Source organism: Rattus norvegicus, chromosome 12 (assembly GCF_021556685.1).
Source record: "Rattus norvegicus strain SHRSP/BbbUtx chromosome 12, alternate assembly SHRSP_T2T, whole genome shotgun sequence".
NCBI classification, from domain to species: Eukaryota; Metazoa; Chordata; class Mammalia; order Rodentia; family Muridae; genus Rattus; species Rattus norvegicus.
In genome coordinates this window covers 26745487-26816760 of record NC_141545.1, presented here as the reverse complement: position 1 = coordinate 26816760, position 71274 = coordinate 26745487, and the positions used below count along the sequence as shown (strand labels likewise).

Sequence of the window (71274 nt, the reverse complement as noted above, 5' to 3'; positions counted from 1 at the left end):
GGTTCAGAGGTTCAAAGCCATCCTTGACTACCTAGCCAGCCTGGAGAATGTGAAACCATATCAAAACATAGGTTCCAGCCTTGCCTGACTCAGCCATTCTCTAGGTGAAAGACTTTAGCTAAGTCTTTTCTTGAGACAAAGAGCCCTTACTCCCACAGCGAGGGGCACACATCAGCAAGCAAAAAAAGACCTACAGTTGTGGTCTGCAGACAGTCCAGTGCATACAAATGCTTTCTGCTAAGCTTGACAACCTGAGTTCGATCCCCAGAACCCACATGGTGCAAGGAGAGACCAGAGTCCCAAAAGTGGTTCTCTGTGCTCCACGGGTGTGGCCTGGCACAAGTGCCCCCCCTACACTCGCTAAACAAAAGAATGGACTTTTTTTTTTACTCTTAAAAACTACAGAAGTGAGCTTTTGTTTCCATACTTAAGTCTGCAGGATTCCGTGGGCGCAAATATAGAGTCCAAATGCAAACCTGCCACCTTCCCAAGACGCGGGGAAGATCTGTAAGGCCTGGATGGGGAAGATGTAGCCCCCTTTGCACTGGGAATTTCCTGGGTCCAGCCATCAGTCAACCCGACCTTGTCTGATGCTTCACAGGATCTTCCAGGCCTCAGGGTGGGTCATGGCCCCTGCCCTGGAAAAACTGACAGCCCAGACAAAACCAGATCCTGCAGAATATAAACAAGAAGACTCTCCATCAGGCTCCAGTACACGCCCAGAGAGGAGAAGGTAACCAACACTCTACACGCACAGGGATCTGTGAGTAGACGCTACAGCCAGAAATACTCCAGCCTCGCACTGGAACCGGATGCCCCGAGAGGCAAACAAACCCTTGTTTTACTTCACCATCTGCTCTGGCTCTCAGAGGGCTGGGGCCCATCCCCCCTTCCTTCCTGCTGCTCTGTCACCAGCCTCAGAGGGTCCTGTTACCACAACCAGGCAGTGCACTGACCTCAGGACAAAAGGCTTCGGTGAGCAGGTCAGGATAGAAAGATGAAAACCTGGATCTCAGTGGCCATGGCCAATGGGAGACCTGGAGTCAATGAGAGACCTTGTCTCAAAAACAATAGGAAAAGGTGGATAGGGGCTGGAGAAGACAGCTCACATCCACTTCCGGCCTCCACACGAACAGTCACACATGTGCATGTGAACCCACAATACACATGTGTGCACACACGTGTATAACACACAAGCACAAACTTAAAAATTAATGCCGCTGGTTGTCCTGCTTGGGCACAGTGCAGACAGGACCCTGGGGATCATAGACCCACCCCTGGTAAGGAGCGAGTGTCTCAGTTCCCAGAGCTGGGAGAGAGTGGGGTGGGGGGTGGGGTGTGAGGGAAGCTGGAGGTGGGTATGTGTAGAGCATGCGTGCATGCACGTGTGTGTGTGTGTGTGTGTGTGTGTGTGTGCGCGCGCGCGTGTGTGTGTCAGGCGCTTCCTTTTGTCCTCACCAGTCACCAGCTGAAGTGTCTCCTTTTGTGGTTTTTGACTGGGGGGTAGTCTCACTTATCCCCCACTGGCCTTGATCACTGTGCCCGGAGAATGACCTTGAACCCCTGATCCTCCTGGCTCCATCCCCCAAGTACCGGAATTTCAGGTGTGTGCCACCATGCCCTGTTTCCTTCAGTGCCTCACCGCTGGGCTTCACAGGTGCCAAGCAAATGCTCTGCCCACTGCCCACATCCCATCCTTGGGCTGAGGTTTTCATCCCTGCAGTTTGGTTCTTGGCTCCTGTGGGTGTCCGATCCCTAGCCTCAGCAACCTCATAGTCCCCACCACTCAGACACACACACACACACACACACACACACACTGCAGAGTGTGTCTGAGACTAATTTCCCTCCATACAGAGGCAAGCTCCCCCACCTTGGGACTACCGAAGAGAGAGAATCAGATCAACATCTTCCCCAGAACGCCTTCCTCTATTCTATTGGACAGCAAAGCCCTCCTGATCCCACACAGTGAATGGTGTCAGTTAAAAAGGTACAAATCTGGAGGGATGGCTCAGTGGTTAGAGCACTCATAGAGGACCCAGGTTTGGTTCCCAGCACCCACATCAGTTGGCTCGCAACCACCTATAACTGCAGTTCTAGTGGATCCTACACCCTCTGGCCTGCATGGGCACCTTTGCATGAGTGGTACACATAGACTTACACATACACATTCAAATAAAAACAATAAATTAAAAACGGTGAGGACAGAGCCAGGAGGATGCTGGGCCAGGAGAGCGTTTGCCATACATAAAGGCGGGCAAGAATGGCTGCCATCTTTAGTCCTAGAACTGAGGAGGCAAGAAGGGGATCCCCAAACTAAGCTGGCTGAAGCTGGGCTCAAGGCAGAGGCCCTGGCTATACACAAGGTGAAGGGCGATGGAGGAAAACACCCAACCTCAGTCTCTAGTCTCCACATGCACACATATGCACACTCAAATGAGCATACCTATTCGCTCGCATACATACACACACACACACACACACACAGACACACACACACACATACATACAACATATAGACATAAATCCCAGGTTTGGGAGGCAGAAGCAGAAGGATCACTGTGAGCTCAAGGCTAGCCTGGTCTACACTGATAAGCTCCAGACTGGTCAGGGCTACATAGTAAGACCTCACTTTAAAAAAAAAAATGCATGTACATACTTATACAACACACACACACACACACACACACACACACACACACTAAAATATATCATTTACTCCATGGCTAAGCTGGCAAGGAAGGCTGGCAAGATGGCTAAGTGTCTAAGGGTGTTGGCCACCAAACCTGACAATCTGTGTTCAATTCCCAAAAACCGCACAGGGGAAGAGAGAACCAATTCTTGCAATTTGTCCTCTGACCACTGCACAAATGAAACGGCATGGATACATGTGTGCAAGCATGCACACGGTCTAAGCAAGCAAGCAAACAAACAGATGCAATTACACATAAAAGGCATAAATTCCTACAAGGGCACAAATCAGTTGGTGTGGATTCACAGGAACACACTAGCCTTTATCTCTGCTGTGACTCGGCAGAGCTCTTCCGAGAAAGCTACTGAAGGATGTGCTCCGCCTCGATGAAATGCCAGAGAGAAGCATAAGGGAGAGACTTGGTTCAAAGGCAGATCTGGGATGCTGGTGAAGGCCAATTCCAAGTCGGGCTGGGGATTTAGCTCAGTGGTAGAGCGCTTACCTAGGAAGCGCAAGGCCCTGGGTTCGGTCCCCAGCTCCGAAAAAAAAAAAAAAGAACCAAAGCCGTCAGTCTAACTTTAGATCCTGAACAAATGAGAAAGCAAATTCAACAGCAAGAGATCCAAGAAGACAAATATCGAAGGCATCGTCGGGAGAAAAAGCTGTACGAGTAAAGGGCTGGGATCTGGAGATGGTTTAAAACAATCCAATAGAGGGCCAAGTGAATAGGAGTCAGGGAGTGAAGAAGGTGAAAGGGTTGGTAGAGCCCCTGCCTAGAATCCCCCAGTGAGGGGCTGGGGGCGTGTCTCAGTGCTAGAGCACCTGCCTAGAATCCCCCAGTGAGGGGCTGGGGGCGTGGCTCAGTGGTAGAGCCCCTGCCTAGAATCCCCCAGTGAGGGGCTGGGGGTGTGGCTTAGTGGTAGAGCCCCTGCCTAGAATCCCCCAGTGAGGGGCTGGGGGCGTGGCTCAGTGGTAGAGCCCCTGCCTAGAATCCCCCAGTGAGGGGCTGGGGGCGTGGCTTAGTGGTAGAGTGCCTAATATACATAAAACACTGGGTTCCATCTGTAGCATTATATAAAACCAAACATACTCGGCCTTCGGAGCAGGAGGATCAGAAATTCAAGGTCATCCTTTGCTACTTAGTGAATTCAATGATACTGTAGGCTACATGAGACTGTGTCTCCATGCACATGCCTTTAGTGCCAGCACTTGGGAGACAGAGACAGGCACATCTCAGAATTCAAAGCAAGCCTGGTCTACAGGATGAGTTCTAAGACAGCCAGGGCTACAAAGAGAAACCCGATTTTGTGAAAACAACAACAAAAACAAAAATTGAGAACAAAGTAGATGGTGTTTTGGGATTGGTTTGGGTTTTTCTCGATAGTCTCACTATGTAGCTCTGGCTATCCTGGAACTCACTGAGTATACTCACAGAGATCCACCTGCCTCTGCCACCCTAACTCTGGAATTAAAGGTGTGTGCTTCTCCACGGCTCCATGCTCACTCTTTTTTTTTTTTTTCATTTGTTTGTTTTTTAATTTTTTTCTCCTTTTTTTTTTCAAGGGCAGAAATTATTTACTTTGGATCACGGTTTCAGAGACCTCAGTCTATCGTTCTTAGCTCTGTTGATTCTCTAATTTTTTTCTCTTAATTTATTTATTTATTCACTTTATATCCTGATTGCACCTCCCTCCTTCCTCTCCCCCGCCCAAGTCTCATCCTCATACCCCTCCTCTTATTCCCCAAGGGAGGCCCCCCACCCGGGCACATCAAGTCAAAGCAGGACTGGGCACATCCTCTCCCACTGAGGCCAGTCAAGGCATCCCAGCTAGGGGAAAGGGATCCAAAAGAACCAACAGAGTCAGAGTCAGCCCCTGCTCCAATTGTTAGGGGACCCCTATAGAAACCAAGCTGCACATCTACTACATATGTGTAAGGGGTCTATGTCCAGCCCAAGCATGTTCTTTGGTTGGTGGTTCAGTCTCTGTGATGGTCCAGGCTCAATCTCAATCCAAGCACTTGGGAAGGTACAACAGGAAAATCATGGCTTTGAGACCAGCCTTTTGGCTACACAGAGAATTCAAGGCCAGCTTGGGCTCCCAACACTCTGTCTTAAAATTTAAAACAAAAACAAAACAAAGCAAAACAAAAAAGGTCTTAATACAAGACGAAAAATAGTACAACTCTTAGAAGAAAATGTAGGGAAGAGTTTCATGACATCGGGTTGGGTGAGAGGTTCTTGGCTATGCCACTAAAAACACAAACAACAAAGAAAAAGCAGATAAATTTGATTATGTTAAAATTGAAAACATGTGGGGTCTGGGGAGACAGCTCAGTCAGTGAAGGGGTTGTTGCAGCTTGAGCAAGAAGCCAGCATGGTGGCAAGTGCTTGTAACCCCAGTGTTTGGAGCATGGAGACCAGAAGAACTCCAGAGCTTGCTGGCCAGCCTTACTAATCAATCACTGATCTCCAGATTTAGGTAGAGATCTTATCTTTTTAAAAAGGGGTGTGGCAAGTGATAAAGGAAAAAACCCAACATCAACCTCTGACCTCTATGCTCACACACACACACTCGAATACACACACACATACACATACACACATATGCATACACACATACACACATGCATATACACACATATACATACACACATATACACACATATACATACGCACATACACATATACACAACATACACACACATGCATACACACACACATATACACACATATACATATACACATACACACATATACATATACACAACATACACACACATGCATACACACATACACACATGCATATACACACATATACATACACATGCACACATGTATACACATGCATATACATATACACACGCACACACATACAAACATGCATACACACATACACACACATACACACACGCATACACACACATATACATACACACATGCATACACATACACACACACACACACTACATACAGACTTTTTAAATCTGTATTTATTGGTTTATGTGCATCGGTGTTTGCCTATATGTACGTCTGTGTACCACTTGCATACCTGGTATCTGTGGAGGCCAAGAAAGGACATTGGATTTTCTGGAACTGGAGATACAGACAGTTATGAGCTACATTTAGGTGCTTAGACCTAAACCTGGGCGCTCTGCAAGAGCTACAAGTGCTCTTAGCCACTGAGCCATCTCTCCAGCTCTACTCAAAAAAAAAAAAAAATGCATGCCTATCATCTTAGCTTTCAGGAAGCTGAGGCAGGAGGATTATGAGTTCGAGGCCCACCTGGGCAAGAAAGTGGGATTGTATCTTAAAAGGCAGTATCAACCAAAACCACAGAGAATGACAAGCAAACCTTCACTGTTATAGGGACAAAAGGATATCACAGGCGCTGTGAACTGGGCCTTCGGAAAACTGAGAATGGCATTATGATCCCGCAATTCTGTCTCTGAACACACGCTCGACAGAGCTGAAGACAAGGAAGAGAAGAGATGCTCACCCAATTGCTGCCTTAGCAGCAACATTCTACAGCCAGAAGGGCTACATTGATCTTACATAGCAGGTAAGATCATGTGATACACACACATAAACACACACACACATGCAAACACACACACACACACACGTGCACGCGCGCATATTCATGCACATACACACATGCACAGAATTACAGGTTTGGAAGATACCTCGGTGAGTAAGAAAGCAGGAAGATCTTGGTTTCATCTCCAGAACCAATGTTAAAAAAACATTAGTGGTGGTGGCGTGCGCCTGTAATTCAGTGCTGGGGAGGAAAGATGAGCAGATCCCTGGAATTTGCTGGCCAGACAGACTGGCTTATTCAGTGAGCTCCGGGCTAGCGAGTGACTCTGTCTTAAATTAATTCATCAGTTAATTAAACAAATAAATAAAAAGAGTTGGGGGAAGGGCCCTGGGAAGGTGGCTCAGTAGTTAAGAGCATTCATTGCTCTTGCAAAGAACCTGAGGCCAGTTCCCAGCACCTATACCCAGTGGTTGGCAACCACCCGTAAATCCAGCCTCAGGAGATCTGATGCCCTCTTCTGGTCTCTGCAGGCATCTGCATGCACATAGTACACACACACAAGTAGGCATGCACACACACACACACACATGCACACACACACAATCAATCAGTCAAAACTAAAAATAAATCCCCCCTTTTAAAATACAAGGTATAAACTTGAGTAGCAACGCCCACGATTGACACACACTGGTGTGCACACACACATGCACATGTGCCAGAACTTTTAAAAATAGAACATGAGTGAGCCTCACCTACACATCTGTCCTGGCCCCAGGAGCCTGAGCCCTCACAGCTGCCCAGCCTGCTGAGCCACACACACCCACCAGCTTCCTCTACCTGACACCAACATTTGGCTTCCATTTCTGGCTCCTCGCAGAATTCTCAGAGACCAGCTCTTGCAGGGTTTCAGGTCCAGCGGAAGCCAGAGGCTCTTGGGAGAATCAGTTTGCATCTCAAGGGGTGGGAGGTGGGTTTGGCAGGGCCAGCCAGTGGACTGTCTTGCCCAGCCACCCCCTGGCGCCCCAAGATCCCATCCATCCTGCAGGCTCCCCACCCGCTGTCAGCAGGGCAGGCACACTTCCTGGTGCAAGGTAACCTTAGCCGGCTCTGCTCCCCATGGGCTTGGCTGAGCTCTATTATTAATCTCCGGTAGATCCTGTGTCCTGAAGCAGAGACAGCTGTCCCCATGTGCAGCTGTTCCAGGACCAGAACTAGCAGGCAGACAACTTCCAGTGTTATCGCTTTTATGGAAAGAGAAAAAAAAATCAAAAGTAGATGAGAGCCGTTTTTCCTGCAGACGTCTAGGTAGACCCTCACCCTGTCAGGGTGCCGTGACTCCAGGCTCCATCTGCCTGAGTTTCATTTCTAGCCCTATGAGTTCATCAGTGTTCTGCACAACTCAGTCTGAAGAGTGAATGCAGCAGAGTTCCATCCATCGAAACTGAATTAATAAGGAACTGCTATGGCTAGGACAGGACTCAGTGGTTAAGAACTTTCTTGGAATCCCCCAGTGAGGGGCTGGGGGCATGGCTCAGTGGTAGAGCCCCTGCCTAGAATCCCCCAGTGAGGGGCTGGGGGCGTGTCTCAGTGCTAGAGCACCTGCCTAGAATCCCCCAGTGAGGGGCTGGGGGCGTGGCTCAGTGGTAGAGCCCCTGCCTAGAATCCCCCAGTGACGGGCTGGGGGCGTGGCTCAGTGGTAGAGCCTCTGCCTAGAATCCTCCAGTGAGGGGGCTGGGGGCGTGGCTCAGTGGTTACCTAGCACATATAAGACCCTGGGTTCCATCCCCATTAACACAAATGACAAACCAGAATAGGGCTTTGCTTTGCTTTAGTCCACGCCTTGAGCTCACTCAGTCCTTACTACATTACCTGCTAGGGCCCATGGCTCAGTAGTTAGAGTGCTTGCCTACCAGGCACGAAGTCCTAGGTTTGATTCCGAGCACTGTATTAAAATGTGAGTAGAAGCTAGAGAGATACCTCAGTGTTCAAGAGCACCTACTGCTCCTCCAGGTGACCTGAGTTCAGTTCCTACTACCTACATCAGGCGGTTTTCAACTCCAGCTCTAGGGGATCCAACACTCTCTTCCAACACCTTTATTCACATATACATACAAACACACACACACACACACACACACACACACACATATTTAAAAATAAGATAAATTTAGTTGGTATGGTGGAATACTCCTCTACTCCCTACACTTGGAATGCAGAGGCAATGAGTCTCTAAGTCTGGGGCCAGCCTAGTCTGTATACTGGATTCTGGGCAAGCCTGATCTACATAGACATCCTGTCTCAAAATAAATAAGATAATAATAAGCATTAATTATTTTTTAAAGATTTATTTATTTATTATATACACTGTAGCTGTCTTCAGACACACCAGAAGAGGGCATCAGGCCCCATTACAGATGGTTGTGAGCCACCATGTGGTTGCTGGGATTTGAACTCAGGACCTCTGGAAGAGCAGTCAATGCTCTTAACCACTGAGCCATCTCTCCAGCCCACATTAATTATTATTTAAGAGAAAATGTAAAACAGGAATTAGTCACATGTATTTGTAATCCCGGCATTCAAACAGTGTGGGCAGGAGACTCAGAAGTTCAACTTGACAGAAGGGTATAGCGCAATTTTCTTGTGGTCACATGGTGTGGACTACTCCTGGGTCAATCAAGGCTTTAGTGTGCATGCGCACTCTCGTGTACACACACACACACACACACACACACATACACACACACAGAGTTTATCAAATTTTCTCCCTCAAAAGTCCTAGAAAACCACCTAATCAAACATTAAAATAATTAAAACAATTTCTCAAAAATAGTCTGGGCATGGTGATGTACACCTTTAATCCCAGTACTCAGGAGGCAGAGGCAGGGGGATTCTGTGAGTTGGAGGCCAGCCATGGCTATATAACAAGGCCCTGCCTCGAGAAAAAAAAAAAAAAAGAAGACCAACTTTTAATTCTTATTCTGCGTGTATGTGCATATGTGCGTGCGTGCGTGAGCGTATGCGTGAAGCTGGTTCTCTCCTTTCACCTTTACATGAGTAATGAAAACGGAACTCAGGTTGCTAGGCTTTCAAATCATAAAGAGCTTCAGAGTTTGGATATGGGGCAATGGCTTAGTGGGCAAGAGCACTTGGGACGCAAGCGTTCGGACCCAGTTCAGATACTCCGGCCCTATGTAGAAAGCTGGGCGTGGACATGCCCATCTGCCCCACCCACCCGCCCAGGGCTCACTGGGGCTTGCTGGCTGCTCCCTAGCTTCAGGCTCAGCGAGAGACCATCTCAAACGTGCAAGATGGAGAGCGATAGATCAGCGCACTCGAGGTCCTCTTCTGGACTCTACATGGGAGCGTGTAGGCACAGGCACCCTACGCACATGCACCGAACAAATTCTCAGGATCTGAGTGAATTGTCATCAACAGCTGCAGAACAAAGGAGAGGGATGAGGACGACACATTTCCCAGCAGCTAAGGATCGTATCACCCCAGAACTGGGTGCCCAGAAAGGTCAAGACCTTTTGGAGTCCAAGGACCAGCCATATGGCCAAGTCAATCACAGGGCCCCAGGGAGAGAACTGTAGACAGGCCCCTCCAGGGGAGCCGGAAAGACAGTTGTGTCAGAAGCCAGAGGTGGCCTGCTTGGATGTAATCAGTGGAACTGAATCAGGAAGAAATTGTCCAAGCATTGGGGTGCCCACAAAACACCAATTGTCGGGGTTGGGGATTTAGCTCAGTGGTAGAGCACTTGCCTAGCAAGCACAAGGACCTGGGTTCAGTCCCCAGCTCTGTTAAAAAAAAAAAAAAACAAAAAAACAAAAAAAAAAAAAAACACCAATTGTCAGCCCACCAGGACCCTCCATTGAGTGTCCGGTCAGACTCCAGGGAACATTCTAGGGACGTGGAAAGCCTAGGTCATCCACAAGGCTGCAAGCAGGGAGATGACTCAGTGGATAAAGCACTTACCATGTCATCATGAGAACTCCTAGCTCAAATCCCCAGCACCCACATAAAGCCAGACACGGTAGGACTTGTCAGAATCTTCAGAATCTTGCAGGCCAATTTAAACGGTGACAGGCAAGAGACACTCGGGTAAAAGGGAAGGATCCACGGTTGTCATCCCCACACTGAGACACATTGATCCACCTGCCTCTGCCTTCCAGGTGCTGAAATTAAAGGCACCCACCAGCTAGGAATGAAGATATTTTATGTATTATTTATTTGTTGTTTACGTATTTAGGTTTCGTTGAGACAGGGTTTCTCCGTGTGGCCTTGGGTGTCTGGAACTTGCTCTGTAAACCAGGCTGACCCGGAACTCACAGAGATCCACCTGCCTATGCCTTGTGCTTGTTGGGACTAATGGCATGTGCCACCACTACCCAGCAAAGACATTTTAAAGAGACACTTGTGCCCCCTCCTTTGGCCATTAGGTTATTGAGACAATGGTCTCCAAGAAACAGGAATTTCCCCGGGAATCACTGGGAGAACGAAAGAACCGAAGCCTGGAGCCAGTCAGAAGCAGGGAGAGGAAGAAACTGGAGGATAAACTGGAGCCAATGACAATGACAGATAAATGATAGGGGCAGGACCACACCCTGACCTGGACCGTTTAGCCGGCCATACATGCCTTTCGCCCTGACTTGAACGAAAAGCTGTGTCAGGATACCAAAGATAGAATTTGGGATGTAGGGGTCACTGGACCGCTGTGTCCCCTTCCCCATGTGGCCAGCTGAATAAAAAAAATCTCTTTTCTTTCTGCATGTAGTTTGTGTGCACATGTGCACACACATGTGTGTGCTGTGTGTGTGTGTGTGACAGAGAGAGAGAAGAAGAAGAAGAGGAGGAGGAGGAAGAGGAGGGAGAAGAAGAAGAAGAAGAAGAAGAAGAAGAAGAAGAAGAAGAAGAAGAAGAGAGAGAGAGAGAGAGAGAGAGAGAGAGAGAGAGAGAGAGAGTATTCCCGCACATGGTACGCACATCACACACGCTTCCATGACACACACGTGGAGGTCAAAGGCCAATTTCCCACCACGTGGGTTATCAACATCTTTGTCCACAGAGCCATCTCACCAACCCTGAATTAATCTTTTGTCCCGTTCTCACTATTGAATTGTCCTTTTTAACGGACAGTTTGAGGACTGGTATTCATCGCGTGTTAGAGCTGCCAGAACTTAGGCAGCTCTGATCCTCACAACCCAGGTTAACAGCGTCAGGCAAGGAGATGCAAGACGCCAGGGGACTCACCTGTTCACGATTATGACCGACTAGCCTGGACTGAATGTCGCTTGTTCCAAAGGGAGAGGCAGCTGGAAGGGCGGAAACCCCACCCCACCCACCCAGAGATTCAGAGAGTAGTATATGGTGTGTAGGTTTGTCCCCCTAGGCACTTTGTGTGAACATTCCTGAAAATCCTCTAACAGTTCGTTATGGAGGCTCCGGTCACCACCCCAGGGGCTGCTGGTCTGCGTCCAGATCACACACTCTCCAAGTGGCAATGAGGTGTGGGGCCATCGAGAGCCAAGAGAAGCTAGTGGGGATTTTTACTGCCACAGCAATGCTTTCTCTGGGAACAGATTTTAAAATAACAGACAAGTTGTGAGAATACAGAAAGGGGCTGAAGAGAGAGGGAATCAGAAACCTTAGGGCTTTTCGGGAAAGTTCCCCCGCCACCTCCACAAGCCCAGATACATCTATGGAGACCATTCTGTCTGATTTCAAAAATAAATTGTTAATCCTGTGCTGGAGGAAATGGCTTAGTCAGTAAAGTGGTTGCTGCAGGAGTATGGGGACCTGAGCTCAGTCTCCAAAACCCAAGTAAAAGGCCAGGTGTGGTTGGTGTATTCCTATAATCTCAGCACTAGGGAGGCAGAGACAGGAGAACCCTTGGCGTTCACTGGCCAGCCAATCCAGCTGAATTGGTGAACTTTGGGCTCCATAAGAGTCAATGTCTCAAAAAGTAAGGTGGCAGGCCTACGATATGGCTAGGTGGGTAGAGGTGACTGCCACCTAGCCTGACAGCCTGAGTTCGAGACCCAGAACCCACATGGTGGAAAGAACGAATAAATTCCACAAGCTGCCCCCTGCCCTCCACAAGCATCATAGAATGCAAGCTCACAAGCATGCACATACGTATATACATAAATAAGCAAAGTAATTTGATTTAGAAAACATCTGCGTGTATGCGTCTCTCTTTGTGTGTCTTCTCACATATGTGGATAACTGAAGGAATCAGAAGATGGTGCCAGATCCCCTGGAGCTGATTACCTGCAGGTGTGAGCTATCTCCCAAGGATGCTGGGAATGCATCTCCAGTCCTCAATAAGAACAGCCATCTCCCCAGCCCCAGTAAATGCCATTTTAAAAAGAATCATGTTTCCAGTGCTGGATGAAAGGTGTGTGCACCTACAGCCCCTTTACCAACTCCAAGGCATGTGTCTCTGCCCATGTGCAACAACTAACTGTGGGGCTATGCTCCCATCAGCCAAGGGCTCCAGGCCCACTGTGAGAAGCCCCATACAGAAAAGTCCTGCCAGATGATCCAGAATCTTCAAGCCACCAAAGGTATCACAGTTTCTCTGAAATGCAAGGGACAGGCTAAGTGACACATTTTCCAGTAAGGTGTTCTCTGAGTGTGCCCTGGAACTGCCAGCTTGGGGCAGAGACCACAGTCAGGATGCTTTGAGCTGGAGAATCCATTCCCTTATCTCCCTGAACCACACATCTAGAGCTCAGGGACAATATAGCCTTCAGTGGGAGGTAAAGAAGGGAAACCAAAATGGACTTGAGAGGCTCCAAGGTAGAGTGAGAGACTAGAAAACTATCTCTTGGGGAGCAATTTCCTCTAATTTTAACACTCTATCCTTGAGTGAAGCTTTTTAAAACTCAGTAAGCTCAAAAGGGAGGTTTCTTAAAACTCAAGAAATAAACAAGTAAACACACGAGTCTCGGGAAGTTCCTAAAACTTAGCAGATTCACAGTGCCCCTCCTCACCCAAAGTTCTATAAGCAGTAGACTGCTGAGTAGAGGAGACTACCCAGCCTGCTGATGTGCCTGCAAGTTATCCAGAGTGCTTCATCTTTCATGAGCCATCACCCATGCTCTCAGGGATGCAGCTGCCTTGAAAACTCCATGTTTTTGTAATTAAGTCCTCACCCACCTTCCTGTGAGGAAGTACAATTAACTCATTGGTTCACCAAGTTGAACTTTGATGGTGCCCTTGATACTGGTTCCATACTGCCTTTGCTTCTGAGTGTGTAGAAGTCTGTTCTCATCCCTCCAGAAATAGTGTCACACAGCACCATCCTAGAAAGGCCAGGAGGAGGCAAGAGGTAGCATATCTCTTCGGTGGATACTCAGGTCATCAGAGGGTATTTCATTGTCCCATCAGATATCACACAAAGTTATAGACAGGTGAATCTCTGAGTTCAAGGACAGTACAGAGAGAAATACTGACCTCCCCACCCCCCCAAAGCCAGGGGCTGGCTAAATGGCTCAGCAGGTAAAGGCACTTGTCACCAAGACTGAAGATCTGAGTTCAAAACCTGGGACCTACATAGTGGAAGGAGAAAACCAATCACCTCCAAACACTCTCTGCCTTCTGAAAGTGGGGACCTGGTCACTGTGCTGGGAGATGTCCTCAATGCTGATCATTCCTGAAGAGAGTGTAGATATGGAGAGGGAGAGAGAAGGAGCAGAAAGGAGGTAAGGAGAGGGGGACGAGGGGAAGGAAGGCAACAGAGGAGTGGAGAGAAGAGCGGGGAGAGAGCCCTGTCATCACACTGAGGCTCAGAACCTTTCCCAAACAGACCTGCCAGACAGTTTCCCAATGGGACACAAAATGGTTTCAGGTTCTGCCTTCGCTCCATCCATCTGTACAGAGGACAGTCAGGAAATGGGCAAAAACCTCACACACTGAGCCAAGATGTAAGTGAGTTTCTTTGTGTGGAGGGAAGAGTGTGTGTGTACATGCACATGTGAGTGTGGAATCCAGTCCCAGCGAGCCTGTTGTCTCTCTCTACCCGCCAGGGTGCTGGGACCTCAGGGATGTGCACAGCCACAGGCAGCTTTTTAGTGTGGCTGCTGGGGATTTGAACTCAGTGCCAAGGGCTTGCATAGCAAGCACTTTAACTCACTAAACCATCATCTTTCCTGGCCCCACAATTGAAATCCTACAAGAAGAGAAAAAAATACCCTGAGTAACCTGGGGTCTTCCCTAGGTATAAGACTCTTCCTCATCTCTGAGATGTGATGGTGGGACTTGTACCTCCTAATGCCCTCTGTGATGTATTGGATGCTGAAACCCTAACACCTCCAGCAGTCAGCCCCACTGAAGTTATGGCTGGAGACAGAGGCAGGTAGATCTCTGAGTTCAAGGCCAGCCTGGTCTACGAAGCAAGCTCCAGAACAGCCAGGGCTACACAGAGAAACCCTGTCTTGAAAAAGTGAGCAAGAGAAAGATGGGGGAGGGAAGGAGAGAGGGAGAATGGGAGGGGAAGGGGAGGAAGAAGAGGAGGGGAGGGGAGGGGAGGGGGGAAGAGGGAGAATGTAGCACCTGCCTGGCCCTTCCCCCTCAGGTGGGGCTAGCCAGCCTACAGTAGGGCAAGGGACAATGGGCAGTAGCAAGAGAAAAAGGCAGCTATCTCAGACAGAGAAGAACTGAGCACAAGGCCAAGCAGGTCTGACTATCCTGACAGGAGCTGGGAGCAGACAAATGAGAGGCCTGGGGATGTAATTCAGGTTGTAGAACATTTGCCCAGCATGAGAGGACCTGGGTTCAATCCCAAGCAATGCATGAATCAGATGTGTGAATGGACACTTGCAACCCCGAGAGGATCATGAGCAGAGTGTCATTCTTGGATGTTTTGAGGCTAGCCTGTACTATATGAGGCCCCGTATCGAAAAGCAAAAAAAGAGGTCTGGGAGATATCTCTGTTGGTAAAGTGTTTGCCTTTCAAGAGCCTCAGATCCTGTGGGCAGGGCGGATCCAGATATGGTGGTATGTTCAAAAGTCCTGTGCCAGGGAGACAATAAGTACTTACACTCCCTGGACAACCAGCCTAGCCTACTCAGTGGGTTCCAGGCCAGTAAGAAACCAATGTAGACCCTGTCTTAGGAAGACAAAGTTATCCTGTCGCCCACATGTGTGTGCTCATTGGGGAATTTGAATGTATGTGTGAACTCCCATACATACCAACATGTGGGCATGCGCACACACATAAGCAAACAATGGGGAACATGTAAAAACGAAGGACGTCAGATGGGTATTTGTCAAACCCCAAATCCTAGCACCCCTTTCTGCTGCGAGCATCTCATGCCCACCATGGTTTCCATGGCATCCTTAGCATCTGGAGCAGAAGACAGGTTCCGGGAGGTTAAACGACTTGTACAAGACCATTCATCGGGACAATATCAGGTGGCAAGGATCCTGTGAGGCTGTCTACAGACCACTAAGACTGTACTTAAAATGGCCTTCAAAAAATTCAGAGGCTTTCTTGTAGTTTTCACAAAGCAACTCCAACAGAGAGATCCATGCTGGGCTTCTAACAGAGATGATCAAAGAGAGCCAGGGGACAGATGACTTGGGTCATGAGGGCTTAGATGGCATCAGTGGATAGATCATTACAGCTTTATAGTCTGGTGGTAGTATTTGCAGGTAAGAGAGACCAGGGGTGGAACTGGATTTCCCCTGCATGTGCCCAGTGTCCTGTCCTGAAGGCTACATGAAACCCTGTTTCTAAAGAGCAAAATAGAGCCAGAGAGATGCTCAGTGGTTAAACACTACACCCCCAAAACCTACACACACACACATACACGCACACATGCACACACACACGCACATGCACACATGCACACACGCATGCACGCTGCTGCTGCTGCTTCAATCCAAAGTTGGCTGAACCCACTGATGCAAATCTATAGATTCATGGGAGGGAATGTGTGACTCTGGTCTAGCTCCAGGACTCTCCATATAATAATTAATTGCTCAAAGAGTGTAACACACACACACACACAATTATTTTCCAAGTCGGGCACAATAGTATATGCCCTTACTCCCAGTGACTTGGAAGGCTGAGGCAGGAGGATCACAAGACTAAAGCTAGTCTGCACTACACAGCAAGTCCAAGACAAGCCAAAGCACTCTAGAGAAACCTATCCCCAAATCAAGGAAGTTTACAAAAGAGCTGGAGAGAGATGTCTCTGTGGGTAAGGGAGCTTGCTGCACAGGCAGAAGGACTTGGGTTCGAATCCTCAGGGCCCACATAAAACGCCAGTATGGGGGAACACAACTTTAAGCCCTGCACAGGCGAGGGCACTGGGGACTTGAGTAGAGATAGGAAGGTCCCTGGATTACTGACTGCCAGCCTTGTTCCAGGCTCAATAAGAGGTCGTCTTGTGGAAGAATAAGGCAGAGAAGTGCAGACCCAGAACATTCTCCTCTTGCCATCATCACATGTGCGTGCAAAGGCATGCACATTCAAACACACATGCGAACACAGCACGTATACATACGGCACACTTCGACACATACGCAGTAGCTAACATGGTTTGTTTGTTTGGTTGGTTTTTTTTTTTTCTTTTTTTCAGAGCTGGGGACCGAACCCAGGGCCTTGTGCTTGCTAGGCAAGTGCTCTACCGCTGAGCTAAATCCCCAACCCGCTAACATGGTTTTTAAATAAAAATAATTCAAAGGGCAGGGCATATAGAGCACTTGCCTAACATATACAACGCAGTGGGTTCAATCCCTGTGCTATGGAGGTGCAGAAAGAAACTATGTAGCACCACTTGGTTCCATCACACCATACAGGCTCTTCTACAATGTATGAAACTTGTTTCCTTCTGTCTTCACCTATGAAAGCATACAAAGTCCGCTCTTTTGTGAGTGTTTGGAGATCTTTCCCAACAGGAACTTTGAAAAGAAAATTCTGAACAGAAGGAACACGGTAGAATTGCAGGCAAGCCTTGGTGTGCGTTTGGAGGATCTTCTAATAGAAACTTCTGGAAAAGGTTTCAAAATAAAATGAAGGCAGTTGAGTTTCATGTGAACTCGCATGTGTGCACGTTTTGGGGGAATGTGTGCACATGTGGCGGGCAAAGAGGTCAAGGCTGGTGTCTTTATCACTCTCTTTACTCTTCTTTTAAAGATTTGTTTATTTATTATATATAAGTACACTGTAGCTGTCCTCAGACACAACAGAAGAGGGCATTGGATCCCATTACAGATGGCTGTGAGCCACCACGTGGTTGCTGGGATTTGAACTCAGGACCTCTGGAAGAGCAGTCAGTGCTCTTGACCACTGAGCCATCTCTCCAGCCCTCAACTTTACTCTTTTGAAACAGGGTCTCTTATTGAACCTGGAGCTCGATAACTCAGCTACCCTTGCTAACCAGCAAGTTCCAGGAATCCTCCTGTCTCAGCCTCCCAAGTCCTGGTACTGCAGGCACAGTAGTTCAGCACTGAGGCTCCATCTGAAGCTCCTCTCCTGGCCCAGCAAGCGAGCTCTGGCAAAGGAAAGAGGTCCTCCACCCATGAAGCATCCACGGCTCCCAGCACAGATTGTTCTGGTCTCCTTGCTGTGGAATGCTGATAAAATTCCTGGTCATAGTCATTGAGTCTGTATCCACTTACCCAAACTCGGCTGAGTCCGGAGATGCAAACCTATAGATTAGGGGAAATTGTGTGTGTGTGTGTGTGTGTGTGTGTGTGTGTGTGTGTGTGTGTGTTTAGTTCTCTGGTTTAGTTCCAAGACTCTCTTTATACTCAACAACAGCTCAGAAACAGTATCACAAACACAAAAACTACTTTCCAAGCCAGGCCTGACAGTGCATGCCTATAACCCTAGCTATTTGGAGGTTGAAGCAGAAGGGTCACCAGACTGAGGCCAGCCTGTGGTACACAAGTATAAGACCAGCCCAGGCACCTTAATGAGACTCCGTCCTAAATTTTAAGTTTTAAAGGGAGCTGGAGAGAGGGCTCTATGGGAAAGACAGCTTGCTGCATGAACATGACGACCGGAGTTTGAATCCCCAGCACCCGTGTCCGGTTTTGTTCCGGAATGAAACCACAGCTCACACTCTGCAGAATGATCTACAACTCCCAGAGCTTCGCTTATTGCTACCTTCACCTATAGAAGTGTGCACGGTCCACACTCCTGTGGGTGTTTGGAGCTCTTCCCCAATAGAAGCGTCTAGAAAGTTATTTCCTAACAAAACAACATCACAGATAAACTGGCAATAGGACCTAGCCAGTTCCTAGCTTCCATAAAAGGGGGTTGGGGGAGGGGCAATAGAACACATTTGGAGAACGAAGGTGGCCGTCAATCCTGCGTGTTGCCAATGAACTAGAAAAGGGAGACTCTCAATTTAAGACCGTTTTATTTTTTAAAGTGCGCGCGCGCGTGTGTGTGTGTGTGTGTGTACGCGCGTGTGTGCCCACATGTGAGTGCAGTGCCCGTCCTAGAGACCAGAAGAGGACCTCAGATGCCTGGAGCAAGGGGGCAAGGGGGGTGGTGCTGTGAGACCCATGCAGTGGACACTGGGAACAAAACTCCAGTCCTCTGCAAGAGCAGTAAAATAGCAACTTAATTCCTTAATCCTGTGGTGGTGTGAGGATCAAAATACACCGCGTGAAGTTAGTACAGATACGAGAACTGGAGAGATCATCAACGGAGAAAGCTAAATTCTGTAGGATATGCAAACAACGCAGTTAGTAACGTTTATTTGGGTGCGCTGCCTTCTCTTTGAGAATTCAAATACCAGTGAGATAGCGCTAAACCCTCGGAGGAGGACAGCGCGCCACCTGGCGGTAGAGGGAAGCAGCGGGCGGGTCCAGGCACTGAGGGCTGAGTGACCCCACGCCTCTACCAAGCCCACAGCGGAGCCGTGGGATCGGGGTGGGTACCCCGTCCCAGAGTGAATGGGAAGTCACAGCCAAAGTTTCTTCGGTCCCTCGGGCCCCAAAGACCAGATGGAATGCTCTCTCCAGTGTCGCCAAGCGGCCAAAAGGACTCATGGCCTTGGTAACTGGGAACTGTGGAACACAAAGCCAAGGCCGCGCAGGTGAGCCTGGCAACTCCGTGGAGGCTGAACCTGGAGTCTTGGGAGTCTCAGGAGCTCCCTCTACGACTCCCATACAAGTCGGTGCCATCTCCATTCGAAGCCCAAGGCCGATGGGCACAGGGGGAAAAAAACATGATGGGGAAAGATGGAGTGGGCGCAACTGGAGACCACCAAAGCTGGGGCCCGGCATTTCCAGAACCCCTCTGACACAAGTTGACGCCCCGGCCTCCTTAGGCCCCCGGTCCTCAGCAAATAATCACATTCCCTGTCCCTGATCCCGACCACAAGGCTCTTACGGTCGTGCGTTCCAGGCGTCCATAGTCCCCAGGCCTGCGTCCTTAGCACGGGGCTACTGTGCCTCGGAGGCCACCCCACTGTTCCCCACCTCGCTTTCAGTCTCCGTGCCCCCAGGCCTTGTGGTACAAGCCCGATGTCCTTCCTTCCCAATCACTGGGCCACTTCAACCCTTAGTCTCTGTGTTGCCTCCCCAGCTTAGAGAACCCAGCATGGGGTCACTGCGCCCTGGAGCGCGCACTGGCTCTAATTCTCACGCAGCCACCACTCCTGGGAGCCCTAACTGTCCCTTAATTTAGCTCCTGTGCCCCCAGCACCCAGCCATTGCGCCTCAGAATCCCCCACTGCCCGGCAATCCAGTTCGGTAGCGCCCCAAACTCGATTCCTCTTGACCACAACAACCAACAGACCTCAACTCCTCGGACCCTCTGTTGTCCCTCGATCTGGCCTCACGCCGTCGAGCCTTCGCTCTCCTAACATTCGACCACCTCTTCTGTGGGACTCCTCAGTCTCTCGATTCTGTCCTTGGTCCGCTATCCCTCGCTTCCCAGCACCCGGTCGATGTTCCTCACAGCCCCCGAGGTCGCTGGATCCAATCCTCTGCGACCCTGGCCCACTGTCCTGCGTTACTAGTACCAGGTCACGGCTCTTCCGAGCCCCCGCTGTCCCTGGAACCAGCCATCGCACCCCCAGGCCCGGCCACTGGCATTACTCACCGGCGACTCGAGTAGCCGTTGCCGGGGGAGGCGGCGCCCTGCTCCGGGTAGCCGTGCTGCTGCAAGGCTGCTGCCGGGAATGGGTAGAGGAAGCCGGTGGCCAGCGCTGAACCGCACAAGCAGCAGCACGCCCATGGTAACAGCAAAACCAGCTTCATTTTGCGCGGCTTTCCCGCGGGGACTTAGGGTCCCGGGAGCCGGGGGACGATCAGGAGTGCCCGGGACGGCTGGACTGACCCTGTTGCCCCAGGCTGGAGAGCAGAGGGCCAGTCAGTGATGGTGTGAAGTCAGGGTCTGAGGTGAAAGTCGTCTGGGAGGGCGCCCACGCCTCTCCAGGGCCGCCTTTTTAAATTCAGCGAGGTGGGCTCTGCGCAGTCAAAGGGGGCGTGGGTCTTTCTTTTTAACCCTCAGCAGTCCAGGATGAGGAGGCGTCTACCAAGCTGGGGTTACCCCAAAGACGTACGTTTCCTAACACCAAACCTTACATCGTGCGCCCTTATACAAGTTTTTGAACTTTCCATACCAAGGTGGAAGAGGATTCAGTCCCTCTTCAGTACCCAGTCTTTGACCGAGCACCACGACAGTAGAATCTGACGCTCAAGGAAAGTTAGTAAAAGTGTGTGCTACAGAAGTCTGGGGACTTGAATTCGAATCCCGAACACCCATATAAAAAGCCAGGTATGGCATCTAGCCCCAGCCTCCAGCCTCCAGCCTCCAGCCTCCAGCCTCCAGCCTCCAGCCCTGGGCTTGCTGGCTTCTGTCCAAGCTCCAGGTTCAGTGAGGGAAACCCTGACTAGAGGCAGAAAAAACGAAGGGGAATAGACCCAGGCACCCTGTGTTGCCCTCTGGCCTCCACAGACCCATGCACACAGGTGTGCATAACCCCCCCCACACACACACAGAGACACACAGAGACACACACATGCACACTTAAGCCAAGCTAGTGTGGGTGTGCACCCTGGTAATCCCAAGACTCCACAGGCTGACTGTGAATTTGTGGCCAGCCTCATAGTGAGCTTCATAGTAAGGCTTCATAGGGAGCCCCCATGCCAACAATAACCCCGGAGTTCCTCTTCTGACAGTAGCGCCCACAGCACACAGGCCAGTTGACAGCAATGTGGAATTTTCTGGTCTTTCTCATTAGTCAAGGCATGGAGGGAAGGTTGGAAGACAGAGAGTATTTTCAAATCCAGGGGAACAGGAGGCTGTGACCTAACCATCTGTTGAACGTAGCCAGTGCCCATAAAGCACACTTCATATTCCTTTAGGAGGAGGCACTGAGCCCCCCTCCCCATAAAGCAGGTCCTCCAAATCCTTCAGGGTTCAGGAGACATGAACAGGGAGTGTGAAAAAGGTCCTAGGTCGAAGTCACACATCCCACGAAGGGGCTATCTATTCCATGAAGACTAACCCGGCCTCCGAGACTCGTGAGAACTTGGGGAGGGTGGAGATTCCACAAAACAAAACAGCCAGTCTGAGCATGGCGATGCATACCTGTGATTCCAGCCCTAGGAAGCTGAAAGCAGGCGGATTGGCCGTCCTGGGCTACGTAGCAAGACTTGGTAACAGACGAACAAAAGAACCATGCTGGGATTGGAGGGAATCTCAGGGGACAGGATGGGCAATTTGAGTGTGATATGATGAGGTACCCATGCTAGAAGGTATATATGGGTTATGTATCTATAGGGGCTATACTGGACCAGATAGCAAGTGACCAGAGTAGGTGGCTCACATTTTCCTTACAACAGTCCTACAGTCGGATGGTGTGGTAGACTGTAATTCCAGCCCCAAGCAATAGGAACAAGACTTTGAGTCCAGCCTGAGCTATACAGTGAGAACCAGTCTCAGATGGGGTCATGGTAGAGGGAGATCCTTGAAGATGTAGCTCAGAGTTAGAGTTCTTGTCCAGAATCCTCCAAGCAAAGCGCTAGGGCATAGCTAAGTGGTAGAGCCCCTGCCTAGAATCCCCCAGTGAGGGGCTGGGGGCCTGGCTCAGTGGTAGAGCCCCTGCCTAGAATCCCCCAGTGAGGGGCTGGGGGCGTGGCTCAGTGGTAGAGCCCCTGCCTAGAATCCCCCAGTGAGGGGCTGGGGGCGTGGCTCAGTGGTAGAGCCCCTGCCTAGAATCCCCCAGTGAGGGGCTGGGAGCGTGGCTCAGTGGTAGAGCCCCTGCCCAGAATCCCCCAGTGAGGGGCTGGGGGCGTGGCTCAGTGGTAGAGCCCCTGCCTAGAATCCCCAGTGAGGGGCTGGGGGCGTGGCTCAGTGGTAGACATCTGCCCAGGTATACAAGGATGTAGATCCAATCCCCACTCTAAGACATTTTACAGGTTGGAAGTTACCCGCTCTTGGCAGGGTTGGATCTTCTCAAGAGTTTGCTCAGCCCTCGGGATGACACTAGGAGAACCAGTAAAGGCTCCCGGCCTGTGGAAACAGAGCATGGGCCAGGTTTCCTGTCCCATCTGGTGTACAATCCCAGTAAAGATTTAGCCTTGGGCTCAATGAGATCTGGAACTTGTGTTTCCAATTCTGTAAAGCATGGAACTGAGGAACGGCTCAGTGGATAAAGGGGTCTTCTGTCAAGCCTGACAACCTGAGTTAGAGCCTCAGGTCTCACATGGTGGACAAAGAGAAGCAACTCTAGCAAGTTGTCCCCTGGCCTCCACTTGTGGACCGTGGCACACTGAAGCACACACACACACACACACACACACACACACACACACACACACTTCAATGCAACTAAAAGTAAGATGTAACGAAATAGAAAAAGACATCTACCATCAACCTCTGGCCTTCACACGCACATGAACGCACCGACAGGAGCACACACATCCACCACACATAGAGGCACAAGAACATGAGCTTTTTAGGTGACTCTTCTGTAATCCGATCGTGCGGTTCTCCTGCATGAACTTAGTAGATGATGTCATGCTTTGATGTCATCAACCCACTCCTGTCTCCAAGACAGCAGTGAGTGCACACAACTATTTGAAGTTGTTTTTTGTCTCCATTGGGGTTTCTCTGGGTAGCCCTGGCTGTCCTGGAATTAGCTCTGTAGACCAGGCTGGATTCAGACTCACAGATCAAATTGCCTCTGCCTCCCAAGCGCAGGACTAAGGTGTGCGCCCCTGTGCCTGGCGGGCCTCCTTTTCCTGACTGTCGGGATTACATAAATGTGCCATCACACCTAGTTCACGCAGTGCCAAGACCGCAGCTCAGAGCTATGTGCACGCTAGGTTAGGTGAGTGGTCCCGGGCCATGTCGTTATGTCGTTAGTATTTTCTTTTTTCTTTTATTTTTCTTTTTTCTTTTTTTCGGAGCTGGGGATCGAACCCAGGGCCTTGCGCCTGCTAGGCAAGCACTCTACCACTGAGCTAAATCCCCAACCCGTCGTTAGTATTTTCTAAAGTAACTTTTATTAATTGGCAAATAAGAGCACGGCTTTCATTGTAGCATTTGTACACTAAGGACCCTGCGTATATTCTTTTGATTTTCTATAGGCCAGGATGATCAGAGAAGTTGAATGACTCCTCTAAGGTCACACAGCTGTGGAATGGCCTCAGCAGCAGCTGTTCTCTTTTGGGGGAGGGAGAGCGGATACCACAGATGCTTTCCTCACTCTCCCATCCCCCACTGCTGGGTGGTGCTACATCTGAAAATTCTTCCAAGGGGAGCAACTTCAGAGCTTGGCCATGGTGGCTCACGCCTTTAATCCCAGCATCCTAGCACTCAGGAGGCAAAGGCAGGCAGATCTCTGAGTTTGAGGACAGCCCGTTTTACAGAGAGTTCCAGGACAGCAGGGCTATACAGAGAAACCCCGTCTGGAAAACTCTATCTTAAAACAAAACAAATACAAACAACAAAAACAAAAAGAAAGAAAAGAAATGGAGATAAGAGTGTCAGGAATTCAAGGTCATCCTTGGCTACATAAAGAATTTGAGGCCAGCCTGGGCTATGTGGGACCTTGTCTACTTAAAGCAAAATAATCTTAGCATCTAATTTGTGGATTTGCTGAGGGGATCAAATGAATTATTCAATGTACTTGGAACCATGTGCCTGATATATCATAGCCATCAATAAATACTAACGAGTTTTATTATTTAACTGAAGGACACCTGGCATGGCCAATAGACTCATGTGCAGAAGAACACAGGCTTTCTCAGAGGACCAAACTCAAAACAACTTTGTGCGTGGTACTGGGAATTGAACTCAAGACTCTTCGTTCGCACCAGACAAACACTTTATCAATTGAGCTATGTCCCCAGCCCCCCCCCGTACATTTTTTTTTTTTTTGGTCATATTGTTCTTGTTCTATGGTAGCACATATCTGTAATCTTAGCACTCGGGAGACAGGAGCAAACAAAAACAGGAAATCCTATTGAGAAGGAGTGATTTAAATGACTTGTTTTTTTACGAAGACTTTTTTTTTTTTTTATTGAGGGGAGAGGGCAGAGCACACAGCAGACCCCAACCTTGGAAGTCAGAGGACAACTTGTGAAAGTCAGTTCTTTTATTTTTCCACCACGTAAATGGAGGTGGCAGCATAGACGGGCAAGCGCCTTTATCCCATGAGCCACCTCTCCAGTCAGAATTCCATCCGAAGCAGAGTGTGGTGGTGCGTGCCTGCAATCCCAGCATTTGGAGGTTGAGAAAGGAAGATCAGGAGTTCAGAGCCGTCCCCAGACACAGTGAGTTCAAGGCCAGCCTGAGCTATGTGGGACTCTGTTTTGGATAAACAAACAAACAAAAGCAATAAGAGATTTTTTAAAAATAAAAGATAAACTTCTCTCTAAGTACTGGGCAGAAATTTAGGGGCATTCCAGCAGCCCGGGAGTCCGGCACTCCTGGGAGAAGCTAGCAAAAGACAAATGCATTCTCTAAACCAGAATGTTCACAACTGCTGTTGCCACAGCTGCCATCCCCACCCCCGCAGCGCTGCCCCAGGGGCCTCTGATCAGTTCTCCACACGGGCATTTGTCTGTGTCTCAAAACTGTGTTCCCAGCATTCCTGAAATCATGGGAAAACTTCCGGAGAGGGGAAGCCATTGTTCATTTTCCAAGAGCCCCGGAAATCTAACATCCAAAGTCTGGAGCTAAGAACAGATGTGGGTGCTGGTAAAGTGCTTGCTTTGCAAGCGTAAGGATTTGAGTTAGATTAATCCCCCCCCTCAAAAAATTAACTGGGGGCTGGTGAGGTCAGTGGGTAAAAGGGCTGGCAGCCAAGCCTGACCTACCAAGTTCCATCCCCAGACCACATACATGGAAGGAGAGAGCTGACTCCCATCGGTTGTCCTCTGACCTCCACGCATACACCCGGGCATATACACATGCACTCAATAAGTAAAAAGTAATCAAAATAAATAAAATCGGGGCATGGCAGTGCAGGCTTGTAATCCCAGCATTAGATAGGAGAATCCTTGGGCTGGCTGTCCAACCACCCTAGCCCCAGGTCCCAGTGAAAGATTGTCACAAAAAACAAAGTAGGCGACGTGTGAGAAATTCTATATAGTCCTCTGGCCTACACACACGCACACACACACAAATACTCATACACCCTTAGATCCTCATCTTCCTGCAACAATGCCCTAGTGGGCAGGTCAGAGCTTGCAGTGTCCCTAACTGACAGACAGAAGTGACTTGTCCAGGATCTACTGCTCCTCTCCTTCCATGATGGAGAGCCAGCTGCTTATGCAAAGGGGCTGGGGTGAGGGGTTGGGGGTGAGAATCATGACCGGAGTCTTGAACACACTGGACAAGTGCTCTTTGTGAAGCCTGCTTTGCCTGCTTCTGAGCCTGGCGGGAGATGCAGCTCCCCGGTGGTATACTTGGGTAGCAAACATCTATACAAGGGGACTGAGTTCCATCCCCTGCAGGACAAGAAAACAACAGCAACAAACTACAAATATTTTTTGAGCCCAGATATGGTGGCGTAGCACTGTCATCCCAGCAGTCAAGAGGCTGAGGCAGGAGGATCATTAGGTCGTAAATTAAAAAAAAAAAAATCGAAGAAAGTGGGAGGGGAGAGAAAGGAGGAAGAAAGGAAAGGGAGATGGGGAAGAGAAGGGAAGAGAGAAGGGGAGAGAGAGGAGGAGGAGAAGGGAAAGAAGGAAGAATGAGAGAGACAGAAAGGAAGGAAAGAAGGAAGGAGGAAGGAAAGAAAGAAGAAAGAAAGGAAAGAAGAAAGAAAGGAAGGAAGAAAGAAAGAAAGAAAAGAAAAGAAAGGAAAGAAAGGTGTTACAGAGAAAGCAGTTTTGCAAATACTAGCTTGCCAGCTCTTCTGATAAGAAGCTCTCACCAGCATCCTCTCCAGCCCACAGAAAGCAACTGTTCGTTCACTTTTGCTGAAGTCAGCAGAGCCGCTGAACGGAGCAGTAAATAGTGAGCAAGACGAGGCCAAGGTAAATAGTGACCTCTTGGCATGATAAATCTTACTGTTAATCTAAAACAGGAATCTCTCCCAACCACCACCATCGGCCCCGGATTGCCCCATAACAGGACACGGATTCCGCAGGCGGAGGGAAGCCTCCACTCTGCTTTCTCCCGATGCACCACTGGCCTCCAGCTGTTTCAGGTCTCAGAATAACAGGATAATGGTCTGGAGTGCACTCCGCGGGGAACAGCAAAGCCAAACCCGAAGGGTATCTTGCTTCTGCACCCAGTACTCTGTGCTTGACTGTGGAAAAACACAAGCCGACTGTGGGCATCACGAAAGTGTCTGTCTTGAGCTTTCTTCTTTGCTTGGACTTCCCAGAATTCCACCCAGCCCCTATGAAATCAATGACTCCTTTGCTGAGAGATTCTGTTAGTGGAAATCGGCCTGTTTGCCTAGTGCTGCCTAGAGGGAACTAGATGACTGGAAGACAGCTCCAGAGGGCTTGGTGTGGGAGCGTCCGGTAGAGGACTTGTGTTGTGGTACACACCTGTAATCCCAACACTCAGGAGGAGGAGACAGGCGGATCAGATCAGGGTCATTCTTGGCAAAATAGCAAGCTCAAGGCCAGCCTGGATTACATGAGACTCTGGCCCCCAAAAGAAATAAAATAAAATAAATAAGTAAAAGTTAAAAATCTGTCTAAGAGTATCTCCAAAAAAAAGTTATAATTACAAAGACGCAAGAAGACGATGAACTTGTTGGCCATTGTGATGGTTGCTTTTTATTGTCAAGTTGACACAATCTGGAATCACTTGAAAAGATTTTGTTGATCAGGTTAGACTATGAGCATGTCTACTCAGGCGGGACATGAGTAGGAAGACCCAGTCTACTATGGGTGGCACCATTCCCTAGGCAGAGATCTTGGGTTATATGAGAATGAAGCCGGCTGAGCATCCGGGTGTATACATTCATTTATTACTCTCTGCCATGTATACATTCATTATTCTCTAGTGGGATGTCCCAGTCCACTGTGGGTGGCACCATTCCCTAGGCAGAGATCCTGGGTTATATCAGAATGAAGCCGGCTGAGCATCTAAGTGTATACATTCATTTTACTCTCTGCCATGTGTACATTCATTATTCTCTGGTCTTGCCTGTGGGTGTCATGTGACTAGTTCTCTCAAGTCCCTGGTGTGCCTGCCATGATGAACTATAATCTGAAAATGTGAGCCAAATAAACTCTTTCTCTCTTGAGTCTCTTAGTCAGGGTACTTTTTCACAGCAACAGGTAAAGCAGTTAGTACAGTTGTCCTATGGTACCCAGCAAGACTTTGTGCTAATAAAATAAAGTAAGGAATATATTAATGTTAATCTCTCTTTTTCCAGTTTTTTCTCATTGAAAGTTTTTTTCTTTTTTTTTTCATAAAATTCATTTATTTATTATATATAAGTACACTGTAGCTGTCTTCAGATACACCAGAAGAGGGCACCAGATCTCATTACAGATGGTTGTGAGCCACCATGTGGTTGCAGGGAATTGAACTCAGGACCTCTGGAAGAGCAGTCAGTGCTCTTAACCGCTGAGCCACGTCTCCAGCCCTCATTGAAAGTTTTTTGCTTGTTTTTTTTTTTTTTTGGGGGGGGGGATTTCAAGTCTTTGTCAACTACAAAACTTAAAGGTATAAAATCATAATCCAGTTTGAAAAGTGCCTACGAAAAAATATCTGCCATCAATTGCCCATGGATTTCCACTCTAGATGATTTTTTTGTGGGTTTTCTCTTTGTTGTTTTTGTGTATTTGTGTTCTATTTGCTTATTACTATTCAAAAATTTTTTCAGAGTTAAGTTTCTTCAATTAGTGGAAGGTTCTCTACTCCCACCACTTTCAAGCTTTTTATGTTTCTGAGACACGGTCTTATTTAGCTCAGGCTAGGCTCCTTATTTAGCTCAGGCTAGGCTCCTATTTACTATGTAGCCAAGGCTGTCCTTGAGCAGACCTTCCTTCCTCTACTTCTTGAATGCTAGGACCATAGGTGTGCACTACCTTTTTTAAAAAGGTTTATTTTTTTATTATGTGTGTGTATGTGTGTGTGTGTGTGTGTATGCGTGTGTGTGCGTGTGTGCACGCGGCACTCACAAACACATTGGGTACCCACTCAAGAAAGTACATATGGGTTATATACCTATGGAGCTATATTGAACTGGAGCAACAAGTCAGCAGAGTTGGGGGGGTCCCACCACATTTTCCTAACAACATTCCTACAGGCATGTGGTGTGGTAGCCTGTAACTCTAGCCCTCTGGAGATCCAAGCAATTGGAATCACACACTGAGTCCTACTCTTGGAAGCTAGAAGAGAGTATTCGATCCCCTGGAGCTGGAGTTTCGGGCTGCTGTAAACCTCTAGACATGGCTATTGAGAATTGAACTCAGGTCCTCTGAGAGAGCAGGACAATACTCTTAGCTACTGAGCCATCTCCCAGCCTCAGTCATAATCTCTTAACTTTGACAAATATATCATGATTATGAGAGATTTTGATATTGTGGTGAGGGTAGTTGACTTTTCTATAAAGCTAAAAATCATTGCAAAACTTTCTAAGGTTTTTTAAATGAAGTTATTTTAAATAACTTTAAAAATATAACGTGGGGCTGGAGAGTTGGCTCAGTGATTAAGAGCACCAACTACTCTTCCAGAGGTCCTGAGTTCAGTTCCCACATGGTGGCTCACCATGTAATAGGATCCAATGCCCTTTTCTGGTGCATCTGAAGACATTGACAGTGTTACCTAAAACAAATAAATAAATCTTTTAAAAAGAAAATAACGGGGTTTGGGGATTTAGCTCAGTGGTAGAGCGCTTGCCTAGCAAGCGCAAGGCCCTGGGTTCGGTCCCCAGCTCCGGGAAAAAAAAAAGAAAGAAAGAAAGAAAAGAAGGAAAAAAGAAAATAACGTGGAGGGCTGGGGAAACGGCACAGTGGGTAAAGCACCCTGCCACATCAGCATGAAAGCGAGGCATGATCCTTAGACCCAGGCAAAGCGGGATGCTCTACGCACATTTGTAATCGCAGCACTCCTGTGGAGAGATGGGAGGGGACAGGAGAATTCCTGGAAGCTGATTGGCCAGCTGGTGTGGAGTGCAGGACAGTGAGCAAAGGCTCCTGTCTCAAACAAGGTGAAGGGTGAGTGCATCATGGCACACGTGTGCCCAGTCACACACTCAAGCACACTCGAGCGCACACGTGCGCATGTGCGCACACATAGGTATGTGTGCATTTCATATCCAAATGCAAAACAGGCAGCCTTTGTTCAAATCCTAATTTTGAACAAATCAACAGAAAGCATCTTGATGGCAGAGAGATGTGAAGACAGACTTAATACTGAATAACATTAAGACAACATTAGCCATTTTATTAAGTGTGATAATGGCGTCGCGCTCATGTGTTTGTGCGAAGTAGCTCTCTTGGAAGCACATGTAGCAGGTGGTGAGATGACATGATGTCTTGGATTCGCCTTAAAATATGAAGGAGCTGGGTGTGGTAGGGGTTCGTGCCTTAGCCCCAGCACTTGGGAGATGGAGACAGGAGGGTCAAGGGTCAAAGGAGAGCTCTCAGGGCCCACCTGGTTCTGGGAGACGCTGTCTCAAGCAAACAACGACAAAGAGAAAGAAACACCAGAAAAACAGAGAGGCCGGTGGTTCGTAAACAGAATGAGACTGAACGTGGATGAAGTCGTTGGTGGTTCAGTTTTAACTCTGGGCCATCGAGATGGCTCGGGTGGTGAAGGTGCTTGCCACCAACCCTGATAACCTGAGTTTAAGCCCCCCAAAACTAGATGCTGATGGAAAGAACTGACTCCCAAAAGTTGTCGTGTGACACACACGCACGCACACACAAAGAGAGAAAGGAGTGTGGGGGAAAGAGAGAGAGAAGCTACATAAATGTTAAGAATTTGGAGGGCTGGAAAAATGGCCCAGTTGTTAAGACCTTGTGCTGTTCTTCCTGAGGACCCAAGTTCAATTCCCAGCACCTACATCAGAGGGCTCATAACCACCTATGACGATCCAATGCTCTCTTCCCACCTCTCCACAGCATCTGCACACAATCATGAATGAGCAGAACGCCATTATCACGCTTAATAAAATGGCTAATGAGGACTTAATATTATTCAATATCACGTAGCCACATACATACACACACAAAGGCACTTAATTAAAATTAAAATATTTACACACACACAGACTCACACACACACACAGACTCACACACACACACACACAAATGCACAAGCTAATAATAATAATATAAAAAATGTTTAAGTAAAAAGCAGCCTGGTGGAACTGGAGAGATGGCTCAGTGGTTAAATTTTTTTCTTTGGGTTTCGGTTTGTTTCTTAGAGCACTGGTTGCTCTCCCATAGGACCATGGTTCGATTCCTAGCACCCACATGGCAGCTCATAGCTGTCTGAGACTCTAGTTCCAGGGGATCTGATGCCTTCTTTGGGATTCTACACATAGTGCACAGATTTACATACAGGTAAAACACCTATACATACATACATACATACATACATACATACATACATACATACATGCATAATTAACTTTAAAAGAAGGCAGGCATGTTGGCATGTGTCTTTAATCCCAGCACTTGGAAGGTACAGGCAGCCAGATCTCTGTGAGTTCTAGGCCAGCTTGGTCTACAGAGTGAACCCCTGTTTCAAAAAAAAAAAAAAAGACAGAAAAGAAAGAAGGAAGGAAAGAAATAAAGAAAAAGAGAACAAGAAAAAAATTGAGTTGAGGGCTGGCAAAATACCATAGTGGACAAAGTTACTTTGTCACCAACCTTGGTGCCTGATTCCTGAGTAACCATGGTGAAGGAGAGAACCAGCTCCTGCAAGCTGTCTTCTTACCCCGCATGTGCTCCACACACAAACACACACAGGCACACACACAAACACACACACACATACACACACACAGAGGAATGGATGTAACACAAATTCTTTAAACAGCACTCAAGTAACAATGCCGAGATTGTTCCCTGGCCTCTACATGAACATGCACATACATGTATGTACACCACACACACATACACACACACAAACATACCAACAATAGTGATGCCTGCTGCACAGGCTGTTGAGAGCTTTAAATGAGGGGCCAGTAAAATGACTTGGTGGGTTAAGGGGCTTGCTGCCAAGCCTGACAACCTGTTTAATTCCTGTGATCCAGGTAGAGGAAGGAGAGAACCAAATCCTACAAGTTGTCCTCTGATCTGCACACCTACACCGTTGTACACACATCCATCCATCCACACACAAACACAAATCAGTATTTTAAGTGTTTGTTTGTTTTCAAGAGGGAGTTTCTCTGTGCAGCCCTGGTTGTCCTAGAACTAGCTCTGTAGATCAAGCTGGCCTTAAACTCAGAGACCAACCTGCCTCTGTCTCCCGGATGCTGGGATTAAAGGCGTGCACCGCTCCACCTGACTATTTTTAATTTTTCAAATGAGCTGACGCGTTGAAAGTTCAGGTGAAGATGCAAAATTTTACAGCTCTCATGGCCACTGCGCGGACAGTTCTGCACAAGGACTCAGCTGTCACAGCATGTACACGCTGATGGCCAGGGAGCGCTTGCCTCTCAGCCTCTCCTTGGATCCATAACGCATCCCATATGAACCTAAGAGTCGCCTGCAGCCATCTGGCCAGAACCGCGCCTCCTCGTCTATCCCATGCTCCTCATGTTCAAATTAATGTCTCTTGTTTTCACGGTCATTGTCAAAAGCAATTTGACGAATCCTTTTCACGGCCTCGAAAGTCTTCGCTTAGGGACCCCAATCTGCCAAGCCTCTTTTCTTAGAACCAACCAACAGCAGACATGGTGGGGACGTGGATTTCCAGTGGGTCATTTGGGGGGGGGCAGGGGACGGGACAAAGGGTCTGTCTCGGCGTACTTCACGCTGGTTACAATGTCCATTTAAAAGAGAGCATGCCTTGAATTACGATCTGTCTGGCATCCTGGAGCTCTGCATCCTGTCCACCCTTACAGCTGGACCACGGGCAGAATGGGGGATGTTCAAAGAAATTCTCTCCTAACATATGAAACCTCCCTGGAGCAACCGGCTCTTTGCGGCATATTTAGTTAATTGGTTTATGTTTGATTGTTCTACACAGCGTAATCAAGCCACTTCCTGGCTCTTCCAAGCTTCTAATTCACAACGATCCTACAAGCTTTTCTTTTTGGACTTTCCTATTCTTCTGCAGAAAGACTGGCCCGGGGAATACAAACCGCATGCTATTATGGACTCGGGCCAAATTTTCACATTTATAAAAATCTAATGCGGAATGGTTAGAGAAAGGCTTGGTGTTTAAAAGTGCATACTGCCCTTGTAGGGGATGGGAATTCAGGTCCATGCACCATGTCAGGTGGCTCCGGATTTGGGGGATGGGGGCAGGGGGGGGGAGGCAAAATGACGCCCTCTTGTGGCCTCCTGGTGTACTTGCACTTGTGCAGATACACAGAGACACAAAAGATTCAAAAAAGGTTTTAAAAAAATCTTCTTTTAAAAAACCTAAAGCAGGGCTGGAGAGATGGCTCAGCGGTTAAGAGCACTGACTGCTCTTCCAGAGGTCCTGAGTTCAAATCCCAGCACCCACATGGTGGCTCACAACCATCTGTAATGAGATCTGATGCCCTCTTCTGGTGTGTCTGATGATGACTACAGTATACTTATATACATTAAATAAATCTTTAAAAAAAATCCCCAAAGCACAGAGGCCTGGCTAAGAGAGCTTTCTACGCAGTCATGGAGACTGGAGTTCAAACTCCAACCCTCATTTAATGAGTCCTGCATCTTGACCAAGCCTAGAACCCAGACCTAGAACCCAAGCTCAAGAAGAAAAAACTGGGGCTGGAGAGATGGCTCAGTGGTTAAGAGCACCCGACTGCTCTTCCAGAGGTCATGAGTTCAATTCCCAGCAACCACATGGTGGCTCACAACCATCTGTAAAGAGATCCGATGCCCTCTTCTGGTGTATCTGAAGACAGCTACAGTGTACTTATATATAATAAATAAATAAATCTTTAAAAAAAAAGAAGAAAAAACTGAAAGCCCCAGGTTTAGTGAGACATCCTACCTCAAAGGAATAGATACAGACTTATGACAGAGGAACATACACCCTCCTCCAGCCTCTGAGTGCAAACACACATGTATATAATTGGAAATACATCAATGAATAAATACATCTGTGAAAAGAAAAGAAAGGGCTTGGTCCCATGAATGGAGCTAAGAGTTCGAGGTATCGAGGGCTGGAGAGATGGCTCAGTAGTTAAGAGCACTTGCTGCTCTGCCAGGGGACCACAGTTCTGTTCCCAGCACCTGCATAAGGTCCTCAAAACCACCTGTAACTCCAGCTCCAAGGGATCTCAGGTCCCCTTCTAGTTCACTCGCATGAACAGACAGACAGACACACAGATACATGAGTAAAAATCAAGTAAACACACAAAGGAGAAAAGAAATCAAACACTGCAGTGGTGGCATAGTATAGTAACTGCTGCATCCTGAGGCAGGGAGATCACGAGTTCAAAGCCAGCCAGGGTTATTTCGAGTGACCCTGTCTCAAAAGCCAGAAGCAGTGCTGGGGAGACGGGGAAGTCTGTCAAATGAGATGAGGACCTGAGTTTGATCCACAGAATGCACATTAAAAAACAAAAGCCAGGTTTGGTGTCATATCCCTGTAATCCCAGAGCTGAAGAGGTAGAGACAGTCAAATCTCTGAGGTTTGCTGTCTGGCCAGCCTAGACAAAGCACTGAGGCCCAAGTCCCAACAAGAGGCCCTGTTTTAAAGAAAAAACAAGGACCGGTGGCCTCCATGTGTTGTAGAAATTACTTTAAATTCAGTGCCCTCTTCTGGTGTGTCTGGAGAGCTACAGAGTACTCATATATAATAAATTAATTAATTAATTAACCTTCAAAAAATATCCGGGCTGAGGTTTTTACCCCGCCTTCATTATTGAGTCCCCGGATGAAGACACACCCATGGCCTTTATAGTTATTAGATAGATAGATAGATAGATAGATAGATAGATAGATAGATAGATAGATAGATTTATATATAAAGCCTTGAGGAGCTGGGCAGCTGCCCACACTCCTTGCCTTTAGCATCCACTTTCCTGTGGATAACCATGAGTTATTACTTAGTTATTACTATGTTTCATCTGGGCTGCTCTAAACTCCCACTGGCCAGCCCTCAGGGCCACGCTCTCTTGACCCCTAACCCATGACGATTTTTCCTTCCTCCTCTCCCACACGTTCCTCTTCTCCCCTCCAACCCCAAGCCCTGGAAACCTAAATTGACCTAAGTGTCTTCTGCCCAGCTAATGGCTGTTGGCATCTTTATTACCAACCAGATAAAGTTGGGGGCAGGGTCACAGGGACTACATACAGACTCCAGGTCTTGGGGGTCACACACACACCCCAGCACAGACTGGTTCCTCTGCATACACACAGACTCACAAACAGAAAGGAGAGGGTGGGGAAGAAACAGACAGACAGACAGAGACAGAGAAGAGGGGGAGACTACACCACCAAACAAATGTAACGTGGATGGGCCATCAGTGTGTCAGAGCTGGTCACTGGGGCAGCAAGCACCCCAGTTGTGGATGAAGCTTTCTGGCAACTGTAAAATGGATCAAACCACTTCATAGTTGGCTTTGTCACCACTGCTCTTGTTTTGCTTTTGTTTTCGTTTTTTTGGCTGGTAGCTATTTTTCCTAAGTGCGCTCATGCCCTGTTTGTGTGTGAGGCAGCTTGGTACACACCAACTTTTTACATTTTTAAATGTGTGTGTGTGTGTGTGTGTGTGTATGTGTGTGTGCGTGTGTGTGTGAAGACAATTTTCCAGAGTCAGGCAGTTTTCTCCTCCTGAGGATTGAACTCGGGTCACCAGGCTTGGCAGCAAGCACCTTTACTCACTGAGCCATATTGCTGGCCTGTACACATCGCCCTATTCTCTATTCCTAACTATGTAGTACACACAGATTACTAATCCTGGTTTACAAAGGCTCTGACAAGACTTGCATTTTCCCAAAGTCTAGCATGGGGAAGAAACAAAGCAGGGCCTGGGGTGTGGTTCATTTGGTACAACACCTGCCCGCCATGCAGGAAGCCCTGGGTTCTGTCCTCAGGTTTGTATAAACCAGGTGCCCTCCTGGAATCCCAGCACTTGGGAGGTGTTGGCAGGAGCATCAGGGGTTCAAATCACTCTTAGTCATGCAGTGAATTTGAGGCCAGGATGATGGCACAGTGGGTAAGGACACTTGTCACTTGCTGCTAACCAAGGCTGGCTGCCTGAGTTCGATTTGCATAATATATGTGGAAGAAGGAAAGAATGCACTCCTAAAAAGTTGTCCTCTGACTTTCACATGTGAATCCCAGCATGTCTGTGTGTGGGCAACACACACACACACACACACACACACACACACACACACGCACAAAGAGAGAGAGAGAGAGAGAGACAGAGAGAGATACAGAGACACAGAGAGAGAGAGACAGAGGCACAGAGACAGAGACAGAGAGACACAGAGACAGAGAGAGAGAGAGAGAGAGAGAGAGAGAGAGAGAATTAATAAAACTGTAATAAATAAATGTCAGGTATGGTGATGCGTGACTTTAATCCCAACACTCAAGAGGCAGAGGCAAGAGGATCTCTGAGTTTAAGGCCAGCCTGGTCTACAGAGTGAGTTCCAGGGTAACCAGGGCTGTCTCAGTCAAAAAACCAAAACAAAACAAACAAAAAACAAAAACAAAAAAACAAAGAATACAGAAGAATTATAAAAGAATGAAAAATCAAATAGGTAGAGAAAAAAACAGAACAATAAAGCAGAAACAATAAAACTGCCCAGGGCTGAAGGTGGATACCTTTGGTTTGCAGACCAGAGGCATGACTGAGCCTTAAGCTTCCACTACACTCTTCACAGGGGTTTGAGAAAGGAGGGATCACAACCTAGCAAGGGCCCTTTCCCAGGGGCCGTCCATGAAGCAAAGCCACGGCCAGGGAGCCTGGCCTCTTGCTCGTCTTTACTTTACCATGTGCCTCAGGCATGAGCAAACCTGTGTCCTGTCCAAACCCCATGGTGAATGTTGACCAGATAGCAGGGGCAAAGGCTTTGAAGATAAGGATTCGGGAAGCAGGAAGCACGGGCGTGTTTGGGTTGGTTCCCAGGGGCTTCTCAGAGATTAAGGCAGATGAATCGGTCTGCTCAGGTGGTTGGATGCCTTTGCGTGGGAAAGGAGTCATTTTCCCACAAACTCTCTCCCTCCAGGGACCAACAAAGCCACCCAGCCCTATTCCCCACTGAGCCCTGCCCCCACCCGAGCAAGTCGCCCAGCTGGTCTATAAAGAACCAGACTTTATTCGAGCGATTTCATCCACGCACTGGTCCATGACAAGTGGCCCTGTGTGTAGTTTTCAATACGTGACTTTGGGTGAGATGGTGGTGCCCACCTTTAATCCCAACACTTGGGAAGCAAAGGCAGGTGGATCTCTGTGAATTGGGACGCCAGTGTAAGCCTATGGAACGGTTCCAGCCCAGTCAGGGGTATGAAGTGTGACTCTGTCCTTTCAAAACGGTGAAAAGAAATCGAGGAAGATACTTTGTAGCAAGTAGCAGGTAATTAAAAGCAACAGACACACTTAGAAAAATTCATCCCATCAAGACTTTACAACGTCCAGCAGAGAGACAACTGGAGTGGCCTGCTTGGGGACCGAAACAAGGAGCCAATGAGATGGCTCAGTGGGTAAAGGTGCTTGGCAGCCTCAGCTGGATTCCCAGGATCTATGCGGGAACTGATTCCTGCAGGGTGTCCTCTTACCTCGCACGTAACACAGTGTGCACAACCACACATATGCAAATAAAACAAATGTAATAATAATAATAATAATAATAATAATAATAATAATAACTGCACACGTTCTGCGTTTAAAATGTTTTATTTTGTTTTAAAGTCTTGTTTGGCATGTACGAATAAAGGTGTGCATGTGTGGAGGTCAGAGGACAACTTTCAGGAATCAATTCTCTCTCTCTCTCTCTCTCTCTCTCTCTCTCTCTCTCTCTCTCTCTTTTAATCATCTGGGGATTAAACTCAGGTCATTAGTCTTGGCGACTTTGCCTGACAAGCTATCTTGCCCAGACAATCAACATCTATATGAGGGTGAGGCGTGAGAGGACATTTGATTTGGGTCTGGTGGTGCAACCCTGCCATTTCACTTACTTAGGAGGCTGAAGGAGGAGGATCAAAAACTCAAGGCCAATGACCAGGCAGAGGTGGCACATGCCTTTGATCCCAGCACTCAGGAGGCAGAAGCAAGTGGATCTCTGAGTTCGAGGCTAGCCTGGTCTATGGAACAAGTTCCAGAACAACCAGGGCTGTTACCCATATAGGAACCCTCCCTGTCTTGAAAAGCAAAAGCAACAACAACAAAACAAAAACCCTCAGGGTCAGCCTGGGCTATAGGGTGAGGTCAAAGTTAGTCAAGCAACTTAAAGAGATCCTATCTTTAAATAAAACGTGAAGAAGATATGGTGACATATGGAAGCAGGTTGATCTCTGTGAGTTCAAGGCTCGCCTTGTTTACATAGAGTTATATGACACCCAAAGTTGCATAGTGAGACCCTGTCTCAAAATAAATTAATTTAAACTGAAAAGAGGGCTAGGAGTATAACAGAGGTAGAGACCTACCTAGGATCTCCCAGTGAGGTGCTGGGGGCGTGGCTCAGTGGTAGAGCCCCTGCCTAGAATCCCCCAGTGAGGGGCTGGGGGTGTGGCTCAGTGGTAGAGCCCCTGCCTAGAATCCCCCAGTGAGGGGCTGGGGGCGTGGCTCAGTGGTAGAGCCCCTGCATAGAATCCCCCAGTGAGGGGCTGGGGGCGTGGCTCAGTGGTAGAGCCCCTGCCTAGAATCCCCCAGTGAGGGGCTGGGGGCGTGGCTCAGTGGTAGAGCCCCTGCCTAGAATCCCCCAGTGAGGGGCTGGGGGCGTGGCTCAGTGGTAGAGCCCCTGCCTAGAATCCCCACAGCCACCGCCACTTTCTTTTTATTTTTAAAGGATGACAAATAGTAATAGAGAATGAAACAGATCTAGATTACAATTACATGGCCATTCCTATCTTTGGGAGCTGAAGTGAATAGGTTGAAAACCTATGTTGTACAAAAAAAATCTTGAAGGCCATTTTTATTCTCACAAGTCACAGGAAATTCACAAATTATTTTTTTGGTTGTAAAAACAGTATTGCAGTCATTTAGACCGTTAAGGGTCAGCTCAAATGACAGGATTTTATGACTCGTGGTTATATTAAATCTTTTCAACAATTCCTAGAAAAGACTTAAAAGATGTCAAACTTCTGTCCTTCTTTTCAAGTGAGAGACTTAATGGCTTTGATCACGGAATCGGGGGAAATGGAGCTGAGCTCCTCCAGCCATTGCCTCTACTGATGTCACATTGTCCCTCAGAACCAGCCTCATCTGAGTAAAATGAAAATCTTAAGGTATTTTAATAATTTATGATGATGATAATAATCCCAATTTTAAATAGTGTATATAGCCAAGAAAAGTAAAACCTTCACCTTTTTAACTCTCTCACCTGGAAATGAAAACCAAAATGCCTTGGCAAGACTAAAGTAGCATTCGTTTTCATTAACTTAAATATTTATATGAAGGGCCAGTGGATGCGTAGGGCTGGAGAGATGGCTCAGCAGTTAAGAGCACTACTGCTCTTGCAGAGGACCTGAGTCCAGTTCCCAGCACCCAGCACGGGCAGCTCACAGTTTCTTGCAATCCCCAGAAGCTCTGACACCCTCCTCTGACCGCCATAGGCACCCGTACTCACGTGCACAAACACACATGTACAAACATAAAATCCTTGGAGTAGGGGCTGGAGAGATGGGTCAGTGGTTAAGACAGGACCAGAGGTCCTGAGTTCAATTCCCGGCAACCATCTGGTAGCTTACAACCATCTGTGATGGGATCTTCTGGCATGCGGGCATATATGCAGATACAGCACCGCTGTATGAATTTAAAAATAAAGAAAATCTTTAAAGAAAAAACCCTTTGGAGTCAAAGAATATGTACGTGAGGGGTTTCTGCATTGGTATGTGTTGAAAGAGAAAAAAGAATTAATTTGTATTAGGTACCATAACATAAATGGAACCCTTCAAAGAACTGGATTTATTTTTCCAATTTTGGCTTGCTGTGTGTGTGTGTGTGTGTGTGTGTGTGTGTGTGTGTGTATGTGTATTGTATGAGTGAGTACATGTTTGTGTGTATGCAGGTGTTGAGCATGTATGAATGTATGTATGAATGTGAATGTGGAGGCCAAATGTAGTGTCCAGTGTCTTTCTCTATCATCGCCCACCTTATTTCTTTTTAAAGATTTATTCTCTCTTTCTTTTTTCCTCTCTGTTTCTGTGTGTGTCTCTCTCCATCTCTCTGTCTCTGCCTCTGTTTCTGTCTCTCTCTCTCTCTCTCTCTCTCTCTCTCTCTCTGTGTGTGTGTGTGTGTGTGTGTGTGTGTGTGTGTGTGTGTGTGTGCCTGCCTTGGTTAGTTTTTGACAACTTAACACAAACTACAGTCACCTTGGGAAAGAGACCCTCAGCTGTCGAATTGCCCAGATCAGATTGCCCTGAGGCCATGCCTGGGAGGTGCTTTCTAAAGTTCTGTCCTGGAGGTTCTGATGTTTTGATTTAATCGGAAATCTGCATGTCCTAAAGGTCCTTGTCCGAAATTGATTTTTGATAGATCAATAAAGATGCCAACAGCCAATGTCTGGGCCCGGGCGGGAACCTTAGAGTTGTGCTGGCGAGGAAGCAAAGAGGAATGGGGCAGAATCACATGACTCAGGGGAGGAGGATGGGACACAGGAACTGCAGGAGACAAAGCCCACCAGCCATGCCAGATTTCGGGGAAGTGACCAGTGGGCCAGGGGTAGCAAAAGAAGGTTTAGAAGTGCCCAGCCTTTGAGATAACCAAGGCATTTTAAAAATAAGCTAAGGTGTGTGTGTCTTTCATTTGTGGATCCAAAGATAACTCCTAGGTGGGTGCGCAAGTTCTGTCCTCCAGGAGCCAGAGTGGTGTAGTAAACACCGCTACAGTCCTGGCTGATGTGGGAGGGCTCAGTCCACTGTGGGCGCTGCCATCCCTGGGCAGGTGGGCCTGAGCCATGCAAAAAAAAAGGAGCTGAGCCAACCAAGGCATCAAGGCAGTCAGCTGCCTTCCTTCACGGTCTCTGGTCTCCAACCTGCCTTCAGGTTCCTATCTTGAGTCCCAGTAATGATGGTCTAAAACCTGTGAGCTAAAATAATCCCTTTCCTACGCCACCTTAATTTTGATCCAGGTTTTATCATGGCTATAGAAACTTTATTTGCTGCATCCAAGAGGCAGAGGCAGGTAGATCTTTGAATTGGGGGCCAGCCTGGTCTACAGAATTCCAGGATGGCCAGGGCTACACAGAGAAATCCTGTCTCAAACCCTTCCCCCAACCCAAACCCTAAAAGAAAGAAAGAAAGAAAGGAAAAAGGAAAGAAAGAAGGAAAGAAAGAAAAGAAAACTAAGACACAGACACAGACACACACAGACACACACAGACACACACACACACACACACACACACACACACACACACACACACACACGGGTGCTGGCACCTGAGGAAGAAGGTGTTGAATCCTCTGAGGTTGGAATTACAGGCGACAGAAAACCAGAAAACCACATTTGGAACCAAAATCTGGTCCTCTGCAAAAGCAGCCAGCACTCTTAACCATTGATCCATCTCTCCAGCTCCTCCACCATAGTTTTTGAAGCAGGGCCACTCAAGAAACCTGGAACTCACTGATTCAACAAGACTAGCTGGCTGTTTGCTCCAGGCATTGGCTGCCTCAGTATTTCAAGCAGTAGAATTACAGGCGCTTGCCGCCACCCATGACATTAGACACGAGTGCGAAGGATACAGACTCAGGTTCTCCTGTTTGTATAATGAGCTTTTTTACTGGGCCACCTCTGCAACCCCGTTTGGGGGTGTGTGGTTGTTTGAGATGAAGTCTAACATAGCAGAATTGACCTTGAACTTTTTATATAGCTGAGACTCTGACCTTGAACTCGTGATTCTCCTGCCTCTGAGTGCCAGGATAGCATGGGCATGCGCACCGTGCTTGGCTTTTTCTGGAATGTTAAAGGATGGCATACACTGCAACTTCTTCCCAGTATAATAAGTAAACACCCAGGCTGAAGCAGTCTGGGCTCTGGACTGTTTGCTCTCCCAGAGGATAGGGATTTGATTCCCAGCACCTGAATGGCAGTTCACAAACTACCTGTAATTTCAGTTCCAGGGGAAATCTGACGCCTTCTTCTAGCCTCCTCCGGTACTGCATGCAACTAATGCACAGACAAGCATGCAAGCAAGACACCCATACGAATAAAATAAAAGATCTTGAAAACAAGGCAGAAAGGGATAAAAGACACCAGACATCTACCCTGACTCTGAATACAGGCATGTGCACAAACATACATTATATGTATTATGGGCATACACATACACAAACGTGCATACACACTCATGAACACACACACAGAAAGAAGGGAGAGAGGAGGGGCTGGGGATTTAGCTCAGTGGTAGAGCGCTTGCCTAGCAAGCCCAAGGCCCTGGGTTCGGTCCCCAGCTCCGAAAAAAAAAAAAAAAAGAAAAAAAAAAAAGAAGGGAGAGAGGGAGGGGAGCTGGAGTATTAGACAAATCCTGTGGCCCCTGCTTCCTTACTGCTATCGATTTAGACACAGACACCTAACATTGTTTCAGTTTCTTTTCTGTTCCTTAAGGTCAAACCACACACTTTATCTCTGAGTACCAGCTTAGGCACGAATGAAAACATGACTGTAGAGATTGAGGAGATTGCTGTGCAAGCATGAGGAACTGAGTTCTAATCCCTGGCATCCACACAAAAGCCTAGTGGTGGCACTGGAGGGGGAAGAGGCAATGGGATCCTAGAGAGCTGCCAATCTAACTGAAACAGCGAGTGCCAGGTTCAATAAGAGACTTATCTAGGAGGAGGAGGAGGTGGGAGGGGGAGGAGGGGAGGGAGAAGGAAAGAGGGGAAGGGGGAGGGGAGGGGGAGGAGCGAGAGGGGGGAGGGGGAGAGTGATAAGGAGATATACAAAGCCAACCTCTGTCCTCCACAGGAGCACAGAGAGACAATCATATGTATGTATACACGCACACACGCGCACATGCGCACACACACAGCGGGTGCACGAACACGCACACAACTCTATAGGAATATACCCGGCAAGGGGGAACAGTTTGTCTCTCATCTGAAAAGGAAACTTGAGGTACAAAGGAGCCAAGCAGTTCCATTTCTGAACACAGTGCTGCCCAATGACCCAACACCAACTTCTCCTAACGCTTAGGCCAGTGACCTAAGGGTATTTCATGCCAAAAGTCAGAGTCGAGTGCACAAAGTTCCCTTCAAATTTTCCAGGCTGTATAAAGAAATAACTTTTCTGGGGGGGGGGGTCCTCTTGTCTTTTGAAACTTTTAATTTTGTTCTCAGTGCATGCTCTCCACTCTGGAGCAAGAGCAATAAAATTAACTACCCAAGACTATTAGAACGGTGCTAAAATGTATGAAAGACAGGGCTGGAGAGGTGGCTCTGTTGTTAAAAGCACTTACTGTAGTCAGGGAAGACCTGAGTTAGGTTTCTAGCACCGATTCTGGGCAACTGACCTTCTATAACTCTCGCTCCAGGGCACTTCCTTCTGACTCCCACAACCACCTGTACTTTGGTATACACCCACGAGTGTGCTCCAGCACACACACACACTTTTTTTAATATGAAAAAACTTAGCGAATGACAGAAATGGCGAAACAACACAGACACTGGCTTGAAGAAGCTCCCCGCGACCAAGAACAATCTCAGCATCAAAGTAAACAATGACGAGACTGGAAAGCGGTTCACCGGGTAAAGGCCCTTACCATCAAGCCTGAAATGGATCCTAAGACCCTTATGGTGGGAGGAGAGAACTGAGTCCTATGGCTCTTCCTCTGATCTTCACACGTGTGCCATGGCAAACACACACACACACACACACACACACACACACACACACACACACACACACACCGAGAGAGAGAGAGAGAGAGAGAGAGAGAGAGAGAGAGAGAGAGAGAGAGAGAGACGTTAGCCTTTTAAATTGAAAAAAAAAGTTGAAGGTCAAGAGTGGTGGAACGTGCCTTTAATGGTTTTAAAGTTGGGAGGCAGAGGCAGGTGGATATCTGAGTTTGAGGCCAGCAGGTCTAACCTAGCGAGTTAGTTGGACTTGGCAGAGTGCTTGCCTAGAATTTATGAACACCTGAGTTCAGTCTCCAGCAACCACCCGTGGAAATAAAAGGAAAATAAAATCACGGTCCTGTTTTCCAGCCAAATTTATCAGATCTCTTAATCTATGGAGCGTTCAGGAAGACAGGGAGAAATAAAGCGGATTAGAGCCTGACTCTTCCACCCTTTTCAGCAGGCTCAGCTTTGCGTTTTTTCTTTTGGTCCTCCTCAGCTTCCATCCTAGGCCCACCTTTCAGACTCCCGGAACTGGCGGAGTTTCCTGGGCTTCTGCGCAGCTGTTCCCGGTCGCCGTGGAAACCGATCAGCCAATCAGAGTGTGTGACCCATACTGGCAGACGCGGCAGGGAGCTTAGCGCGCTTTGGCGGTGGGCTTCTGCCGGTTCTTGTTAACGGACAGCGATGCTGAAGGCTAAGATCCTCTTCGTGGGTCCTTGCGAGGTGAGCCAGGGTTCAGGGGCTCCCTAGAACTGGGGTTGTTCCCTGGAGGTGCAGCTTGGTGCCAGCTGAGGGCGGCAGCTCACGCTCCTGACCAGCGGAGCTGCCAGGCCTTTATCCAGTTCACCCCATCCAAGTAGTAGTACCCAGTCTTAAGGCCAGCGGGAATGAGGGGCGCCTCATGACACCCCCTCGGAACCTTCCCTGCAAAAGGAATATGTCTATGGGATTAGAAAACTAGATTGTTTTCAATATAGGGACTTGGAGCAAGTGGCTATTGATATGAGGGAATCACTATATGTGTGATTCACACTATACACCAAGTTAAAGTTCAGATGGGCCAAAACTAAGCGTACACATAAATTAACTGTAGAAGGAAGCTGGGCGTAGCACCCCATGCCTGTAATAATACCAGGACTCAGGAGGCAGAGGGAGGAGTATGATCACAAGTTTAAGGCCAACCTGAGCTACATACTGAGTTCTGGGACTGCCTGGGCTGCAATGTGAGAGGTCTCGAATAACAAAATTAGATAGATAGATAGATAGATAGATAGATAGATAGATAGATAGATAGAAGATTAATTCGTGAATCACCCAGATGGTTTGTTAAAGTTCAAATCCATGGGTCCCAGCTCAGAAGATTAGCTTATGTTAGGTTTTGATATTTGGTGACCATGTCTTGCTACATGGCTGGGACTGGCCTTGAATTCAAGATCCACCTACTTCAGCCTCCCAAGTACTGGGACCATAGGCTGTGTCACCATGCCCTGAACACCCTAGTTATGGTTCCTAAGTAGGTTGGGAAGAATGTATGCATTCAGATTTTGTACACAGAAACTCTTAATAATACTTTTAATTAAAAAAGTATTTTAATAAAAACTTTTCATCTGAGGTTGGCCCATGGACCAAACATGAGAACGTCTCATTCATAAGTGACTATAGGGCAAAGATATATTTTTAATCTTAAATTAGGAGGCTGGGGATGTAGCTGGATGGTAGAATGTTTGCCTGGCACACAGGAATCCCTGGGTTCAATCCTCTTCACCACATAAAACCTTCATGGTAACACCTACCTCAGTTCCAGTGTTTGGAAGGTAGAGACAGTTCAAGGCCACACCCCCTGCTACAACAGTAAGTCTGAAGCCAGTCTGGGATACGTGAAACCTGTCAGAGAAATTTCTAATCTTGATCTGGAGAAGTCACTAAGTATGCATAGAAGCAAAGGATTGTGCAGGGTTATCACCTCAGCGTACAAGACACTCAGGCAGGAGGTTGCCACAAGTTTGAGGCCAGTGTGAACCATGTAGTGGTTTTGAGGCTAGCCTGGGGCAGGGACGAGAAGAAAGCTGAAAAGAAACAAGGGACTGAGGTGTTGGGGATTTAGCTCAGTGGTTAAGAGCACCGACTGCGGGGTTGGGGATTTGGCTCAGTGGTAGAGCGCTTACCTAGGAAGCGCAAGGTCCTGGGTTCGGTCCCCAGCCCGGAAAAAAAATAAAATAAAATAAGAGCACCGACTGCTCTTCCAGAGTCCCGAGTTCAATTCCCAGCAACCACATGGTGGCTCACAACCATCTGCAATGGGATCTGATGCCCTCTTCTGGTGTCTGAAGACAGCTACAGTGTACTTATATAATAAATAAATCTTGAAAAGAAAAGAAGGAAGGAAGGAAGAAAGAAAGAAAGAAAGAAAGAAAGAAAGAAAGAAAGAAAGAAAGGAGGGGCTGGAAAGATAGCCTGGTTATTAAGAACACATACTGCTCTCACAGGGAGATCTGAGTTTGGTTTGTGGCACCCATGCTAGTCATGCTAGCTACCTGTAGGTTCTAGTGCCAGGAGACAGACACCTCTGGCCTCTGTGGGCACAGGCACTCAACATGCACAGACCCAACCACAGACTTGACATAATGGTGCGTGCATATAGTTCCAGCACTGAGGAGGCAGGGACAGGTAAATCTTAATTAAGGCTCAGCCTCATGGACGGTGAGTTACAGGCCAGCCGGGCTACATAGTGAAACGTTGTATGCAATAAAATAAGACCTGGAGAGTGTGGTTGAGTTTGGAGGAAGTTTGCAGAATATGTCACAAATCTAGGGCTGGTGATCACACGTACTTTCATCACTTTCAAGGCTGAGGCAGGAGTAGTGACAGCTGGTGCCCAGCCTGAGCTCCATAGCAAGTCCTTACCTCAGCGCAAGCAGTTGAGAGGACAGTATAACTGTCGAAAGGTCTGTGCTTTGCCCCTGGTTTCTCAGGATCTCATATAGCTTAGAATGACCTTGAACTTCTGATCCTCCTGCCTCTTCTCAACCTCTCCGCCCTTTCTTTCCCTTTTATCCTACACCTCATCCCTTTCTTCTGTCCTATAGAGTTTTACCAGGGCTCACTCAGGCTTAAGAGATTGCCTTCTGAGGAGAGAGGACCTTTGATTTATATCCAGGCATACACAGTATCCAGGCATACACAGGACGGTGCAAATACATAGAGAAGATCTGAAAAGCAGGTCATAGCTCTGAGGAGGGAGTGAGTGGGTGGGAGGATGGATGGGTGAGTGGGTGCTTGAGAAGATGGGAAAAGGATGGTGATGGGTGGATGGAGTAATTGAGTAGATAATGGGTAGGTGGATGGATGGATGATGGATGGATGGATAGATGATGGCTGGATGGATGGATGTGAGTAGTTGAGTAGATATATGGATGGTGGATGGATGGATGGATGGATGATGAAGGTTAGATGATGGTGGAATGGGTGGGTGGATGGATGGGCATGACTGGGTGGTTGAGTAGATATGTGGATGAATGGGGGATGAGTGGGTGGTTGAATTGATAGATGGATGAGTAGAAACATGGTTTGGGTGAGGCTCTGAAAGGCTATCTTACTGTCCTGTTGACTTTTTATGGGATATATGATTACTAACATAAGGAGAAATGGGTTGCTGACTTGTGACCCAGCCAACCAAGAGACAAACACCTGGGTCTCACCATTGACCTTGATCCTCCTCGTGATGTCATATTGGTAACAGACTGACTGGCTGATGCTGTGGAGAGAAGCAGGGGAGGGTGGTGGGACACACACTTACCTGGAGTGCTGGCGTTGTTTGGATTCTGGTTTCCTGTTCTCAGATAACTGAGTACCAGACAGGCTGTAAGGAAAGGCATGCTGGGTCCCAGCCCAAGCTGTCCCATTGTGCTAGGGCAAGAGAGAGAGCTCTCTGTCCTTGGGATCTCAAGGCTCATGGCCACTATTTCACCACACCTAGCAGTCTCAGCTAACGTGGACTTACCTTCTTGCTACCTAGGGCTAGGGTTACAGGTGTGTGCCAGCATGCAGGGTAGGTGAGGCCTCCTGTGTGGTTTCTCTCTTGGCTCTATTTGCTCTTGATTTTACAGAGTGGCAAAACAGTGCTCGCCAACTTTCTGACTGAATCTTCAGACATCACTGAATACAACCCAACACAAGGTGTGAGGTGAGCCTGCTCCATATGAGTCTCTGAAGCAGCTGTGAAGCGTCATTTACTCACTCCCTTGGGTGCTGGGCATATTCCAAAGCCACTTCCTAATCAGGGGGCCTGCTGTGCTGTTTGTTTTCAGGATCCTAGAGTTTGAGAACCCACATGTCACCAGCAACAACAAAGGCACAGGCTGCGAATTTGAGCTCTGGGACTGTGGTGGCGACTCCAAGTAAGTTTCCTTTCACATAGCTCCACTTGGACAGGTGACTGAAAAAAAGCAGGGTCAGGGTTGGGTGACTCAGTGGTAGAGCCCCTGCCCAGAATCCCCCAGTGAGGGGCTGGGGGCGTGGCTCAGTGGTAGAGCCCCTGCCCAGAATCCCCCAGTGAGGGGCTGGGGGCGTGGCTCAGTGGTAGAGCACCTGCCTAGAATCCCCCAGTGAGGAGCTGGGGGTGGGGCTCAGTGGTAGAGCCCCTGCCTAGAATCCCCCAGTGAGGGGCTGGGGGAGTGGCTCAGTAGTAGAGCACCTGTCTAGAATCCCCCAGTGAGGGGCTGGGGGTGGGGCTCAGTGGTAGAGCACCTGCCTAGAATCCCCCAGTGAGGGGCTGGGAGTGGGGCTCAGTGGTAGAGCCCCTGCCTAGAATCCCCCAGTGAGGGGCTGGGAGTGGGGCTCAGTGGTAGAGCCCCTGCCTAGAATCCCCCAGTTAGGGGCTGGGAGTGGAGCTCAGTGGTAGAGCCCCTGCTTAGAATCCCCCAGTGAGGGACTGGGGGGCGTGGCTCAGTGGTAGAGCACCTGCCTAGAATCCCCAGGGAGGGGCTGGGGGCGTGGCTCAGTGGTAGAGCACTTGTACTGTATGTGTAAAGCCCCTAGTGCTATAGTAATAATAACAACAACAATAATAATAATGAACACTGAGAAGCGAGGACACCTGCCCTACAGCTCTCCTGACTTCCTTACCACATGTCAGGTTTGAGTCCTGCTGGCCAGCCCTGATGAAGGATGCTCACGGAGTGGTGATTGTCTTCAATGCTGATATCCCAAGCCACCTAAAGGAAATTGAAATGTGGTATTCCTGTTTTGTCCAGCAACAGTTCCTCCAAGACAGTCACTGCATGCTTGTGGCCCACCACAAACCGGGGTCTGGAGGAGACAAGAGCAACCTGGCTTTGTGTAAGCACCCTGGACTTTCTTCTCTTACTTTGGTCTTCAGTGTTTGAAGCCTGTGTGTGTGTGTGTGTGTGTGTGTGTGTGTGTGTCTGCCTGAATGTATGTATTTATACCTCTTGTGTACAGGTGTTCATAGAGGCATGAATTAGTAGTAAAGTACTTGCCTAGAATCCCCTGTGAGGCGCTGGGGGCGTGGCTCAGTGGTACAGCCCCTGCCTAGAATCCCCTGTGAGGGGCTGGGGGCGTGGCTCAGTGGTAGAGCCCCTGCCTAGAATCCCCCAGTGAGGGGCTGGGGGCGTGGCTCAGTGGTAGAGCCCCTGTCTAGAATCCCCCAGTGAGGGGCTGGGGGCGTGGCTCAGTGGTAGAGCCCCTGCCTAGAATCCCCCAGGGAGGGGCTGGGGGCGTGGCTCAGTGGTAGAGCCCCTGCCTAGAATCCCCCAGTGAGGGGATGGGGGCGTGGCTCAGTGGTAGAGCCCCTGTCTAGAATCCCCCAGTGAGGGGCTGGGGGCGTGGCTCAGTGGTAGAGCCCCTGCCTAGAATCCCCCAGTGAGGGGCTGGGGGCGTGGCTCAGTGGTAGAGCCCCTGCCTAGAATCCCCCAGGGAGGGGCTGGGGGCGTGGCTCAGTGGTAGAGCCCCTGCCTAGAATCCCCCAGTGAGGGGATGAGGGCGTGGCTCAGTGGTAGAGCCCCTGTCTAGAATCCCCTGTGAGGGGCTGGGGGCGTGGCTCAGTGGTAGAGACCCTGTCTAGAATCCCCTATGAGGGGCTGGGGGCGTGGCTCAGTGGTAGAGCCCGCCTAGAATCCCCTGTGAGGGGCTGGGGGCGTGGCTCAGTGGGAGAGTCCCTGCCTAGAATCCCTGAGTGATATGGCAGGATACAGCTCTGTGACAGAGCACTTGTCCAATATGCAGAAGCTTTGGGTTCCTTCTCTAGCACCACACACACAAAAGTCAAAAACAAGGACCTGCCAGTGCCTGCTTTGGTATTTTTCCTATTGCAGAGGGCAGGGTTGTTCGTTTATTTGTTTGTTTGTTTAGGGGGCAGGTCTTTTTGTTTTCTTTTTTTTCGGAGCTGGGGACCAAACCCAGGGCCTTGCCCTTGCTAGGCAAGTGCTCTACCACTGAGCTAAATCCCCAACCCCTTTTGTTTGGGTTTTTGTTTGTTTGTTTGTTTTTTGAGACAGAGATTCCCTGTAGCCATGACTGTCCTGAAACTCATTTTGTAGACTAGATCGCCCTCAAACTCAGAGGTCCACCTGCCTGCTTCCTGATTTCTGGGATTAAAGGTGTGCACCACCACCACCACCCACCTAAGGGGCAGTTTCTTAAAACCATTTTTGTCAAGCAGGTTAAGACTTGAGAAGTTTAGCACATTCCTGCACATGTGTCTAGCGCGTGTGTCTAACCTCCTCAGCGCTGGAGAGACTAAGCAGGAGGACCAAGAGTTCTAGGCCTGGGGCACTTTGGGAGTCCTGCAAGGGGAGGAGGGAGAAAAGGAGAGAGAGGAGCAGCAAAGCGGTGTTCCAGAAGCCTGGCTTGTCAAAGCTAGAAAGTGTTCTTTGTTCGCTCTTGAAGCCTAATTAGCCTCATTTCCCCTTTGGAGCTCCCCCCTTGAACAAGTTGAAGCTGGTGCACTCAAATCTGGAGGAAGACCCCGAGGAGGTCCGGGTGGAGTTCATCAAGTATTTAAAAAGCATCATCAACTCCATGTCGGAGAGCAGAGACCGTGAGGAGATGCTCATCATCACCTAATGTCCCTGTGCCGCTGCCTCCCAAAGGACGCTGACCCCCCAGACAGAGCTGACGTCCCGCCCAGCCGCTGACAAGCCCTTCTCCTATGGCTGCAGTTCCTTATCTGCTAAGGGTCCAGGAAGAGTCAGGCATGGTGGCACACGCCTGTGATCCTAGCTCTGGAGAGGCTGAGGTAGGAGGAAGGTTGAGAGTTCAAGGCCAGCCTGGGCTACATAGAGAGCCCTTATCTCATCCCATCTGCAGAAGCCACCCTGCTTGCCTGTCTCAGCTGTCCTTCATAAACATATCCTTCCACCAGCCCTAGTACTGTATTTTCAGGTTGAGCTATTTACTGGTGATTAATGGGATGAAGTGGCCCAAAGCAGATTGATGGCGTGATCTCTGGGGTCCCCAAGTGCAGAAAGGGAACACGTGCTGTCAGAGAGTCAACAATGGGGACAGTGAGATGGTTCACTTGCTGCCAAGCCTGACAACCCAAACCCAATGCCCAGAACCCACTTAAAGGCGGAAGGAGAGATCCGACCCCACAGAGTAATCCTCTGACCTGGAGAGAAGGATCTGTGGGCAAGAGCTCATGCTGAGGTCCTGGGTTCAGACTCCTGCACCCACACTGGGCAGCTATGATTGTAACTCTAGTTCCAGGAGAGCCAAAGCCTTCCTCTGGTCCCGGGGCACCTCCCCACATACAGCACATGCTCACACAGACTGCGTTAGACACATTTCTGTTGCTATAATAAACACCCTGATAAGACAACTCAGAGAAGACTTTATTAGGCTTACAGTTTCAGAGAGGCAGTGTCCATCAAGACAGGGAGGTGTGGCAGCAAGAGGAAACGAGGCTCATCCCGAACTACAGATGCATGCTGACATGACTCCTCAAACAAGGTCACACCTTTTTTTTTTTTTTTTTTTTTTTTTGGTTCTTTTTTTCGGAGCTGGGGACCGAACCCAGGGCCTTGCGCTTCCTAGGCAAGCTCTCTACCACTGAGCTAAATCCCCAACCCCAAGGTCACACCTCTTAAACCTCCTGAACTGTGTCATCAATCAGGAGCCCAAGGCTATAAGGGACAACTCATTCACACAACACACAAACACAATAAACATAAATCAATCTTATTTAAAAAAATCAATACAAAATGTCTTTAAAAAGGAATACAAGGGGCTAGGAGATGGCTGCGTTGGTAGAGCACGTGGCTTGCAAGCACGAGGACCTGAGTTCAGTCCCCAGACCCATGAAAAAGCTGGGCATTGTGGCATGTCCTTACAATCCCACCACTGGGCAGGGCAGAGACAGGCAGATCCTGGGGGCCTGCTGGCCAGCCAGCGTATGCTGTTCGGTGAGCTTCTAGCCCATGGAAGATCTTTTCTCAGACATAAAAATGTGGTCTGGTGAGAGGGATCAGTGATCAGTCTATTGGCCACACAAGCTTGAGCACTGGATTCAGAGTCCGGAACTCATGTCAGGCAATATGGCGGCTGTCTGTAATCCCAATATGAGAGAAGCAAAGACACAATCCCCAGGGCAGGCTGGCTGCCTAGACGAGCTGGAATAGACCAGCTCTGGGATCAGGTAGAGACCTTGACTTAATAAATGAAGTGGGCCCCTGAAGGCAGGCACAGACACATAGGAAATAGATGTGTCTGAATGACCAACTACCAAGGCTGTCTCCTCTGGCCTCCACATGCGTGCACACACATGCACTCACATACAAAAGGACACTGGTTATCTTGGCACATGCTTGTACTCACAGCTGCCAGGACATGAGAGCTGGAGAATCATGTTACCTTCAACTTTATAGCAATTTCAAGGCTAACCTGGGCTACATGAGACCCTGGAAGTCTCTAACCAAAAGAAATAGGATCTATGAGATCCACGGTGACAGAGGTTCCAAGATTGGGCTCAGCATTCCCTGCAGTTACCATTCCTGTAACTCGATGGAAATGACTAACAGTAACAAGCAAGACTAGTAAGGTGGCTGCGCAGGTGAAGGTGTGTGCAAACGTGACGGACTGAGTGGCAGGGGAGCTCACTCCTGCAGACTGTTCTCTGACCCCCACACACACCCCTCAGCATGCTCACAAGTATGCACAGAGACACACAGAAAATAAAAACAAATTAAGCAAGAACTCCACCTCTATCTCTTGTCTCATTCTGAGACTACTTGATATGAAGGTCAGAATTCCGAAGTTGACACCTACTGGGTCCAAATCAAAGCACCACCAGCGCCATACTCACTCTGGAGGAGCCAAGGGAGTTGTTTGGTTTTGTTCTTTCGGGGAGGAAGGGATGAGATAGATCTCACTCTGTAACCCTGGCTGGCCTAGAACTCACTTTGTAGACCTGTAAGCGAAGGGTCCGGGGGTTACCTGGAAGAGAATGGGGGACAAGAGACACGAAGAAGGACGCCAAGACAAGAGTCTGATCAAGGCGACAATTTTATTTTTCCCCAAGGCTGGATTTATACCATAACAGGGGTAACAGAGGGAGGGGGGAAGTAAGAAACATTTATGCAGGCCGAGGACACAATATTCATGTGGTCAGGGAATCAGCTGATGTTGACAGGATGTCAGAAAGGTCACAGGTTTGTCATATCTGTTAGCAGGATGTTGGTTTTTTCAGAAAGGTTTACAGGTCATCGCATTGGGTATCTTGACGTATCATATTATTATTCATCTTGACCAGCAGATTTGTATAAGTCTTCTGCAGCTGGCTGGGGATTTTCCATGAACCTAGTCATACTTAATTCTAACCACAATAACATCAAAATGGAAAAAAGGAAAAGCTCTTGGTGCTCTGAAATGAAAAGCCCTACCCATCCTGCTCTTGGTTCATTCCAGTCCAGGCTATCTATCTATCTATCTATCTATCTATCTATCTATCTATCTATCTATCTATCTATCTATCTATCTATCTATCTATCCATCCATCCATCCAAGTTCGGTGTAGCTCAAACTCCCTATGTAGCAGAGGATAACCTTGAATCCCCAATCCTTCTGCCTCCACTTCTCACTGGCAGCCACTACCACCCCCCATTTCTTAGCCAAGTGCTCTACCTACAGAGCTATGGGCCTCTATCTGGTTCTTTTTTTTTTTTTTTTTTTTTTTTTTTTTTTCAGAGCTGGGGACCGAACCCAGGGCCTTGCGATTGCTAGGCAAGCGCTCTACCACTGAGCTAAATCCCCAACCCCCTCTATCTGGTTCTTTATACAGACTTTGAAAACATGCCTCTTGTTTCCAAAGCCTCGGTGTGGACTTTTTCTTCAGCCCAGGTCTACTTAGATCCTAGATTCTCAACCTATGAGTCAAAATGAACCTCACCTTCTACATCTATAATCATACCAGAGTTTTGTGTTAAGTTTCTACTGTTTCAACTACACATCAAGAATACATATTTTTTGGGAGCTGGGAAGACGGCTCAGTCAATACAGCACCCGCTGTGAGAGCCTGAGGACCGGAGTTCAGATTCACAGCCTCATTGTACAGCAGCCTGGCATGATGGTGGCTGGTGGCACCTGCAGTTTCAGAAATGGACAGATCCCTACCACCTGCTGGTAGCCGATTAGCCAAACTGATGAATTTCATTAAATATGAGTTTTAAAAGAGATGGCTTAGTAGTAAAGTGCTTGGGGAGCAGAGTTTGGATTCCCAACACACACAAAAGCCATGCACCGAGGGACTCCTTGGGGTTGGGGGCAGAGACAGGAGAATCTCAGTGGCTTGCTGGCCAGCCAGTTTAGCAAATCGGTAAGCTAAAGATTCGGTAAGGAACTGTATTTCAAAACTATAGATGGGAGAGTGATTTAGGAAGGCTGGTGGTATGGATCTCTGGACTGTACACACACACACAGGCCAGAAGAGGGCATCTGATGCCATGGACTAGCCAGCAGATTATAGAACAAAGGGTACCAGTCATCCAAACTTCAGCCTTGCCCCTCTGGTCAGGTGATTGGCATTGTCTGGGGATCCCAGTCTCCTTTACATATTTTTTTGGTTTTTTTTTGTTTTGTTTTTTCTTTTTTCTTTTTGGTTCTTTTTTTCGGAGCTGGGGACCGAACCCAGGGCCTTGCGCTTGCTAGAGCGCTCTACCACTGAGCTAAATCCCCAACCTCCCCAGTCTCCTTAATTACCATCTCTCAGTGTGTAGCAGGAGATTCTCATACCCAGCCCTTGCATTCCACTTGTGTCCTGGAGTGAACATCTTGTTGAAGGTTAACTTAGAACAAACAAGCCGTTAGTAGTTTTTAAGATTTCTTCCTACCGAGGCGCTTACGTATAGGTTATGCTGTACCACGTAATAACCATAGGTTCCTTTGGTCCACTTTATTAAAGTTCCACTTAGGAAATGCAGTGTCTGAAACAGCTCCAAGGCTGTTATAAAGGGACTTTATCCGTACTATTTACCCTAAGTACTTATAAGGCAAATTCTGTGTTTGAATGGTCAAAATACAAGAGGAAGAATTTCTCCCCTTAAAGGTTTGGCTAGTAATCAGTGCACTACGTTTCCCATAGTTCCTGGGACAGCTTCTCTTGCATTTCCTAGATGGCTGTATGCCCTTTGCTCTGGCCTTGAGCATCGGTGGGAATTAACAGCAGCACCATACCCGTCAGCATTGTTTAAGTCAAAGATCGTATTCTGTTCTTTATCGTTCCCTTAATCTGGCTTCTGCTCCTTCACTCGCTGGCTTCTGGAGCCCAAATAATCTGAGAACGGTTACTGCTGCTACTCGGCAAAGCAGGAAGCTGTGCCTACCGAAGCACTCTGGGAGTTGTAGTTCTGGTTCCCTTACAGGCACCGGCTTGTCTTGCTCTGCCTCCTCCCACACCAGAAGTGAGCATAAAGTGGTGTTTAGCGCGTAGGCAGGATGAAAGCTGTGAGGGTTAGCAACAGATCTGCGTATGATCTTGCTGATCACCAGCCACCACCACCGCGGAGCCAATGAATTTTCTGTCGCGAGCCCAGCCGCCCGGCTGGCAGGCTAACGGACTTGCCGCTGAGAGTTCTGGGAAATGTAGTTAGGCACGAGCAAGCTACCGTTAGTTGCCGGACTGTGGCGGGAACCGTGGCTCCGCAGGTGTTCGCGGCTCGAATCAGCCTGAGGATTTTCAGCCGGGTAATTAGGACCAGACCCGGGATTGGATGCTGGGCGTAGCGTAGGACACCTCTCCAGTACTGAAACCCCCGGTGATGTGCCTCTGGGTTAACCGTCTAGGTTCCTTCATTTTGTCCGGAATAGCAGAATGAATCCTGGTGATCGGAGCGAATCTATAGAAGGGGCCGGATTGGAGCAATCAAATGCTGTCCATGGGGTGGGAGAATGACTCAGGGGTTAGAGAGCTTGTGCAATCTTGAGAAACTGCTCGAATCCCCAGGAACACCTCCCTCCCTACAAAAAAGGGGGCGCAGACACACAACAACTTGCGAGGATCGCTAGAGCGGCCGGCCTAGCCTACCTTCAAGTTCAGAGACGTACCCTGACTCTAGGGAATGAAGTTGGGAGTAATAACTTCCTCTGGCTCCTACAGTTGGATAGAAGCTTACGCACATATGTTAGCATTCATACATCACATACAATAAATATTGATGGGTGCCGCCCAGCCATAGTCCTCCTGTATTAAAGAAGAGTGAACCGGGGTCAGAGAGAGCAGCTTCACTGCTTCCTAAAAGCAAACAAGCACAACACTCCAATACGTGAGAGATGTGTGCGTTGATTTTTTGTTTGGTTGGTTTTTATTTGTTTGTTTTGGTTAGTTGGTTTTTGTTTTGTTTTGTTTTGTTTTGTTTGCTTTGGGGATTTTTTTTTTGCTTTCTGTTTTTTTTGATTTTTTGATTTTTGCATCTGTATGGGGGGGAGGGCATGTAGTGGTCAGATAAAACTTTCTGGGTTCAGAAATTAATCCTTTCCTTTCGCCATGTGGGTCTGGAGGATTAAACTCAAGCAATCAAGCTTTGCAGTGATCAAATTCACCTGCTGAGCCATCTCACTACCTATCTTGGATGTAACCCTAGGCTGGCTTGGGACTTGTAGTCATCCTCCTGCCTCAGCTTCCCCCCAGTCCTGGGATTGCAGACTTTAGGAGGTCACGATTAATAAGTAAATAAATATATAGCAGGCCGGTTGCCTGTAATGCCAGTGCTCATGAGCAGAGACAGGAAGACCAAGGCTAATTTGAGGCTAGCCTGATCTACATAGCAAGATCCAGACCAGGCAGGACTACATAGTAAAACCTCGTCCCCTCCCACCACCAAAAAAAAAAAAAAAAAAAAAAAGAGTGGGGAGTGAAATGACTAATCCTGTGAAAGTGCTTGGCAGCCCGACGCCAGTCCCCAGGACCCACGTAACAAAGCAAGGAATAATGGACACACTAGTAACCCCATGTCTTGCTGGGGAAGTTGGCTGACCAGCCACCCCAGTCAAATCAGGGACCATGAATTACGATATCTAGAGAGCAGGTCTCACAAAACAAAGTGGACGGTGACTCTGGAAGGTCACCTAAGGTTGACGTCCTGCCACCACATGTACCTGCGCGTATATAAACACAAGCCAGTGTTTGTACATGGGTTCTACGTCTCCAGCTCAGCCATTTGACTGGACCATCCCAGCATGCCCCACACCCCACGCCCACACCCCATGCCCAGACCAAATTACTTCCTTTCCTATTTGCAAATGGCATTTCTTTTAAAGCTCTAGTTTCTCAAAGTATAATAAGTTTCGAATAATTTCAATTTAGATTGTCTGAGGGATAAGATAGGAAGGATTTTTCCTTTATGTCCCCACCTCAGCCCCTGTTCAGTGTAGGAGTTAAATCCAGGGAATTTCACATACAAAGCAAGTGTTCTAAACCTACTGCAGACCTGTCTTTGTTTATATAAGGCTATAATTTTTATTATTTACTAGTAGGTATTTGTAGTATATTAACATTTATTTAAAGATTTATTTATTTTATGTATGAGTACACTGTAACTGTCTTCAGACATTCAGACACACCAGAAGAGGGCATCGGATCTTATTACAGATGGTTGTGAGCCACCATGTGGTTGCTGGGATTTGAACTCAGGACCTCTGGAAGAGCAGTCAGGGCTCTTAACCTCTGAGTCATCTCTCCAGCCCCTATATTAATATTTCTTATGTAGCCAGAAAGCTGTTTTTTTTAAGATTTATTCATTTATTATATATAAGTACACTGTAGCTGTCTTCAGACACACCAGAAGAGAGCATCGGATCTCTTTACAGATGGTTGTGAGCCACCATGTGGTTGCTGGGAATTGAACTCAGGACCTCTGGAAGAGCAGTCAGTGCTCCTAACCACTGAGCCATCCCTCCAGCCCCAGAAAGCTGTTTTTTGGTTTGTTGTTTGGTTGGTTTTCTTTGTGTTTTGTTTTGTTGGACAGTGTTTCTCTATGTAACCCTGGCTGTCCTAGAACTCACTCTGTAGACCAGGCTGGCCTCAAACTCAGAGATCCACCTACCTTTCTTTACCTTCCAAGTATGTCCCAATTAAAGGCATGCGCCACCACTGCTGTGCTGCTTTGACTGAAGACCTGAGTTCAGATCCCAGCACCCCCCTTGGGTAGCTAGCAACCACTTAAAATTCTGTAGCCAGGGGATCTGGCACCCTCTTCTGGACTCCATGGGCACCTAAACACACATGCATGTGCTCACACAAACATACTCATAAAATAATGAAAAGGGAATATTCAATAAAAAAATACATTGTGGTGGGGGTGGGGGTGGGGAGCCCAGTGGCATACTCCTTATCCCAGAAGCAGAGGTGGGAAGATGCCACAAGTTCAAGATCAGCCTGAATAGCGTAGTAAGAACCAGGCCAGTAAAGGAAAGACATAAACAAAGCAACCAAAACACCAGAAGTAAACTGAGCATTGCAGTGCACACCTTCAATCCCAGCACTCAGGATGCAGAGGCAGGCAGATCTCTGAGTTCAAGGCCGGCCTGGTCTATGTTTGGATCTAACAAGAATTTAAAAGAGGAAGGATGGCTGGAGAGGTGGTGCTGTCAGAATGTTTGCCTGGTATACACAATGCTCTGCTCCATCCCCAGCACCACATACACTACGTGAGACGGTGCCTGCCTGTAATCCCAACACTTGCAAAGTGGAGGCAGGAGGATCCGGAGTTTAAGGTTATCCTTAGCTACATAGTGAGTTTGAGGTCATCCTGGGCTACAAAAGGCAAACATGGTCATAGGCCTATAATTCAAGGACTTGCCCAGCTAACTCATGAAAGAGGAGGATAAGGAGAAAGGGAGGGAGGGAAGAGGGCCAGGTATCCACCTGATGACCCTTGTTTCTTCTAGAGCTCTAAAGCTCTCCCATTCCTCATGGTCTACAGTTGAGGAAGCTTCTGGGACGTGCAGCACCTCTACAATGGAAACGAGATCTTCATCATCAGCTTCAGACGTGTTCTTGGAACCCTGGTAAGAGCAGGACCCACAGGAGCCTGTGCCCCCTTTACCTTGGGCTGAAAAGCAGTTGAACCCACCACCCTATCCAAACTGAGATCCAAACTATATGGAGCCTGGTGTGGTCCTCACACTCCTGAGGTGATCACCAGAGTATGGAGGCCCTCCCGTCTGTTATCTTTATGTGGCTGTGTCCTCTGTAACCCCTGAAGAGTTGCTTTAGGACCTCTATTAGGCTCTTCCTGGTTATCCTCAATGGCTTCCTAGCCAACCCTCATGCCACAGTGTGGCTCGGGGCAGGTGTCGAACCCTTGCTTCACAGAGCCTGGACTCAGTGTCCAGTGGGTGCCCTGTGTGCTAGCCAGGTCCTTTCTCAGGAATACACAGGAGAGCATTTTCCAGGGAGAGAGAGGAGTTGGGGGTTGGACACAGTAGACTCGAGCTGGGTTTGGGGGTTCACAGCTGTGACCCAGCACTTTGGGAGGCAGGTGTAAGGGTCAGTTTGACCTATACAGTGATTCTGTCTGCGACAAAGCTCGATGAGAGCAGCCGTAGCCACACCCTCTCAGGACCAACCAGTGGTTCAGCACATAATGAAGCCAGGACCCCTCTCCAGTACTGAAGCAGCATTTGTTCTACTAGTTGCTGGGTGTGTGGAAATCAACAGCTTCTCAATGACTTTACTGTCATTGACCAGCGCCACTCTCCACCTGCCCAGCCCAGTGATGCACAGCCACTAGCTAGAATCAGCCTCCGGTCCCTGTGCATAGTTGAACATGCTGGGGCAAGTTCTTGAACTTCTCTGAGCTTCTGTTTCTGTGTATATGAGTATCAAAATAACAGATGAGGATTGGGGGCATGGCTCAGTGGTAGAACCCCTGCCTAGAATCCCCAGTGAGGGGCTGGGGGCGTGGCTCAGTGGGAGAGCCCCTGCCTAGAATCCCCCAGTGAGGGGCTGGGGGCGTGGCTCAGTGGGAGAGCCCCTGCCTAGAATCCCCCAGTGAGGGGCTGGGGCGTGGCTCAGTGGTAGAGCCCCTGCCTAGAATCCCCCAGTGAGGGGTTGGGGGCGTGGCTCAGTGGTAGAGCCCCTGCCTAGCACACACAAAGCCTTGGGTTTGATCTCGATGCCCAGATAATATATTAAATTGGTAGGTTTAAAGGAACTTTGTAGATTACAGAGTGCTTAACACATGGAAGTTCTTTTTTATTATGATTTACATATGATTTTTTTTTCTGTTTTTTGTTTTTGAAACAGTTTCACTGTGTAGACTAGGTTGACCCAAAACTTGTAATAGTCTCACCTCATCTCCTGAAGTGTGGGGTCACACGTGTGAGTCGCGCACTCAGCTCCTTCCTATATATGATTAGTATTCGCTCTTTGCCCAGCAGAGCAGTATCAAGCCCAGCTTTCCTCTCTCTCTTGCCCTTGATCTCCCAACAGCTGACCCAGACCTCTCTACACCACAGTCACCAGAGTCCTTGCAAGCTTTCAGCAGCACTGCACCCTAGCTCTTCCCTCACTTCCTACCAGGACTCTGCCCTTGGGTGTCATTAATCAGCACCCCATCAGCAGCCTCCCCAGCGCGTGCCAGCCACACCTTCCACTCCGTGACCAGCAGAGCTCAAGTTTTCCCTCCCACACCCCTCACACCCACCTCCCCTCAGACCTCCCTCCATCCTCAACCCTGCTCCCCACCCACCCCCCACTAGCTGTGTGAGCTGTAGTTGGTGAGCTTTCCCTTGGATTTAATAGAAATCAAATGAGCCCAGAAAAGAAAAGGAAAATAAATTGTAATCTCACTGAGACTGCCATAGTTTATAACCTGCTTTTAACCCTCAGCTGGGTGGGGGGCAGCCTTGGTGTTAGCCCATAATTTGGGAGTATGAGGCAGGAGGATCAGGAGTTAGAAAGATAACTCAGTGGTTAAGAGTTCTTTTTTTTTTTTTTTTTTTTTGGTTCTTTTTTTCAGAGCTGGGGACCGAACCCAGGGCCTTGCGCTTCCTAGATAAGCGCTCTACCACTGAGCTAAATCCCCAGCCCCTGGTTAAGAGTTCTTATCATTCAGTCATGAGGACCAGAGTTAAGAGCCCAGCACCTACACAAGTGTCACTCATCCCTGCAACCCTAGCCCCAAGGAAGGGATCAGAGGCAGAGGGATGCTGGGACTTGTCCACTTCCAGCCCAGATGACATGATGCCCAGACCCTGCCTCTACACAGACACCAAGACACAGATGCACACAAATAGATAATTTTAAAAAACAGTCTGTTTCCAAAAAGGCTTGGTGATGGCACCTTTAATCCCAGCATGCAGAGGCAGAGGCAGGCAGATCTATGGGAGTTGAAGGCCAGCCTGGTCTACCTAGAGTAGTCCAGGCCAACCAGGGCTACACAGCGATACCTGGTTTCAAACAAAAACAAAACAAAAAAGGTGTCCACCTCTTGCTGTGGCTGTGGCTGTGGCTGTGGCTGTGGCATAGGATGGATGGATCACTAAATAACTAAGGGTAGAGCATTTATGTGCAAATCCATGGGTTCTGTCCCGTGTAGTTCATAAACCTGCAGTCCTATTGTTAGGAGTAGACCTCAGGGGTTGGGGATTTAGGTCAGTGGTAGAGCACTTGCCTAGCAAGCGCAAGGCCCTGAGTTCGGTCCCCAGCTCCGAAAAAAAAAGAAAAAAAAAAAAAAAAAGGAGTAGACCTCAGGAGCATCCTTGGTGCTGGGTGTGGTGGTGTACTTGGGAGGCAGAGGCAGGTGGATCTCTGAGTTTGAGTTGAGGCCAGCCTGATCTACATAGTGAGTTTCAGGATAGCCTTGGCTACTCAGAGAGAAACCCTGTCTTTAAAAAGAAAAAAAAAGGGGGTTGTGGATTTAGCTCAGTGGTAGAGCGCTTGCCTAGCAAGCGCAAGGCCCTGGGTTCGGTCCCCAGCTCCGAAAAAAAAAGAAAAAAAAAAAAGAAAAAGAAAAAAAAAGCATCCTTAGCTATACAGAGTTTGAGGATAGATAGATAGATAGATAGATAGATAGATAGATAGATAGATAGATAAATAAACCCACAAAAGCCCTGGTCCCTTAAGATTACCAACTTAGATCTCATCGTTGTACTGTATGCAGCAGGTCCTCTGGATCCCGGAGGACAAAGGCTTATTCATGAACCTTTTCATTGAGGTAACAGGACCACATTTGAATCTTCGATGTTTTTAAGAGTTCACCTCACCTTGGCAGTGGTCTGCAAGTTAATCCTGTGAAGCGACCTCACACAGCCCCTCTGGGGAAGTCTTGCGGCGCCCATGCCAAAGAAAGAACACCTCAGCATGTTCATCCACCTTCTGTTGGCCTCGGGAACTCCTGGAGGGAAAGCTAGCTCCAAGCAGGAAAGAAGAGGGAAGAACTCTGAAGGACACAGATCATCCCAGCCTACAGTCCAGGTGAGTCCCTTGTCCAGTCGGAAGAGCCATTGTGTGACGTGTGTGCATTAGAGGGTCTGACAGAGGCCTTCTGTGTAAGCATGCAGGTTCTGTTGGATGGCTTGCCTGCCACCAGACAGGAGACGCCCTTAGTAGTGCTGCTTGCTCCTCCACTGCCTGGGAGAGAGAACACTGAGCCATGAGTGTGAATTACTTCCTTCATCCCCAGAGCCAAAATCCCTGACAGGGCTGGCAGGATAGCTCAGTGGTTAAGAGCACTTCAGAGGACCCAAGTTTGATTTCCACACTAGCTAGTTTACAACCACATATAACTCCAGCTCCAAAGGACTGACGCCCTTTCCATGCCTTTGAGGTCACACACACAGAGAGAGAGAGAGAAAGAAAGAAAGAAAGAAAGAAAGAAAGAAAGAAAGAAAGAAAGAAAGAAAGAAAGAGAGTTTAAAGATATACTATCTGACAGAAAGCAGCCAACGAAAGGAAGAGTTTTTTCCAGCCTCGTGGTTTAGAGCAGCAGTTCTCAACCTGTGGGTCATGAACCCTTGGGTCAAATGACCCTTTCACAGGGGTCAACTAAGACCATCAAGAAACACAGATATTTAAGTTATGATCCATAACAGTAGCAAAATTACAGTTATGAAGTAGCGATGAGAATAACTTTATGGTCCAGGGTGAGTCAGCACACCACGAGGAACTGTTTTAAAGGTCATAGCACTAGGAAGGTTGAGAGCCACTGGCTCTGAGGCTTCAGCCCTTCATACCAGGAAGGACACAGCGGTGCTCACAGCAGCAGGAGTGTGTGGCAAAGACTTCTCACATAGTGGCAGATAAGGAAGGGACAGAATAGACGGGGACCAGATGTGAGGATAATCCTCGAAGGCCTGCCCAGAGTAACCTACTTCCACAGACTGGGCCCTTCCCACTAAAAACTCCACAGCTTTCAGTGTAGCACCACGAGGTGCTGGAGAGATAGATGGTTTGGCCGTGCAGAGCACTTCCTGCTCTTGCAGAGACCCTGAATTTGGTTTCTAGCACCCACTTTGAGCAGCTCACAGCCACTCTGATGCCCTCCTCTGGTTTTCTCAAACACCAGCACTCATGTGGCCTGCCTACCCACACACATAACATATAAAAATAGATCTAAAAACAGCAGCATAAGCCAGGGATGGCTCATTCAGAATGTGAGGACACCTCAGTAATTCCACAGAGTGTGGGAAGTCTTCTCCCCCTACTGCTCTCTGACCCGGGAGAAAACCACACCTGGGAGTAAGCCACAGGTGCTATCACGTGGAAATCCCACGTTGTGATCAGTCCCTGGAACACCCCACTCGGAGTCTGCAGTCTTCCAGGTTCATCATAGGCTTGACCCGAAGCTGCACCTATTCCACAGGAGGCTTTCAGAGAGAGACCATAGCCAGTGCTGGACGCGCAGAGCTGGGCGCTGTGCACTCTTGCAGTCCCAGCACATGGGAGACAGAGGAAGGTAGATCTCTGTGAGTTCAAGTGTGAGTGGCATAGTGTGACTCTGAAGGAAACGAAAGAGGAGGAGGAAGGGAGGAAGGAGGAGGAAGAAGGAGGAGGAGCAGAAGAAGGAGGAGGAGGAGGAGGAAGAGAGAGAAAAAGATTACTGGAAGCCAGGCATGATGGCATACACTTGTAATCACAGAACTCAAGACAACTGAAGTAGGAAGACCACAAGTTCAAGGCCTGCCTGGGCCAAATAATGAGAAGAGAAGAGAGGAGAAGAGAGCAGGGGAGAGTAGGAGAGGGGAGGGCAAAGGCCGGGAGGGGAGAGGAGAGAAGAGAAGAGAAGAAGCCAACGATTCCCCTAAGGACTCAGTTGCATGGGAGATGCCATAGACCCGAGACCTCGGGTGACAGGACTCCAAGCATCAGAAGTCCCTGTCCCTTGTAGTACTGGCCCTGTGCCACTGCTAGGCCACGTAGATGGAAGTTTGACTCAAGCCCTTTGATCCAAGAAGATGGCCTCTGAATGACCATGCTGATACGCTGATCGAGGCTAGCATGGGTTGGGTGTGGAAGCCTGGCCTTGGCTCCAGGCTCCTGCAGGCGTGATGAGACTCTGACTCACCTTCCTAATCTAGACTGAGTCTCGGTGTACAGCTGAGCTTGGGCAAGCCTGTTTCGATTTAGCCCTTGTTTATGTGTTTTTATATGTCTCTCTCTCTCTCTCTCTCTCTCTCTCTCTCTCTCTCTCTTTCTCTCTTTCTCTCTCTCTCTCTCTCTCTCACACACACACACACACACATTTTTGCAATGGCACTTTTTTTTTCTTTTTGCGGGGACAGGATTTCTCTGTAGCCCTGGCTGTCCTGGAACTCACAGAGACCATATAGTAAAGGCCTCCCTTCCCCTGAACAGGTGTGTGAGGTGAAGGGACCCAAGGAACTAACCAAAGAGGACTAGGATTCCCAACCTCCATGAAGCTTTGTGACCAGCCTGGTGTGGAAGGAAACTGGAAACTACTAGAATGGTGGTTCACTGTCTGCATCGGCTCACTGCAGCAGCCCTGGGCACCCCTCTTCTTATTGCTGTATGTTTGGGAGGTGTGTGTGTGTGTGTGTGTGTGTGTGTGTGTGTGTGTGTGTGTGTGTGTGTGTCTGCAGGCTTGCATATGCCAGCTTTCCTGAGTTGGCTATTTCTACTGTGGGCCCTGGGATCAAACTCAGGTTGTCAGACTGTTCACAGCAAGCATCTTTACTCGATGAGCCATCTCACCGGCCCATTTTTGTTCTTTTTAACTTTTGTATTACATTTTCCCTGTCGTTAGCAAAAGTAAAAACATTAGTGTGAGAAAACTTTAGATTGCTATCTACAAGAGTCATGGGTGACATTTGATTACCTGTGGAACACTTGCTGACTAAATGAATGTGCATGTGTATGTTTATATATTTTCCCCATTGACCACTCTTAAAAGACAATTCTCCAGCCGTTAGAGCCATACAGCCCTGCCATGGGATTCCTAGAAAAGACCCCTTGCCTGTTTTTATCAGCAGGCCGTCTTGCTCTTCTGGGCAATGCTGCTCTCAACCACAAGAGGGCGATATTTGTCCATGAATGTCCCTTACAAAGCCTGCTTTAACCGGCAGCTGAGACACCTGCTTCTCTCTCCCTTCTGAGCCTCCTCCAGGGGACAGAAACCACTGAGTGTTTTATCCAGGTCACCCTGAGCCACTCCTAGCTCAGCTTGCTCTCTGTACCTATAAGAAACCACTGAGGGGGTTGGGGATTTAGCTCAGTGGTAGAGCGCTTGCCTAGCAAACGCAAGGCCCTGGGTTCGGTCCCCAGCTCCAAAAAAAAAAAAAAAAGAAACCACCCTGAGAGTTAGGCAGGAGGGTTCGTGCTGTGAGATAGGCAGGTAGATCTCTGTGAGCAATTCTGATCTGCATAGGGAGTTCCAGGACAGACAGACAGACAGACAGACAGATAGACATAATGAAGAAGTCCTGGAGAGAGAGGGTGGGGGGAGGAAGAAAGGAGTGGGGAAGAGATCTTCTTGGAGACTGGATTGATAGTTCCTTTGGTAAAGTCTGTGCCTTAAAAGATTGGAACCGCAAGCCACCTAAAAACCAGCCTGGTGGCCTCATTTGTAATGCCAGCATTGGAGAGGTAGGGCATGGGGATCCTTGGGGCTCGCTGGCCACACGACCTAGCCTAATGGTTGACTACTGAGAGACTTCGCCTTGAAAGATACAAGAGTGGGGTTTAGTGGTTAAGAGCACTGGCTGTTCTTCCAGGGGACCCTGGTTCAATTCCCACCACCCACAGGGCAGCTCACAACCATCTGTAACTCCAGTTCCAGGGGATCTGATGTCTTCATATAAACATACATCTAGGCAAAATACCAGTGCACATTGAATGGTAACTAAATGTGCGTGTGTGTGTGTGTGTGTGTGTGTGTGTGTGTGAGAGAGAGAGAGTGTGCGTGTGTGTGCGCGAGTGTGCGTGTGTGTGCGCGAGTGTGCGTGTGTGTGCACGAGTGTACTGTGTGTGTGTGAGTGTGTGTGTGTGTGTGTGTGTGTGTGTGTGTGTTAGAGACAGAGACAGACAGAGAGGAAGAGGAAAGGGATGGTACCTGAGAAACAAGGTTGTCTATCGCACACAGACACGCGCACTCAGAAACCTTGGTTCATGCAGAAGAAAACTCACTTGGTTGCTCTGACGCTGCCTGCATTTGACAGAGCTTTCTTCGTTTTGCAGCCTTGGGCTTTACAGGAATGAAAAGATAACAGAGCCACTCAGGCTGCTCCCCTCGACCTAATGCCCTGCTCCCCCAACTACCTTCCTACTCCTCCTCACCTCCTCAGGACTGAGTCTGAACACTTTACCAGGGTCCCTCCTGATCTCTCTCTCTCTCTCTCTCTCTCTCTCTCTCTCTCTCTCTCTCTCTCTCTCTCTCCCTCTCCCTCTCTCTGTTCATCTGTGCGAGTGCATGCATGTGCATGTGTAAGGGAGGGTATCCTCACTACAAAGCTCTTGCTGGCCCGGAACTTGCTATGTACACCAGGATGGCTTCCAGTTTGCAGTTTCTGGGCTTCCAGGCATATACCGCCATGCCTACTTTCCTCTGTATTTCCTGGCAGCCTTAGGCTTCCTTTAGCCGACTCCACGTTTATCTGTCAACATCAGCTTTCATCATACACTTTCTGGAAGGTTCTTCCCTGCTTTTCAGCAGAGAACACCTTCCCAGAAGTCTCTGTGCCTTCCATGGTGTCAGATGATGTCATTCTCTCCTGAGCTTCCCTGAGGCCCAGCACTTCCACTTTCAAAACACTCAACAAACCAGACTGCCTGCCTTCTAGAACCAGAGCCCCAGGAGAGCCTGGGTCAGGCTGCTCTGTTCACTTCCCTGTGAGGCTCAGGAGAGGTGTGCTAAGTGGGTTCATGTCTTTTTCAGCCTTGACCTTCCCATCCGCATGGCTTTCCAGAGTCCCCAGAGGCTCTAGAAAGACATCCCGAGTAGCAGTGTTACCAATTCTGCCCCATGTCCCTTGTGGCAATTGAGAAACCATGTGGTTTAGTTTAAGGCAGGTGCAGCTTTAGTGATTTCCAGTGTGACTGTGTCACTCACAGGCTATGTGTATATCTTAATTTTCTTTCGTTTTGTTTTTGTGTCTTTATTTTTGCCTGCTTTTTGTTGTGTGTTTTTTAAATAGGGCCTCACATAACCCATGCTAGCCTCAAACTCACGACATAGCTGATGCTGGCTTTGAACTCCTGATCCTCCTGCCAATCCCCTCCTAAATGCTAGAATTGCAGTCCTGAGCTACCACATTTGACTGTACAGTTTAGGTTGGCCTGGAACTAAGATCCTCCTGCCTCAACCTCCCTCCACAAGTGCTATAACCACAGGCCTGCATCACCACACCCAGCTTATCTCTGATATGTGGGGAAGTCTGTGACTGAGCTTCTAGAAACCAAGCACAGCCTGGCACCAGCCACAGGTCCGACTTCTGTTTCTTTCTTCTAACCCTTTTCTGAAACCTTCAGACACAGGTAGCCCCTCGAACCCCAAGGCCACCTGGCCACTTGTAACTGGCCCTTCCTTCTTTCTCTTGTATCCCAGCACCAGATAGGACAGGTGCCTTGAAGATATTTACCACAGTGAACCAACTGCAGCAGCAGCTTCTGGAACACATGGGTGACCAGGCCTTCCTGCCTACCCCGGGAGGGCAGAACGCCTGGAGATTAGGCATTAGGAGCCCTCACAAGACCAAGGCAAGGAACTAAGGAAAGGACCCAGAGACAGGCGGTGATGGCACACACATTTAACCCCAGCAGAGGCGGGCAGATTTCTGAGTTCGAGGACAGAATGGTCTACAGAAGAAACCCTGTCTCAGAAAACCAACAAAAGGATCCAGATTTTACTGAGGAATGAAGAGGAGAGAGAGGCTATGAAGAAAACTTGTAGCCCAGAGGGGAGAAGGAAGCTTGAGGAAGCACAGAGCCTAGATTCTTCTCTTATGTACAGGGTTGGAGACTCTTAGTTCCGGTGCATGATTGAGTATCATCTGGCACTCTCTGTCTTAAAGACACCAGTATCTCTTAAAACTAGCCTTTCTGTTTCTGCTCTCCCCGCCCTCCCCAGGTCTCATGTTGCCCAGACTGCCTTCATTTTATATATAGTCCCAGATGACCTTGAAGTCCCAGTCTTCCAGTATCGACCTCCCAATGCTCAGATCACAGGAATGCATCCCTGTGTCAGGTTTATGTGGTGCTAAGGATGGAACCCAGAACCCAGGACCCAGGAGCCAGGATCCTGAGCCTCATGGGGAACCAGGCAATGGTGTACTGGGGAAGTGAACAGAGCAGCCTGACCCAGGCTCTCCTGGGGCTCTGGTTCTAGAAGGCAGGCAGTCTGGTTTGTTGAGTGTTTTGAAAGTGGAAGTGCTGGGCCTCAGGGAAGCTCAGGAGAGAATGACATCATCTGACACCATGGAAGGCACAGAGACTTCTGGGAAGGTGTTCTCTGCTGAAAAGCAGGGAAGAACCTTCCAGAAAGTGCACAGCTGGCTTGAGGCTAGCGTGGGTTATGTGAAGGTTAATAGAGTGGTAGGTCATCACTCTACTAACTCAACTACCTTCCCAGTTTTGAGGCAAGGTCTCTATGTAGCCCAGGCTTGTCCCAAACTCTTTCTTTATAGTAATGAGTTTATTTACTTATACTCCTTTTTTTATTACAGCTATTTATTTGAGGGTAGGGCATATCCTACTGTATGGGTGTGGAGGTCAGAGGCCATCTTGTAGGAATCAGTTCTTTTTCCTCCAGGTAGGACCCAGGGCCTGAACTCAGGGCATTCCTGGTGGCAAGCGCCTTTACATACAGAGCCACCATACCAGCCCCACTCAAACTCTTTATCCTTCTGCCTCAGTCTCCCAAGTGCTGGGATTGTAGGCTTGCACCACCACACCTGGCTCTCTGTGTCTTGTCTGCATGCGGGCCATCAAGACTACCCTCTACGTCTGTCTCCCTGTCATGTATGTGTCCCATGTGAATGCTTTAGGTCATAAGCGCTCCAAGTCTCCACCACTGTCCTGGGCGGTGGGGGAGGGGGCTTCTTTGGTGTCGGTCTTGTTGGTCTTGTGAGATGGGACGCCCTAGAGCTTCGTCACCGATGACGAGCATCCACCCTCGTTCTAGGGGAGCCTTCGGCTGATGAATAAGACTTGATTTGTCCCTGAACCATCACCACCTCCATTCATTCCATTCAAAGGCTTTCGCTCCAAATGGCTCATCTGACGATGCCGGGTGCGGTGGGGCCCCCTCGGAACTCCACTTCCACATGTGGAGGATGTGCGTCCTCTCCTGTGATGCTCTCCAGGGTGATGAGCTCTGACGTGGGTTCAAGCCTATTCGGGTGCTGTTCCGCCCTGTGATTTTCTCCTCTCTATGGCTGTTCGCCTCCATCCACGGAGCTTCCTCCCCCCTGCATTCACTGGGAGTCTCTCCAGTATGAATTATGGAGTGAATGGAAATTTTCCCTTATTCAGAGTCTTCAAAGATCCCCACTCTGTGCAAATTTGTCGGTTTTCTGCTGAATCCCATCCAAACGTCTGGGCAGAGCAGCCCAGCGTGAGGATGCGGCTGAGTCCTAGTTTGCTTTCTGTCGCTGTCATAAATACCACGAGCAAAAGCAAGTGGGGAACAAAGGAGGCCATTTGTCCCACAGGCTCAGTCCATCATCTAGAGACCCCAGGGCAGGCCCTGGAAGCCGGAGCTGATGCAGAGAGGCCTTGGAGCAATGTGGCTTCCCTGGCTTGGTTCACCTTCCTTCCTTACACAGCCCAGGGCCATCTCTATAGCCCAGACTGCTCTCAAACTTGCCATTCCCCTGCCTCAGCCTGCTGCTTGCTGGGATTACAGGTAAGAGGCAGGCACCTCTCGTTCTGTTTCATACCTGCCCAAAGCCCACCTCTTCCCGAAAGCCCTCCAGGATTCCTTGAGCCTATACATTGATGGGCTTCCACGAGGATTGGATGTCTACAAAAGCTCTCTCCATCTATGATCTGTTTATACTTTTTTTCCTTCTCTGACAGACAATATTTGAAGGAGAGCCACGCCTTGCCCTTCGCATTCTCCGCGGAGCCTTCACTGCCAAAACACTGAGGAAAGGCCTTGGTAGCTGTGTGTCACTCTGGACTCTGTGGTACAAGGAGATGGCTCTGACCGTTTGCCGCTGAGGATGAAGTTCTCCTTTTCCAGATGGTTTTCACACAGGGTGGTAGGGGATTTCATATTGCTTCATCTTCTACCCTAGCCCTGACCCTCACCACCAGGCAGCCCAGCCATATTAGCTGAGAAATCCATACAGGGGCAGGAGCCCCTGTTCCCTCCCCTCTGCTAAAAGATGTCATTAATTAGTTAGAGTTGTGCTAGGACATAGGAGTGACCTTGGGAAGGGGCACTTGGTGAGTAAGCAAGAATGGGCACCGGTGTGTCTACTCACCACGCCCAGGTTGCAGGGGAAGATGGCTCACTAACCACTCACAGGGTGACCTTGGAGGTCTGCAGGCTCAGCTCCCATGGCGCCTAGACCCATTCCTGTCCAGGAAAGGGTAACTTCCAA

At 48.5% G+C, this 71274-nt stretch overlaps 2 protein-coding genes and 1 long non-coding RNA gene across 7 annotated transcripts in view; 2 read left to right on the top strand and 1 right to left on the bottom strand.

The window, feature by feature from the left end:
• Window positions 1-20622, bottom strand: part of Col26a1 (collagen type XXVI alpha 1 chain) — a 145966-nt gene extending 125344 nt beyond the window's left edge. For 2 of the 4 annotated variants that reach the window (XM_087579287.1, XM_087579288.1), the window contains exon 1: window positions 20303-20622. In XM_087579287.1, the coding sequence (XP_087435413.1) occupies window positions 20303-20460 (158 nt within the window). In that variant the 5' untranslated portion in view covers window positions 20461-20622. 4 annotated transcript variants of the gene reach the window in all.
• A 23715-nt stretch (window positions 20623-44337) lies between these two features.
• On the top strand, window positions 44338-52971 carry Ift22 (intraflagellar transport 22). 2 transcript variants are annotated; one of them, NM_001011902.1, is given in 5 exon segments: window positions 44338-44484; window positions 47868-47944; window positions 48069-48158; window positions 48896-49098; window positions 50696-51205. In NM_001011902.1, coding segments are annotated over 5 exon segments (558 nt in total). In that variant the 5' UTR covers window positions 44338-44445; the 3' UTR covers window positions 50845-51205.
• A 2924-nt stretch (window positions 52972-55895) lies between these two features.
• LOC100910802 (uncharacterized) lies at window positions 55896-71053 on the top strand. Its single transcript, NR_102359.1, is given in 4 exon segments — window positions 55896-55940; window positions 59186-59277; window positions 62467-62689; window positions 70745-71053. It is a non-coding gene; the product is annotated as an uncharacterized LOC100910802 (long non-coding RNA).
• Window positions 71054-71274: the final 221 nt, after the last annotated feature.

Excerpts from the sequence above, each read along its gene's own strand:
- Ift22 (XM_087577986.1), top strand. The coding sequence starts at position 44,446 with ATGCTGAAGGCTAAGATCCTCTTCGTGGGTCCTTGCGAG. Across the intron at positions 44,485-47,867 it reads TCTTCGTGGGTCCTTGCGAG|AGTGGCAAAACAGTGCTCGC; the intron begins GTGAGCCAGGGT and ends TTGATTTTACAG. Across the intron at positions 47,945-48,068 it reads AACCCAACACAAGGTGTGAG|GATCCTAGAGTTTGAGAACC; the intron begins GTGAGCCTGCTC and ends GTTTGTTTTCAG.